A 72,089-nucleotide genomic window follows, 5' to 3' on the forward strand; every position below is an offset into this window, starting at 1 on the left:
TGAAAACTACAGAGGCATTACACTACTGTCAATACCAGGGAAAGTCTTCAACAGGGTGTTGCTGAACCGGATGAAGGATGCAGTAGATGCCCAACTTCGAGATCAACAAGCTGGATTCCGAAAGGATCGGTCGTGCACAGACCAAATTGCAACACTACGGATCATCGTCGAACAATCAGTTGAGTGGAACTCGTCACTATACATCAACTTCATTGATTATGAAAAGGCATTCGACAGTGTAGATAGGAGGACATTATGGAAACTTCTTCGACACTACGGAGTTCCTGAGAAGATTGTCAATATTATCCGGAACTCATACGACGGACTACAGTGCAAAGTAGTGCATGGAGGACAGCTGACAGATGCATTCCAAGTAAGGACCGGAGTCAGACAAGGCTGTTTACTCTCTCCCTTCCTCTTTCTTCTGGTGGTCGACTGGATTATGAAGACCTCGACATCTGAAGGAAAACACGGAATACAATGGACAGCTCAGAATCAATTAGACGATCTGGACTTCGCAGATGACCTAGCCCTCCTATCACGTACACGTGAACAGATTCAGATAAAGACAGCCAATGTAGCAGCAGTCTCTGCATCAGTAGGCCTCAGCATACACAAAGGGAAAACCAAGGTCCTCAAATTCAAAGCGGAGAACAGCAATCCAATCACCCTTGATGGCGAAACTCTGGAAGATGTAGAATCCTTCACATATCTGGGAAGCATCGTCGATAGACATGGAGGTTCAGATGCAGACGTAAAGGCGAGGATTGGCAAAGCAAGGGCCGCATTCCTACAATTGAAGAACATATGGAACTCAAAACAACTTTCAACCAATATCAAAGTGAGAATCTTCAATACGAACGTCAAGGCAATTCTACTGTATCGAGCTGAAACTTGGAGAACTACAACAACCACAATCAAGAAAGTACAAGTATTTATAAATAGCTGTCTACGCAAGATACTCAACATCCATTGGCCGGATACCATCAGCAATAGCCTTCTGTGGGAGAGAACAAACCAACTTCCAGCTGAAGAGGAAATTAGGAAAAGACGATGGAAATGGATAGGACATACATTACGCAAATCGTCAAACTGCATCACGAGGCAAGCTCTAACTTGGAATCCTGAAGGGAAGCGGAAAAGAGGAAGGCCAAAGAACACATTACGTCGGATAATAGAAGCAGATATGAAAAGGATGAATTACAACTGGAAGGAGCTGGAAAGGATTGCCCAGGACAGGGTTGGATGGAGAATGCTGGTGAGCGACCTATGTTCCTTCACGAGGAGTAACAGGTGTAAGTAAGTAAGTAATGCCATTGGACTCAAATCTTTGTTGTCTCTCGTTGGGTAATTCTTTCTGTTTATGTAACGGGATGCAATGGGATTCATGTAAACTATTTTAGGTTTCCTTTAACACATCGTCCAGACATTTCAACTAGTACTTAACCTTTGAACTACTGAATAACCATTTATCGATTGACACTTTCAACTTTATCTACATCCTGAGAAAAATTCAAGAAAGAACAAGGAGATAGCAATTAAGAACAGCAGATAAAGTCAAGGCACAGGACAGATGCACAGAAGCAAACAAGAGAGTGAAAAGGAGCATTAAGGCCGACAAGCAGAAACACATGAAGGTCTTAGCAATGACAGCGGAGAAAGCTGCAAAAGGGAATACGAGACAACTTAGAAACTAAGCAATTTTATTTTCACCGAAGTTTTATCCTTTCCCTCTAACTGATATTTAGGGTTTATTTATCAGGAGAATAGCTGCCGTTGATTATTAGCTCTTGGATACTTTGAGTGTTGTAAAATATTCTTTCTCATATAATATAAATTTGCAATATTTTATTCAGTCTCTTAAATTTATTTACATCCTTACTATACTATACTAAACTGACGTGCTTTGAAAGCAACTTCAACTAAACTCATTCATGTATGCAATTTCAACCCATTTTATATTTACGATTCTAAATATTTCGGGTTGTAATCTGCTAATGAAAACCCAGACAAATAAAACGAATTCATGCCATTGGACTCAAATCTTTGTTGTCTCTCGTTGGGTAATTCTTTCTGTTTATGTAACGGGATGCAATGGGATTCATGTAAACTATTTTAGGTTTCCTTTAACACATCGTCCAGACATTTCAACTAGTACTTAACCTTTGAACTACTGAATAACCATTTATCGATTGACACTTTCAACTTTAGACAACTCGTAATATTGTAGTGGACGAGAACACAAATATGGACAATCGAATGTGTTTGAACACAAAATTACAGAACATCCTAGTAAAATCCGGAAACCATACAGTAAATACTTCATTTGCAAAATGCCAATCAATCGTCTTGAACTTCATTGTTCTTTCGTTTCCACACCAATTATTCTTTGTTCTCGTTCTCTTTTCTTTGATCTTCTTAACTTCTGCCCCCAGGTATTTCACCCTCCATTGATGAAACATACTATTTATATCTTTCGATGTTAATAGCACATACCACAAAATTACCCAAACAACATCCAATACCACAGTTATATAATATACCCCTGTAAGCCAGGGTAATTTTACATTGGTTTTCAGGAGAGCCAGACACCGTCCGGACTTTCATGTGACAACCCGAACAGTACAGCTCAACCCCGTTTAACAGGAGAACCAGACACCGTATAGGCTTTAACGCTACAATCTGAATAGTACAGCTTAATCCTGTGGCGCAACCACACAGGTACCAAGCACCCCGGTGAACCATACATCCAATACCATCGGTGGGTAATTGCCCTACTTCTGAAGATTAATATTGAATTCAACTTTTAATCCATACATTAAGTGAATGCAAACCACAAGTGAAAAATCTCTTATGAACTACTTTTTCATCATGGTTCTGCACTTATGTTATTACATATAGTAAACCAGAACGACTAGTCAAGAAAAAAGAAGGCAAGCCAATCACTATCATTTGAGAACAGACAAACAGGTGATTAGAACACTATGAAGAACTCTTGAATGCATTAACCCAACTGAACTCACCAGACATCGATGCAGCGCACAAAGACCTACCCATGGACGTCACCTCGCCAACGATCGAAGAAATCAGCATAGCCATCAGACAAATCAAGAGTGGAAAAGCAGCGGAACCAGACAACGTACCAACTGAAGCACTAAAGTCAGACATATAGGTAACTGCAAACACGCTCCACATCCTAGTCAGCAAGATTCGGGATAATCAACAAGTTCCGACAGACTGGAAAGAAGGATACCTTATCAAGATACCAAAGAAAGGAGGTCTCACCAAGTGTGAGAACTACAGAGGTATCACACTACTATCAGTACCAGGAAACGTTTTCAACAGCAGTGTTCAACCGAATGAGGGATTCAGTAGACGCCCATCGTAGAGACAAATATGCTGGATTCCATAAGGATCGACTTAATTAACTGTTTTTAGTAAACTATATTTTATTCTCGTTTATCACCAGTAGCTTCTTATTATGGCCGTCCCTTAGATGCAGTTATAATTGGTGTAAATTATGGAACAAAAGGGAAGGTTTATGTTCATGGCTGTTTTGTCCGTTCACCCTAATAGGAATTAGAGGCCGGGCCACTGAGGACTTGAGAACTTAAACAAGTAGGAAAAACCTACCTAATAATTCAAGAACGCAAGAACAGTATAAAACGAAACACTAATTGTTGTACGCTCGTTGACTGAGGGTGTTTGCATTCGCTTGGCTCCCAAACCTTGTTTCATTTATACTATATAACCTTGTGTCAATTTAGTTCGATTATTTGTTTACTCTAAAGAAGCGGTTTACATTAAGTTACGAAACGTCAGAAATATATTTTCCTACTCATTGGGATATAATAAGATATACATTTATTATTAATTCGGAGCTGCTGAATAATCTGTTCTTTAATACTTCAGCTGCCGTATCTCCTTTGAATTCGATGATCAATGATCAGTTGCCATATTTTGCCCAAAAAGTGCATTGGTACGACCGAGAGTGGGGACAGTCAGCTCTCAATTTCGAAATGCTCTCACGTGGACACGTGCATACAACCTCTGCCAGATAATTCCTATTCACTTTCTTCTCGAGTTGGGGTGTTTTTTATGAAATTGAGAGGACGAGTACCAAATGTCCTGAGCTCTAACCAGGTAGATGGATATGGAGGATCCACCTACGGGAGTTGGAAAACCCTGATTCCAAACCACTGGTACACATGGGCTCCAAGAACCTGAGGAAACAAAAGGCGTATGAATCTATCGTCGGTTACCGGCTACCGTCCGTTGCACCATTGCATTGTGGACTAGACCTCTAGGTTAAGAGTTAAAAAAGTGGCCTTCTAAAAACTCTCTGATTCCGTTTGAGCACCCGGGTAGTATCTGAGCTCTCACACAAACCAAACGATTATTATGGACCATATATATTTGGTGCCTCCTTGTACCAACATATTTAAATAAAAATGACATCAGTGAAAAAACTTTTTTGGAACTGTGGGATTTTTTCCAACTTGACAGTTCGGTTTTAGATTACTGTTGATGAACTTGGGAAGGAACTTTTGTGACGGGCGGTCTCCATAAGGATCGATCGTGTACCGACCTAGACTTGATTAACTGCGTTTGAAAAACTATATTTCATTCTTATTTATCACCAGTATTTTTTTCCCTACGCAGCCATTTTACCTTTAACCCTTTGGGTATTTACTGCAATCAATTTTAGAATGTCTCCACCTGAATACAACAAATATGTACATCTGAAATATTTTATTTGGTTTCATACCTTGATATGCATATCAGTAAACTATACTAATCCATGTTTACAATAACATCCAAATAAATTCGTTTGCGCGTATTAACAAAACACTATAATTCAAAGTTTGAAACGTTCCAGGTCATAAACAGCTGACGAGAATTTGACGAAATCCAGTACATTCATATCGATCTGACTAAACGTTTGATCCTACTCAATTTAAATAGGGTCCATTGGGTTGATGATTACTCGATATCAGTGAAAAATATGGCTGCAGATATAGTAATTATTTTAACGGAAAATACCTTTTCTTACATCATTTCAATCTACACTTCAACTGTTCAGGTTTACATTGTATTCTTACTTTTATGATACAGCTGGGATTATTTCTATGTTCCCAGTTATTCTAAAGTAGTCCATAATATTGTGCTAGGTCACATGTAATTCCAGAAAAAATTACCCACACAACATTGTGATAAATGTTACTTGAAACTTTACATTTTTTTCCTTATTAGGCAATTTTAAGAAACCAACAACTACTGAAAAACAAAAACACTTCTGTAAGTTAGCTGGACCCTTAAAAGTTTATATGGTTTCGGATGTGGAATCTATCAGCCAACAACATAAACACAACATGTTTCCTTTATTTCATGAAACTAGTAATAACCGCTTTTTCTATATACAGATGAGAATTACAGATCAATAAGTAGTGTGGAAATACATTAATAAAACTATCAGTACATATATATATATATATATATATATATATATATATATATATAATGCAAAAATTAGACGGCACGCATTAGTTAAATTAGGCAGAAATTTTGTTTGATAACCTTTTATTCATCGTAAACAGAGGCTTTAAGAAACGTATTTCCAGCATGATGATTTGACCGAATAAGGTTATGTTCATTAATTGACAGTTAGTTCTAAAAAGAAAGACATCAGTAATATATATATTCAATGTGAAAATCACGATATTAATCAGCATAAATATAAGTGTAATAAGAATACAATACAAATATAACTCAAATAAAACCGCTGTTTAGCAACGTTTATCTCAAGATAATAGGTGATGATATTATTCTTAAAACTGAAAGATCAAGTTACCTTCTCATTTTAGTTTAAATCATATCGACACAACTTTGTCATGTCATTCAGATGAACCATATCCCAGTGCATAAGTCAGTATTTGAGATTTAAATCCATAAAAACTGTTGGTTTACGATTCGAGAGCACCCATAGTATGAACCTATAGCACAACAAGTGCACAATCATAGGGAATCACTTAACACTGGTTTTACAACTCTCAACAGTGTTCTGAACAAATTTTGAAAACTACTGTACTAGTTTTAATAATATTATTATTCAGAAGTATATTGCATCTGACATTATTGAGTGACTTTCAGAAAAAATAAGTAAGATTAATTGAAGGATTAGCCCCAACAAATTGTTACTCTATTATATTTATCTTATTTAATTCGAATTCGATTTAAGATGAATTGGCGTAGTTGGCTTCTAGACACATTACTGGTATAAGGGCAATTGATACCACTAGGTTGTTCAAAGCGAAAGTGGAGCTGAGTTTGAACCTATAGCTGGAAATCGGACGCCTTAACCAGTGATCTACAACTGTACTACTCTATTATGATCAATGGTAATAACATGAGTCGAATGCTAATGATAATACGGGTACGAATTTTATGCTATCACTATGTGCACCTACTAAACAAATATGTAATAACATTTCAACGATCCACAATAATACTGGTAGAATAAAATCTCCGCAAGAGCAATTTACGAAAACGACTAAAATTTACTCAATCACACAACATTCAAATCAGAAATATGTTGCGACAAATAGACATTATTGTTTTTCTTCTGACAACGTGACTCAATATGCTACAACACAATTACACAAGCACAAACTCTATGTGGAATAACCACAGCAAACAACCAGTATACAAAAACAGTTTACTTTTATAAAAGAAACCATATAGAAGTGAAATTATAAAAATAATGGTTTTACAAGATGAATACAGCGGAAAAAGAAGTGGAAACCCCTTGCAGTGGGGGACCTGGTAAAGTGTAGAGAACGGAACCAAATCGTAGCAGGGGGATCAGGGTCAGAGAGCCGACTCCGAAATGTGAAGGACCGTACATTATCACGGAGAAGCGTGGCGCGGTTTACACTATCCGGAAAAGATACAAACACAAGCGCGTAAATGCCAGTCAACTACAGAGATGGTTTCAAGTGCATCATGATGGTGAGTTACAAACAGCGGTACGACGATCAGATGAATTGCGAGAACAGCTTATGAAAATGAGAAGACGAGCGTGGTGCATGCTACTTATATTGACAGGTATACGTAGTACGTAACACCGGTCATAAGAGGAAGGCTTGTCAAAAGAAGGTTGAGAAGATTGAGCAGTTAACAAACATACACTACATGGATTCTCCACATCCATGTTATATAGAGCGTACAATTCGTCAAGTCTATGTTCGCATAGCAGAACACTATCCGACTTGGCTGAACAAAGGACAGGTAAGAGTAATTAGGAGTTCTATTCTCGCTCACTTGACGGATTCAGGACATCAAATTGACTTGAATAAAGCTTTTAAGGTTACCCATCATATTCCATCAAATTTACTACATGGTTTACGAGTTCTTCTGTTATCGGAATCCACATTCAAAAACCTAACCATTGCACATAAAATAAGTTTGTACAACCGCTCTTGATACCTTATCCATAGGTATAGAAGTAGGTTTGTGGCTGGACCTTGATGAAACCCTTTCCTTCAAAAATATTTAAACTTCTTACTATTAATTACTTCCACTTCTGTATTTTTACGTATTCTCAACATCTATCTCTTGATTCTTACAATAACTACTACAATACTGACCTTTCATTAAAATATTTTGTTAGTTCTTCCTTTTATCCATTATGCAATGTAACAACTGTATGATTTTTTGAATAATTAGTTTGGTGATTATCTACAAATTTTGACTTCATCAGTCACTCCTTTATAACCTAGACTGTTTTTATATGAACGTGTATCATTTACTTACTTATTCATGCTTTCAGCTTATTTCATTGCCTGAGTATAAATAATGAGTCACGCGTTATCAAATCTACTTAGTACGCCAGCGTTTTCCCATTCGCTCTGTTTCTCTTGTCTATATGCGGCGAAGTTTATAAAATACATGTATGCAAAAACCGTATTCATATTTGACTTATTCCGTTATTATACGATCAACTTGAGATCAGATGAATGGACCAAGATAGAATACTTCTAAGCTATCGACATGAATCAAACTCTTTTTGCACCATTGTGATAACTCCATAAAAAGTCCATATATATTTATGTACATAGCTCACAGTAATAGTCGCAGATTTTACAGTGTTTTCGTCTTCGGACATGTCCGAATCGAATAATATTACAGTAGGCATAGTACGTCGAGAGAGACGATGGCTTAATATAGGTAAAGCAAGAACCAGCAACTACATTTGATGCAGGTTTATGATCCCATTGTGTATAACGTCGAAGCCGCTGTCAACTAAATAAAGACAACTACACTGTGCAACCGATTATTCCGTCCTGAAACGTGAACTTTAAGAACAGAGAATATCTGTAGATTACTAGTATTTGATCAAAGATATCCTCACAGTATTGCTTAGGCATATTGGGACCTTCCAGTGGCCAGTGCTCAGATTAGACGGGGGTACTAGAGTAAAATAACAAATCGGTTGGTAAGATTGTAATTCGTCAATTAAAGTTAGGATGTATGCTCAAGAACCGCCTATCTTGACTTGAGATGTGTGCTGATGTAAGAATGCGTTGGAAGAATAACCAAGGAATTGTGTCGACCTATGAAGTTATTTACCGTTGAACTGAACTATTTTGGTGTCATATCGAAGAGTATTAGAGTTAGACTTCCATAAATACCTGTAGGTTTTTTACATTCCATTATGTAGAAGCTTTCATTGTTATTTAATGTGTTATAACGCTCGGTTTTCCAAGTCTACACGAATGGGACGTTAATATACCTTAGACAAATATCTACACTAGATTCCCTCCTAGTGTTTATTCGACAGGACGTCAACACAACTCAAATCGAGAACACGTGATTAGCCTGACTAGAACGTAAATATACTTCCACACCAAAAACCGACAGCAAGTCGACACAATCCAATAACAATCAATAATAATAGGGATAGGAGAATATATAACTCAACTAACGCCTGTTCGACTATCTGCAAGTCTGACTAAGCAAACAATTAATAATTATCATTCTCGCCCACATATCAACATGTCTTATTGTTCCATATTTGCAATCCACTAGTTAACCCTCAATCGCCCTAATCCCTTAATGGGTATGTTTCTAGGTGTTTTTTTCAATGCACTTTTATTATTTCTATTTTGCACTTTAAACTCTAATCATTTATTAATATTACCTTTTGCAAGTTTTCTTGACTATTATTCAGTCTATTATTATGACCTTTGTTGTTTTTCTTCATATCTGTCAATTGGACTATTATATGACCCTTAAATTTTGTTGTTCCTTACCCCTTGATCAGTACGTTAACCTCATTTGTTATTTATTGTCGAATCCATTTTTGTGATATAATCCATTCTATCCTTCTATAGACATACATTTTCCATATAACTATATATACGAATGTACAGCTTAAGTAAATGATTTCGTCGAAAAGAAAGAAAATTTTCTTCGCTGAATTCTCTTTTTCTTATTCAATGACACTATGGGTTATTTTAATTATCATATCATACTTTTTATTCCACGAACCCACTCTTTCTCAAATCTGATTGTTTATCCCGAATCTTCCTTACTACTTCGACTACTCTGTTACTTGACTTGGTGATATCATCTATCTTTGCTAACATAGTTCGGTATCTTGAACTTGTGCATATACATGTCAGGTTCTAAGTTGCTGATAACTGACGGCAAACAAAAGCTAAAAATAATTTTGTTAAAATTATCTGATATATAGTTTGTAAATGTTTCCATTAAATAGTTCATGAATTGAGGTCAGTAAATGTAAGTAATTCCCTAAGGAATAGGTGCATGGTTGCATTTGTGAATCTGATAGATACGTATACGTATGTGGACGAACATTTTTTATAAAAGTGTATTACATGAAAATGTTAAGAAATCTTATGCTGCTTACTTGCTTTTGTATGACTTTTGACGTGAAATCAAATGGAAAATTAAGTTAAAAAGTCAGTGCTGTGAATAATGTTAACGAATAAAGTGTAACCGGTGTGTAGTAGTATGACTTGTCAAGCAACCAAATATCTGAGCATTTCATCAGTTTGGTATGGATGATTGCCAATAATGCAAAATATTAAATGAACCTAAAAAGTTTAACGAAATATTTTTAGCAACTTCCAAATTACAAAGTAACTGACAGAATTATAAAATGCGAAAAATAAACGAAATAATTTCAAATCCCTAAAACAAAATACGTCAGATCCTCAGTAGTTTAAATTCAGATTTGTTAAGCACGATCCTACTTCATTAACATTTATTTGGCTAACGACAGTATGATTAGTGCTAACACGATGGATTTACTGTTAGTTCTAAGAACATAAATGTATGTGATAACTGTCCCGTTTAACTTCTTTTTCTTTTTATCTTGCCATACTAGAGATTAGAGATTCACACGTGATCAACAGTTTGGGTCGAAAAGTTTAGGTTTGGATATATGTATAAATCACCTTAATAAAAAATAGGTTTGCGAAATACTAGTCTAGATTACGCCTAGGTTTAACATAGTGTGCTTGGTATTTTCATCATGTAAAAGTAACTATGATATCTGTAAATATAGACTAATACCGACAGAAATGGAGAACCACAGGAGAAATAGTTCACCATCAAACATCCTCACTTTAAGTACCCACTTAGTGGGAGCACCAAGTGATGCAAAATAAAGACTATTTCGCATTTGTGCTGAAATGGTGCCAGCCATCAACTCACAAGGGTTAATCTGACTGTTTGTAAATGAAGTGATTAACATAGTCAAACGAATTCCTTGATATGATAAACCAAGATGACACTCCAAACAAGTTACACCATTTTTCACGAGAGCAGGAAGTGTGCCATAAACATTTACAATTTCCTGTTGAAGGTTCCTGAAATAACAGATGATTTGAAATACTTTTCTCTCTCATTCTCTGCTGTATACTGTTATATACTAGTGAAGATCACATTAGGAGTAACGTCTGGGACCAATTAATGGACTAATATTATTTATATATTCTTATGGTATAAATATTCAGTGACTAGATCATGTATATCTATATTCCCCTTGTTATAAGCTTTATTTTGATCTATACATTATTATTGTATGATTCACTGTTTTTAAGCTATGTTCAGTTTATTGACTACTGCCTGACACGCTCACAGCCACTTTTTGGCTTTAGTGTGTAAAAATGTTATTTCCTACTTTATGGTGCGTTGCGGTCTGTTTGGTTGGTATATAAACCCAGTATGTTTGAAATATATGGTAGATGGTATTAGTGTTCTGGACTCAAATGGACGAGCTAGGCGAACATACGGCGAATAAGGGCGCTAGGTTGCTCATACCGGTTGGACGTCATTGATTTGACGCAGTGCTAAGATTATATAAGTCGTATTTTGATTGGTGGACAAATCACGTGATAACTAGCCGGACATAAAGTCACAACATCTACTATGCTTATACAATATCATAATAAAACTGGTTTGGATGATCGACTTTATAATAACACTAGATTGGATATTCGGACGGTACACAGTACAGAGACTAAGGCACGCTGTATTAAATACATGATTTACGACCAAGAATAGAGAACCGGTGAAACGCTAGATAGAACTTCATCCCACATAATTACAAGCAGTCACTCAGAGTTCGCAGAAATTAGTAAGCGGAAAGAAAATCACATATTTAATAGTCAGTAAGTTGGGTGGTTGTTTGTCAATACTCAATGACCAATCACATTTACTTTCACTACAATACAGCTTTTCTTTTAAAAAAACTCAGTCACAATGATGTCTGTGTACTGTTCATCAATTTCCATGATATAAAGCTAGAACTGTATCAACATTATGCACATGACAAACTGAGCAGAAAAATAATTATCATCCTTAACAAGGAACTAACAAATACACTTATGGTTCGTTTTAGGATGTAAGTGAAATCTACGTCGTTCTGATGTACAAAAAGCACATATCAGAGACTTCCAGTAATGATCTAAAATGCATGGTCAAAGTTTAACCTGTTAAGTCTAGAAATGTGACGCTTTAAATTAGTTAGGTTGCAATTTTTACACGAACTACTGCACTGTTCCAAAATCCATAGATTCCAATTGATTCGCCAATGTATCATGCTTCATGTTATTTTAGATAATCACTTAAAACATAGGAAATAAGCATTGTCTACACCATTCAGAAATGTAAATGTATTTGACTGAAAGGCTTAAAAATAAATGTCTGAAGTTCAGGAGCGAGTAGCTTCCCCTAGTTCCAAAACGTTTTCTGTAGACCATTTATGAAAACCTCAAAAAACCTGTAATGGTTGTTCTGATTGATTTTTAATGGCTAACAAGACCACCTAATTAGTACTGAAGACTAGTATTCAATTGGGATCACAGCATTTAGTGTGTGTAGCAAGGGTAATTATTTTAACTACGCTTTACAAGAAATTACAGATACCCATTTACTGACTCATTATCTATCAAAGGAAAAAGGCATTCAAATCACATAAAAACACCAGTAGCATGATTAATAAAAGTGACATTAAGACATTTGTACAAGCAAAAACGCACAAAAGAATATTTTTCGGAGATTAGTCTTTTACATAACTAATAAGTGTATGCATGAATATATAAATGTATAAGTAATGAATAGAAAACAATCTTTCTTTTTTCCCATCTATTCTTATCCAGAGGAAGTACTTCAATCCTGTCGATATACCTCAATTTCCTCGAATCCAGTCGATGAAGTTTCTAGGTGACAGCGAGATGAGGCGTTCAGCGACTACTCGTTTCCGTAATTGATTACATTATTGTCACCTTTTCCTTACTTACAGCTACTTTGTGGATCATTTAGCCATACTTTGTTTGAACACGCTCCCAACCGATCGTTGTAACTGTTATTCGGAACGACCATGGGAAAGCCAATTTCAAATGAATGTATCGGTAAAGCCACTTGACCAAAACTCTTGGCAAGCGTGTTGCTAGGGATGAACCTTAAATATTAACTAGTAAGGACCTTTGTCAGTAAGTATTGATTAGGTAATACATCGTTAGGACTGATGTAGTTAAATAAAACCATGTAAAACTTTCCCGCTTCTCTTGATTTCGATTATGCTTTCTCATACGTATCGACGGGATTTTTCATTTGGGTATTTGGATGCAAACCTGGCGGGCGTTTGTCAGATTAGGTGATTGAAATGAATGTGACGTGAACCGTGACCGACTGTTCGCTATAACTTCAGTTGATAGATAGCATTGACAAGAATCCTCAGTACATTACTAAACGATCTTGCTAGTTGATATCAGGACAAGATAGGGAAATCCCGGATAATTTGAAAATGTTTCGCTGAAGATTAAAGAGTGGGCACCGCTTGTCAACCAACCGAAACCGCGACTATTTTGGCCACGAAAACGGCACTAACAGGATTCGTATGTTCACTCTGCAAAGCTACCAATTCATGACGAAACGATTTATTAACAGATTATGTGTTTAGCTGTTTTTTCCTAGGTGAAAATTTCAGGAACAGATTTCACATAATGAACAATGAAATCAGTAAACGACTTAAGAGTGAATACGTCACTGTATCATGTGTTCTTCAAATACCATAATAGTTGATCATGACACTTAGTCATAACAACAATAGAATGGTTGTTACATTTCAGTAGCAGATGAAAGTGGCTAGGAAACTTACTAATTTTCCAAACGTTAAATTGCTGCGCAATATTTATCCGTTTTATTTGATGAGTGAACACGCTGTGTAACGGTAATTAATGTTTTTGAAGGAAACGTTTAGTTTTACTTGAAAATTTTCAGTCTTGAATGTATAAACAAATTGAACAGCTTGATAATAAGAAACTCAATTAGAATGGGTATATATACTTCACAAGATCAATTGGCCATACAAAAAAGTAGTCAAAATTTATCAGTCAATTATAACAGTAAACAGTGAGAATTTAAATAGAAAACTTACATGTCATATTATCCCACCATATTAAATGTAATCGGATGCCGGAAATATTTAATTGAATGCTCAGTCTGTTAACATATTCGTCTTAGGTTATAAGCGACACGAGGTTAATCTACCTTAGAAAATACGCAACTAAGAACAATATTTCTACAACAAAATTGACAAAAAAAACTAAGCATTTAAAAAAGAGCGTTAAAAATTGTTTATTTAACGGCTAGTCGGGTTATGTGTTGAAAGCATTTGCGAAAAGAACAATGGGGTGAAGTGTAAACACTTTTTTGTTTGATGGAAGCATCAAACAATAAACAAGAAGTGGTGATCAGACGCAAACAAGAAAATAAAACAAGTGAGGAAGATGAAAAAAATAAAAGCCAAGTAAACAAAGGATTATTGAAAAACCGGAAGATGGCATTTATAAAAAACTACATTCTACAACAAAATATAATATTATCAAGCAAAAGTAGAGATCATTAAAAAGTGAGCTGTGGTTGACTCCATTATTCAAATTTCTGGAAATTCCACTCGATAATTGCTTTAGGTTAATTAAACAAAAACTTTCAAATAACACATACATCAACCTATACATATAGGTTGGATTAAAAGTAATTATAAAACAACAATTTAAAGAAATTCCAGTATGTATGCAATTTTGCAAATACAAAATAAGGGTGAGAAAACCAGATATCTACCGTAGCTTCATACTGTAATGGTATTTTATTTTACCGTCTTTCACAAAGTGTATATTTGTACATAAAATGAAGAGGGCAGATGCAAACGCGTTCTTGTAATAAATAAATAAATAAATAAATTATATATATATATATATATACTGAAAGTAAAGAAAACAGGTATAAAGAAAAACAAAACATGTAAATGCATATCCTACAATTTACATTAATCACAATACACAGAAAACAAATGAAATCGGATGATTAGTTTGCTTTATCATACTAGTTACCATATAGAAAAGCACAGAGAAAGATAATAAGCCATACAAGGCTACTACTTGTTATAAAGAAACTAGACATCATGATAGATGACTAACTTCACATGTTGTAAAGCGAGGTATAGATGGAAGAATTAAATGGAACAAATGATTAAAATTCCTTACGAGTGTAATATTCATAAGGGTAAATTAGTGAGTCATATGATACCAAGTAAATTTACAGGCAAGATAATAATAACAATTGTAAATATTGGTAGGACTTGTGATGGAAGATATATATTCTCTTGGAAAAGAGGTACACTGATCATAAATATTAACCACACATCATAACTACAGTAAGCCTAGACCAGAATTAGTAGGCACAACACTCTGTGCATTTGTATTTATCATACCAGTTTGTAGGCCAGCATTAATCTGAACTGAATTTGGACTAGCAGCTAACCAGTTAGGTTGGGCAGCATAACTCACGGGAGTTGACGAAATATCTGGTGGTGCAGTTACTCCAGATGGTGCACCTCTTGATGCCCATCCACTAGTAGTTGTTGTTGTATCCTGACTGAAAATATACGGTTGTACTGGGTGAGATGATTGTATTGTACGTGTTAATAAGGGAACAGAACCAGGATTTGATGTTACACCAGTTGGTAGAGCATTCGACTGAACACCTCGTCTAGCTACGACAAGACCGGAACGCGTACTTGAAGCAGTTAGATCGATATTTTTGTTATCACAACAACTACGACGACGGAAAACTCGTGCGAAGAAACGTTTCCATGATACAAGTGTTTTTCCACTCCATATCCAAACACCACTTGTTATACCAACAATCAATGTCATAAGATATTTAATCATAAATAACTCGAATTCGGGTTTTTCTAATGCAGATATTTTGGCAAATATATTTTGACTAACAGAAATATCGGAATTGTCTGATCGGGATGAACTACCGGCTTCAACCAGTCGTTTGAAATGTCCAGGACATATAGAATCGGCTAGTTGATTAGGATCCACTTTACGACATACTTCAGTTGTATACCATGTAAGCATCCATTTTTCAGACATTCTAGATTCATGTAAATAACAGGCGATTACTACTAGTGCTGGTACAATGTACAGTAAACTAAATACACCAATTCGCATAATTAATTTCTCTAAGTCATCAGTTTTTGAACCTCCAGTTTTAATGATTGTACGAATTCTAAATAATGATACAAAACCAGCAAACAGGAAACAAGTTCCAATCAGAAGATACAAACATAATGGGGCAATTAAAAATGCTCTCAGTATAACTGGATCTGTTAATCCGGTAAAGCATACACCAGACAGTGGATCGCCGTCAACCTTTCCCAAAGCTAATATTCCAATTGTTTTAGCAGCTGGAATAGCCCATGCAGCAAAGTGTAAATACTGTGCATTACGTGATATAGCTTCATGTGCCCAATGACATTTAGCAGCTAGATACCAAGTGATTGTTAAAACCACCCACCAAATAGAACTAGCCATAGAAAAGAAGTAAAGCAACATGAATAAAATGATGCATCCTTCAAACTTTGTTCCCTGAGTAACGAGTCGCGGCATTTCAATTTGACCACTGAGAGATTGTGGTGCTGGAAAAGGCCCAGAGCAAGCGACCTAGCAGAGTAAAATAATTACAGACATAGTTTAAGCACAAAATCTTTACACAGTGGTAGATTATACTTACGACGAGTTTTTTAAAAGTTGATAACAGAGAGTTCGTTATACAAATAGTTTTAATCCACTTGGATGATTACTGAAGGTCACATCTCAACAATCCTGAATTATTTGCATGTTAAACAGTGAGAACCATCCATCAAAAAATTTGAAATGTATGTCTTTTAACAAAAACATAATCTGACAATATAACATTACCTCAGTAAAATACAGAATTCCTAATATATATATATCAATGGTAACTTTCCGTTGTCATTACGTATATGTAGTACAGTGGCATAAATAGTTAATTGTCAACCATTGAGTTTTTGGTTTGTAATCTCTCCCCTATTATTAACCTATGTAATTCGCTTGGCGAGTACATGTTTATGCATTCGGTTTTTAGCCACATTCATTTGGAAGCTAGTGGTGTTGCGAATCGGTTACCCAAAGTTAGAAGCTGGGATCCAAACTTGTCACCTAGCAGCCAGACTTCGATAGGTCTAACCGATTAACTACGATTTTACTGTATATACGTCTGTCTGGACAGCTCCGAGTTTCACTAGCCCTCAAACAAAAATAACAAATATGATTCATAGCTTCTAGTATATAAAAGTATACAAAGTGGCTGTTACATTACTTTCCTTGTTATACTTCAGGTGTTAGTTGTTATACTGATAATAGACGCTTAACGACAATATTGAATTGTAGTAAAATTGTGGCACGACCGTAGCTGTTACCTTGACGTGATCAGGCTTGCCTATTGTGATGACCCAAACGAGCTATATTGGCTGGAACATATGTTCCTGTAGGTCTTACCATGCCAGGAAGGCCGATTGGAGAACGGTAAGACTAAAAGCAGCAACTCAAGGTCTGAGAGCGAAGTCGTGCTCCTGCCTGTGGAGGGGCGGGACAGTAGTAAGGTGTTTACCTCGGGTAACCAGTATCTGCAGCAATGCTGCCTTCTCACAAGGAAGGGCGGGGTTAGAAAATGTCGACCCTAAAAATGTCACACCTCACCTTACCTCACGGATTTCCGTCTCCAGCGATAAGGCCTTTTGAAGAACGGAGCTAACACGTTAAAAACCTCCCACAAAAAGGCCGTGCGTGACCGGCCTCAAGCAGTTGTCCCTTGCGCTCTGCGGTCACGCTTCCAAGTCGTTAAGACCAGCACTAATCCAACTTCCTTTTCAGGTTCCTCAAGAAATACCCTTTCACGGTGTGGGCAGCCGGAAAGTGATATCACCCCTCATACTGTAACATCGCACGAGAACAAATTGGTCACATTTAAATCCTTCCTACACCTTTTAATAACTCATATCTCCACGACCAACCCTTATCACGTCCCTCTATCACCTCGCACCGCTAGTGCGAACGATTCGAGTACACGGAACGTTAGTCCTGGTCTCCTGAAACTACGCTCTAAACTACACGTAGAAGCTTTTACCGTCCGAACACTGCCAAATAGGACAGCAAACTTCCTTAGCTAGGACTTTAGAATATCGCGTCATCGATGTGTACTGCGTCTCTGAAACGCGCATACAGGATCCGAGTGGTGTCATTCATTTGACCTCACCATATCGATTCACGCTTCGTGTATCTGGAAGCCCGAATGCTGCTTCCCGTGACCTCGCCGGTGTAGGTACAGAATCGAGTCTTAGGGCGGAACTAGCTCTCTTAGAGTGGATCCAAGTAGAGAGTCAATTGTGCACTGTCCGACTAGACGGAACAGTAAGAATCCGGAAAGATAGGGACACTCGTCGTTGCCTCTGCCTATTCTCCCACTGACTGCAGCGCAGAGGATGTAAAAGATGAGTTTTACAGAAAGCTCTCCGACCTTCTCCGAAAGGCTAGGCGCTCGGATGTAGTAATAATGGCCGGTGACTTTAATGCTCAAGTAGGTAAACTAAGCGATAGGGAGACACCTGGGTGGATCTTATAGCATCGTGGCTCAAAGAACAGATAATGGCGACCGTCTAGTGCACCTATGCTCAGATAACCGCCTCTTTCTTGTAAACACTAACTTTAAGCATAAGGAAAAACATCTTTTAACATGGCGACCCCCTAATTCGTCCCAATGTTGGACCCAAATAGATTACATCGCTATCAACCACCGATGGAGGGGCTCGATAGAAGACAGTCACTCATTCTGGAGCACATGCTTAGATTTAGATCATGCTCTAGTGTGAGCGCGTATTTGTCTGAGTCCTACTGGACGTAGGGAAGACGCTGCAAGGAGGCATCTTGGGGTCCTACTTAATGATAGTCAAGCTAAGAGTATATTTCAGGAACAACTAGGAAAACAGTTAGGCAGCTATGTAAGTGATGCCCATCCCGAGACAGCGTGGAATGACATCCGAAAAGCTGTGGAAACAGCAGTGATATCTGCTAGTACAATAAACCATAAGGTTAGGGGGAAACACTGAGTCTCAGCAGCATTTACCGCACTGATAGATGCTCGAAAACTAATTCCATCTGGCTCTGAACATAACGAAGAGAGGAGTCAGCTTAAGCGCCTACGCAATGGTCGCAAACAGTGGTGGGTAGCGAAAGCAGGAGATGGAAAAGGCAGCGGCAATAGGCAACAGCAGACAACTGTTCCGATTTGTCAAGGAAGCCAGTATTGGGAACCCAACTGTTAGTGAAACTATCTTAGAAAAAGATGGACATATTATTCATTCTCAATCCAGGAGATTGGATCGATGGGCAGAACACTTTAGAGATCAGTTCAACTGGCCTTCAGTCACACTTCGGTTTCCCACGATCTACAGTCAACCTGAATGGCAGGCTGATGTGATTTCTCCAAGTCTTTACGAAGTTGAAAAAACTATAGGAAATCTGAAGCGAGGGAGAGCAGCAGGCCTTGACAGGTTTACCCCTGAGATTTTTAGATGGCAGTCCAGCATTAGCAGCGAAATAGAATCTAGGAACTGGACGTCATCCCATCTGACTGGTCTCCATCTTTGATCGTGCCATTCTATAGAGGACATAAGTCCTCTTGTGACAATCACAGAGGAATCAGTTTGACTAATATAGCGCCTAAAATACTAGCTTCGACAATACTTCGACGAGTAACTTAAAACCGTGAAGAACAGACTAGGGAAAATCAAGCTGGTTTACGAACTGGACGTGGCTGTATAGATCAGATTATTTATTTTACTTTATTTAAACATATAAACATTGATGCAAAGAGGCACCAAATAGATATGCGCCACATAAATCATTCGATTTGTGTGAGGGCTATGATACTTCCCGGGTGCCCAGACCGAAGCACGATCAGATACTCACACTACGTCAGGTCCTAGAACATAGACACACATTTAGACGTCCCACAATAGTAGTATCTCTCGACCTTAAGGCGGCATTTTACTCTGTTGATCGTGAGGTTCTATAGCAGTGTTCGTCACTGAAAGGAGTACCAAAGAAGTACATTAACCTTAAACAGGATCTCTACTCGAACACAACTGGCCGAGTGAGAGCTTATGGCGAACTGTCATCATAATTGATTACCTCAAGTGGTGTTCGTCAGGGCTGTCCACTCGCTCCATTGTTGTTTAACTTAATCGTTGACGTGTTTTTAGAAATAACACCTCATCTCAATTTCCAGGCGTTGAACTTTTACCGGCAGATTTACTTGTTGACTTAGAATGTGCCAATGACATAGTTCTATTTGGTGAAGACGTCGATAAAATCCAGAATCTTCTGGCCACCGTAAGCAATAATGAAAGAATATTCGGGATGCGATTCTCCCTCACGAAACGCAAGATGTTGCTTCAGGATTGGGTTGCATCGGCATCTGAACTAATGATAAGGAGTGAAGTAGTGAAACATGACCGGTAAAAGTGGAGGATATTTGTAGGTTGCTAGCACTCGATCATAGGTATCTTCGAAGCATTGTTCGCATATCCTGGGACTACCCGGTAAGTAATGAAGTTGTTAGGAGACGGGAATCAGGTAAGGATGACAAATCAATTGAAGTTGTGAAGCTTCATCAGTTGAGATGGCCAGGACATGTGTTATGTATACCCAACCACCGATGTTTTATGATGTGGGAGTAGGTTGGAAAAAAGCTATAGGCGGCCAGACCAAAACATGGCACAAATCCATGAAGTCACTGACAAGTGGACTGAGCCATGTGGGTAGGTGTAGACTACCTGGTTGGGATCCGCGAGACGATGGCAACCGATGGTTAGAGACCTTAATTGACATGGCTCAAAATCGTATGCAATGGCGCAGGTACATCCACTTTCTTTCCTCCCAAATCCTAATCTTTGGAATTCATGTCCCTTTTTTCTCTTTCCAAATCTACTTCACTGGATTATATTCCTTGAATAACATCTTCAAAACCTAATCTTTTCGATCATTGCTTATACTTTTACTACCTCTACCACCATGGGATTTGGACCGACAATTGTATCTCTGTGCCAAAGTGATATGGTAACTTGAACTGATGTACGTACATACGAAGTTCTACGTTGTTGCCGACTGACTGTAGATAGCTTGTTGCTGAAACTCATAACCTGAACTCAGTTTCGCACTTCAAAAGGATTGAATAATAGTTTTCCAGTGAAATGAACTTTTAAGGTTAGTATGTTGAGATTAAAAGTTGGATTCGTAGGATGTAAAGTTAAGAGTTGGGATCTAGCTGGATTATATTATTGTGAGTTTCATCGATATCTAGCGCTACTAAATTCACCAATGGTGTTAAAATCCCTAATTCACTGTAATTTTATCGCTTTCCCACATTTTAGAGCTCCTATACGAAAGCTAGATTCTGATTAGTTGTTCTTCATTGGGTAGTCTCAAGAGCGTGCCGAAAATCGCACTCACTTTATTTCGAAACCACCCCAAAAATATTTTTCAACTATATTTAGTCAGGCGACGTGATTCAGACGCTTTTCGACGTAATATAGTAGGACTGGGATTGGTCCATACGCCATTTGTTCCTTCAGGATCCCGCAGTCCATATGCATCAGTGGTTTGAGATCAGGGTTTTTCAAATCCCCAGTTGGATCCTCCATATCCAAGGACATTAGGAATAGAGGACATTCATAGGTAACTAGTATTCGACCAGGTTCTAGGTTGTGACGGACTAACTAATGGAGTAATGCCACAACTTAATGATTCAAATAGATCATTAGTATGGGAATGATGTTATAATGATTTGAATAAATATATTCCTCTAGCCACTGAAGCATCTATCACAAAAATTATACTGTCTTAGTGCACAAACTAAACAATAGGATTTTTGACTTACACCATCATTTAAAATAAAACCTGCAACGTATGTCAGAGCCACCATCAGGTAACAAGCTGACAAGAATATTATCGGTCTCTCGGGGTACTGAAATCGAGGCATATCAATGAGGAAGGTGAGAACTGTAAATGACGTGGACGCTGCACACAAGAAACTCCAGAGACCGATCCACAAGCGAGAAAATTTCCTGGAAGACGAATCGCCAAAAAGGAAATCACCGCAAGGAATTCCACAGTCTTGAATGATTTGATTCCTGCTCATTCTTATCCGGAATTCGAAACTCGGAGGAACCTAGAACGTTAGTGCATATTAAGGAATCCTGTACAACCTACTCTCATATGAACAGGGCACACGAACGAAGGTTCCTTAGAAACCCGTTTTTCTGTCTTATTTTCAGCTATACACAACGAATCTTCTGGGAAACGATCGCAATTCATTATTTCTGGCCACTAGGGAAAAATAACATACGAATGAGAACCACCTCAAAGTGAAAACCCCGCATAAGTGGTTCACAGTCCTTACGGTTTTGTTCACACAAAGATCGACAAGGAGGTAACGGTTTTTTCATTCCAGTGCAGACAGGGAAAAATAATGAGCACAAAAACAATTTTAAGGAAGAACTGCAAGTAGTTCGAACTAATGGTGTATATTGACCGATTTCCTGGGCGGCATCATCTTGAGTAGCGTGCCCCATATCATTTGGGAATATAGTGATGTTGTATGGTAGATCCTGGCAAGCCTTTATACGTATAGGTTCACATTTAGGTGTTTCAGCGTATGGATCTTCCAAACCTCGCTGTATATAGCAGTTAGAGTGAGAGAAAATATGAACGACGATGAAGAAAGCCTTCAAACACAAGCACATTTGGACCCACAATGGCGCCTAAATATTTATTTGATTAACGCTCCATTGGTATGGTTATTGACTCTAGAAAACACAAAGCAAAGGAGTATGAAGTAAGGAGTTATCCACATACTACTCGTCAAATAGTGCCAGTCGTTCCTCAGACTTCACGAAATACTCCCGAAATCAAGCCACTATCGGTTACACGGCTTACACGAGACATTGCTACCAAACTCAAAAATCATCCAAGGCTCCTTCGTGTAGCGTCCACTGTTACTAATGACATGAAGGATGTTCTGTTGGCCAGTAACTTGCTGAAATCAGGAGGGAATGTGAACACAGTTTGATCTATCATATCCTGAGCTCAATTTCATCAGGAACACTCGCGAAACGTTCTTTCGCGGAACAATTGTCATTGTTCAAGATGTTCTAAATAATACGAACCATGATGATTCCGTCTACGGTATTCAAGCTTTATAACTCATGCGGCTATCCTTGAAGACTAAGGGTATGTTGATCCGACAAACGGTACGATTAACTGTCAATAAAAGGAATCCTAAACCTTCTCCTCCTCCCAAATACCCACTGGTACCCCCAAAGCGTCTCTTTCCAAGTGAAATCAATATGTAACAGGACAACTCAAATGATGAAAGGATTAAGCATCAAAGGAAACTTGAACTGACTTTTTTACCTGTGAACTTTCAAGAACAGGACAAAATGTAAAATAGATATGAATAACCTGCTCGGAAAACCCTTTTCAGGCAGGCATTCTGTTCATTTACGTAAGGCTCATTCAGACAAACAGAAAAAGGGAGCTCACGAGTTTCAAATTGAAAGCGTTGACCGCCTTAATGCAAACTCTGTGAGTTTTTACAACTTCGCCCAACCAGATGGATGGGTTGTGTGAACTAAGTACCACCAATAATACTTATATGATAGAAATCTATGAAACATGGGCATCTCAAATTACGGAGCAGGAGCTGGCAGTACCTAGAATGTCTTTGTTTCGCAAAGACAAAAAGAGGAATGGGACGGAGCAGCCCGGTACCTTCGATCTTGCTTGGTAGCTCATCAAGTGTACACTCAAGAGTCTATCAATCTAAATGAATCTGTATGGCGCTTAGTGAAACTATCTGACATCCCGTAATGTCTGGTTGGAATCATTTACAGAAAGCCCATTTCTGACACCGATGATCTTGGTGACACACTCAGGAAATTGCTCTATAGCTGTTCAAAGAAGCGCAAAATGCAGCTGTAGGAAGGGAGTGTTACGGAATCAGAATCATGAAAGCGTTCTTCAAAACATAGAAGGAGTGAATCACGATGGATGTTATCCAATGTTATGCACCTACCAATCACAGCAACGACGATAACAAAGATCAGTATTATGGTCGACTACAATCAATCATAGCGAAGTGCTCAAGAAATGACCTCACCACCCCGATGGGAGATCTAAACGCCAAAGTCGGAAAGATGAACACCGGGTATGAAGATATCATGGGACGACATGGATTGGATGAAACGAAGAAAAGGGTTGATTTGTAAACCCATACGAAACAACAAATCGGTTATGAATGGCACAATATTGCCACAAAAACGCATACACATAGCTGCATGAATCTCACCGGACCACACCACAAAGAACCAGATAGACCACCTTTGTATGAACAGAAAAATTCAGAGGACAATGGTAGTGAAAACTGGAAGACAAGCTGAAATAGCTCCAGATCACACCCTAATTGTGGCCAAGATGAAACTGTAGTGGCACTCGATCGTAACCACGATCCTCAAAGCTGAACACGAGACAACTGAAAAACTAGACATTCAATTTTTAACACGGAGGAAAACCCAACGATGGAGAAGGCAGGAAGAATGAATTCGAAATTTAGTTTATCGGATGGTATGGCTTAGCCTTGCAGGCGTGGTCATTCTTGTGTGTTGTCTTATCTTTTTATTCATATTAAATCTATTGTTTTATCTTCAGCCTAACTGTGTTCTCCATCATGTATTGGTGATCGTACGATACGATGAGCCAGTGTAGACAATGATGCGACTTCCACGTAAGATCTTATAGATTAGGGAGTTACATCATGACAAATCTACAATTTTAGGATTAGGTCTATTCTTAGAGCAGTGCCAATAACGAGGTAGACCATTATTCTACAGAACTAAAGCCGAAGAAGCCTGGAGTAACAGCACTACAAAAGTTTAATGCAACCCTTCTTTGAGATACTGACAGGCTCAACGGCTTCAAGATAACTCTCAACAACAGGTTCAAAGCCTTATAGGGTCTACTGAAAGAAGAAACTACCATGGAGGACAACTGAAAAAGTATCAAAGAAGCACTAGCATCAACGTGTCAGCAGGTTCTGGGCCTCAACAAAAACCACCACAAAGAATTTAGGGATCAGTTCTATTATCAATGCAGAACTAATAACGAACTAGACCATAATTCTACATAAGTTAATTCGAATACATTCATCGCCGGTCGACCCTGTTGACTGAACTGAGGCTTGTTGGAATATCTTCATATTTCACTGTTCTTTATCCTTGTAATTCAGCTGGCACCACAGACCAATTTTCTCTTTTGTTGATTCCGTTGGTGAACTTTCTCTAAACTATGAGCGAATGTACCAGAACCATGAAGAGGTGTGGCTTAATATAAAACCGTGATACTGCCTGGGTACTGCAGTATCACGGCGACAATGAACCCAGCTACTAAACAAATCACATTCAAATTCTGAGTCTCTGGTTTTAACGAGCGACGATCATTCGTTTTTGTGCGGCTTCATCCTAGTATTAATTCGTAACACGGGCAGTTTGGGACACCTCTTTCTCCTATGAAATTTTTACCTACTAGTCTTATTATTAGTAGGATGTCAGGCAGGGGTGTGATGCTGATTACTTAACTGAAAGTGCAGTTGTGGCGTTTCAGTTGAGCAATCTATGTTGTACATGTTACTCTGAGACCCCGTACTTGGTGCCTTTTTAAGATTTTTTATAGTCCTGTTGCTAGAACCGGGGATTTTTCCACTTACTAGTAACCTTTGGATTTAAACTCTTACCTCTACCAGTCGTATTTGAAGTTGCGGTGTGAGTGCTGGTGACATTTCTATTTATGTGCACTCTACTCGATAAACCATAAAGTATAATCTGATAATCTGAGGAGGAATCTTGCAAGAGGAAAGTTGCGAGAGAGGAATATAACAAAGATGAGTAAATATAATCTCCACGAGAAAATAACCTGAAAGGCACATGAAACTACAACGCTACCTTTGACTGTCCTGGAAAGCGACTTCGAGTGGATCCATTAACCAGTCCGCAAAATCTATGTTTGCCAGAGAGAGACCAGTCGATAGAGACAGGCCTACCGCAGAGTTTCAATATTTGTATGGCTATACTTGTCAGATTTGCTGTTGTGGCTGTCTGCCAGCAAATCAAAGATGCAGTTCATATGGTTGAAAGCGTTTAAATATAACATTTTGGCGGTGGGAAAGTGAACATTTCCGGTTGATAGTGAGGGGTCAACAGGGTCACGTTGGACTCCAAGAACGCATAAACTGTAGCCCTTGACCTGAATGAGGATCGATAAACTCTTCGATCTCCAGTGACCTGAATAATTGATGATTTGGCTTAGACCCAGTGACTAGCCCTACGTCAATAAAGTCGCTGAATAGGCTAGATTAAGACTTCAGATCTCCGTCAAAAGTAATCGTGATTAATACATCAAAGTTAGAGACCCATTTATCCGGAAATATGGGAGCAATATTGACGGCTGAAATGTAGATTGTATGACATAGAACCTGACACCTGACAAAAACTGTCAATTGGGGGAAATATATAAATTGCACCATAAGACAACTTGACTATGATCCAGTACGCCCTTTGGGACCGAAGTAATTTTACGTCGATTTTCGGGAGAAATGTCGCAACCTAGACAAAAGAGCTCAATACTGTGGCGTGTATTTAACTCGAAATATTGCATGATCAACATCGGTTTTTTCAGTCGCGACATTTCCTTTTACTGGAATCAAAGCATCTACATCTAGCCATGAGACAATATTAGCGACACGATCTACTTTCCCTTTGAAATATTCAACATTTTTTTGAAACTTTGAGGCTTAGTCTTACATGCAAGTTTCTTTGAGAGAGCAATTATCACTACCAGCAAAAAAGTGATAGTCAAAAGTTTGTGATATATTACAATTAATAAGTCTCTTTCATGGAGTCAGTGATGCAAACATTTCATTGCATTGTCGCCTCTGAACGGCTTCTAGTTTCTTTGAGAAAGAGATCAACAGATCTATTTCATTACTCACATGTTGTTGTAATATCACGACTGTTGCCACTAATGATGAGTTGGTGCACAAGACTTGTGCTGCTCCAGAAAATGGACTCAAGTGCGTCAGTTTTGTTGTTTAAGCCACAAATGATTTGACTGACAACTAGGCATCCTTTGTCTCAGCAACAGCGTCGTAAATGTCTGATAATTCTTTTTTATTGCGTCATTTGAAAGCTATAGAACCAGCGAATGAGAGACGTAGCGTCGATAATAATGATTAATTCCTTGAAGATGACTAAGCCTGCTTGCTGAATCAGGTTCAGGAAATATTTGAATAGCCTCAATTTTAGCCTCGAGGGTTTCTAAATCGTGTGTTCTCATACTGCAGAGCCGAAGCTCAAGGTTTCCAACATAAGATATGCATTTCGTTGGTTTGATAATCACTCCATACTTTTGAATTTATGGCGTCCAGAATTACTATACAATAACATGATTCAGACATGAAGGGTTTGGAAGATATATTTTTGGAAATCCATCGATGTATCGAGAAGCTTCAGATCTTGGCTGGCTAATATCTTCAGGTGATGAGTAGCACGGTGTGCTTATTCGTGCTCTACAGTTGTGGCGTGATTGAGCGCCTTCGAATAGGGTGTGTTCAGTAAAACTAATGAGGTCAGCATCAGAGTCAAAGTCTTACAGAATCGTTTATTTTGAGGATTTGTCTATCACATCAGCTCACTCCCTCTTAGTGGTTAGCGGTGACTCGAAGACGTGACTAGCCAGGAGTTTAATCACAGCGACCTCACGGTTGGTAAACATTATTCTAATTGTGTAATAAGAAGCCGAAGATTATCAGAACTATGCGGTATATTATATATATATATAAGAAAAAGAGAATTCAGCGAAGAAAATGTTTCTTTTCGTTTATAGAGTTATATGGAAAATGTTTGTCTATAAAAGGATAGAAAGGATTGTTTCACAAAAAATGGATTCGACAATGCGACAATATACGAATGTACAGCTTAAGTAAATAATTTCGTCGAAAACAGAATTTTCTTCGCTGAATTCTATTTTTCATATTAAATGACACAATGGATTATTTTATCTATATATATATATATATTGAGTTTCTATAATATTCTTTTATTAAAACTGGCATTATTTAATGATGTGAATTTATTACTCTGTATTGGTTGATTAAGTAATACCAAACACGTCTTCTGAACAGATTTGATAAAGTGAACGAATAATAATAATAATGAATATATATATTTATATAACGAGTGACCAATAACCGTTTCTGCTTATAGCCGGTTTATTGGGATTACCAGTCTCTTCAAGATTAACCAAAGGCTTTTCAAGTAAGGAATAGACAGTATACGTTCATGTCATCCTCCCGATTCTCGACAATTAACCAACATAATTATACAGAAAAATATAAAACATTTGCATTCATTATAAAGTTTAAAATCTCATTTCGCTCCGGAAAACAAAAGTAATATTCATAAAATATCATGACATTTAATCGAGTCGTTTGTTTGTGACCTTAGTCATTATCTTACATACCTAGATAACCTTATTATTAGAGACGTTCATGGCGTCTTTTATTGTCTTGAATTTCTATAATATACTTTTTTAAACTGACATTATTTAATGATATGAATTGTCTAGGAATCTTTGTTTGCGTATTTGAATTTATTTGATATTTCTTTACTTTACTTTTTGAAAAGAAAAAGTAGATAGCAATATAGTACAACATGACATTTGATGTAGATCAACTCATACTTATGATCATGAATTAAATGAAGAGAAGTGAGGAAAAAGAACTCATACAACATTCAAAGAAACAATCTAATTAGTTAAGCGCGTAAAATAACTTACAAGTCGTGAAGGTTTGTCTTTTTCTGTACAAGTACTTAATTTCTGTATGCCCTATTTGTGGGTTGTATTCGTCACAGATCAATATCTACCGAGATATCATCGAGAACCAAGGAGAACTGATCAGTTACTTTGTTCAACTACAGATCTCCTCAGAAATGCACACCCAGGACCTTACCAAGACCGAACACAGGACCTTCAGATCTTGTGGTAAATAAGTAACTATTAGAACCACCGGGTCGATGTTCAACTGCAAAATTCAAACTTCAGTCAACTGATACTCTAGTGCATCGACAACAACTGTTTCACTCACAACCTATATGAAATCTACCAATCATGAAACTTTACTGAAACTCGTTGAAATTATTTCATCGAACTGTTAGGAAATGCGCAAAGAAAACTTCAAACAAACTAATCGAAATTCTTATAATAGGATTAGTTTGGTATGAAAAGAAACCTTATAGTTTAGCATGAACGCTCTTATTGAAAATTTAGTTTTTCCAAAAGTACACTTTTAAATTCATACCAGAGACCAGAACTTGGCAGTATGGTTGAAATCGTTTCAAACAAAATCTCTATGCTATCGTTTATAAATAATCATAACTTGTTCAACAGCTATTATAATTGTTACTTTTTAGAATAGATGGATTGTTATCAGCGATGGAACTCATTGTGAATGTTTTGTCCTGTTTAAGACTTGTCAGGTGGATATGCCTCCATTCCAGTGTTGATGTTCACATAGCGACTCAAATCCAGTACCTTTTTCTTTATACATCAACGAATTATCCACTGAACTACTGCGTTCTGATAGCCACTCACATGTTCAATGGACATGTTGGTAATGTCATAATTATTTGTGGTAATTCCAGTATTACTAATTCTAATCTTCCGGGCTAAATTTGATATCAATGAAGAACTTTTAATTTAAAACTGAATATCATCAACAGACACATAAAAGCCATAACAAATAATAATAAACTGTAATGAATGGTGGATAAACTGGTGTCTACTAAGATTAGATGTACTAAGGAAATACACATTCATTTTTGAGTAAACGTGTACTGGGTTTTGAATCGCTATGGTAAAGTCAACAATGGATATGATTCTTTCATCTAACAACTTTTAAATAAAATATGATATTCTAGTCCTAACTTTCACTGTGAGCTAGTAATAAAAGTATTATAGTGCATGTAGTATCCTTTTTTTCTGGTTAACGAGATCCTCAAATACAACACGGATAAGCAAAACCAATCATATTTGATGGAGAAACTCTGGAAGATGTGAAATATTTCACATCTCTGGGAAGCATTTTGTGCCCGTGGATCTGACTCCTATTTTAGATTGTATGGATGTTTGTTATCGCATTCTCTCGTATATCATCGTCGACTTAAATCGCGTTATCCAATAACGGAATTAAATATTTCGAATAACGAGAATTGACTTGAGAATACATATATTTCGTACATGAAGCGAATGAAGCACAGCAAAGCAATTTTGACACGTATGGAAGATGGCTGGGAAGCCAACTCCCTCTTTGCCAAGCGTTACTCAATATTTATAGTCAGACAAAATAAAGCTACAGACATGTGATTAATGGAATAAGAAGGGCACACACATATACGCTCATATAAAAACAGTCTAGATTGATAAGCGAATAATTGACAAGGTCAAAGTATGGCTCGAGTAGAATGAATAAAATGGGATGTCCGGAAGCTAGAATAAGGTATATGGGCTTGGCATAATAACTGACACTACAAGCACCATCGATGAACAACAAGGATCGGATGCAAGCGTAAAGGCGAGAATTGGCAAAGCAAGGGCCGCAATCTCACAATTGTAGATCATGTGGAATTCAAAACGACTTTCAACCAATATCAAAGTCAGAATCTTCAATACGAATGCCAAGACAGTTCTACTGTACGGAGCTGAATCGTGAAGAACTACTACAACCACCAACAAGAAGGCACAAGTATTTAAAAATAGTTGTCTACGCAAGATACTCAACATCCATTGGCCGGATACCATCAACAACAGCTTTCTGTGGGAGAGCACAAACCAGCTTCCAGCTGAAGGGGAAATTAGAGAAAGACTCTGGAATTGGATAAGACATACATTACGGAAATCACCAAACTGCATCACAAGGCAAACCCTATCCTGGAACCCTGAAGGGAAGCGGAAAAGAGGAAGGTCAAAGAACATATTATGTCAGGCAATAGAAGCAGATATGAAAAGGATGAATAACAACTGGATTGGATTTCCCCTGACTTAGTTGGATGGAGAGTGCTGGTGGGCGGCCTATGCTGCTCCACGAGGAGTAACAGGTGGAATTATGTAAGTAAGTAAGTAAGTAAATAAGTAATTAAGTAAGTAAGTAAGCGAGTAAAGTATGTGAGTGAGTAGGTGTGAAATTAAGTGGGTAGGTAAGTAAGTATGTAGGTAACTAAGAAAGTAGTTAATAAAGTAATCAATGAAGTATGTATGTTAATAAGTAAGTAGTTAAGTAAGTAGGTAAATAAGTAGGAAATTAAGTAAGTCAGTAGGTATGTAAGTACGTAAGTAAGTTGGTTAGCAAGTAGGTAAGTTAATATGTAAGCAAGGAAGTAAGTATGCAAATAAGTACGTAATTTCGCGATTAATAATTTGGTACGTAATTATGTGAGTCATTGAATAGGTATTTAAATAAAATCTAAGCAGATGCATTAATAAATAGTAGAAGGGTTAGAAATTACGTAGGTAAACAAGTAATAACGTAAGTAAGTAAGCAAGCAGTCATGGAAGTAATCAAGTAAGTAATTAAGTAAGTAGGTATTCAAGTAGGGAAGTGAGTATGTAAGTAGGTAATAAGTAAGTAGGTAAATGCGTACGTAAGCAAGTAGGTAATTATGTAGTTATGTTAGAAAGTAAGTAAATAAATAGGTAAGTAGGTTGTAGCGTGGCGTCGAGTTGGAATTAACTATGAACACAGCTACAAAGAAACACGTGCCAAATTAATCAGAAGGCGAAGGTCAAACGTAACAAAATAGATCCATAAAATCCCCGAGAAGCCAAATATCAGAAGACAGTTAATGGACCAAATCGAGATATATTCGCTGGCGATCTCGTGGTATCGAAATGATACCGAGATTGTGCCAGGATACAAACTTAGTTACAGAACGCAACCGAATTCGCGCGAAGTCACAATCAAAGTGTAAGAATCAGAATGGAAGCACAATATAGCTGTCATTAGCACAGTCAAACAAAAGCACATTAAAACAAACACTGGTACAGTTGGTCATAATAATAATTGTTTTTATTAAACCAGTCGTGTTCTCGTGATAAATGTGAGTCACTATACGGTAACTAAGTAGGTAAGTTTGTGGGTAATTTAGTAGGTAAGTAAGTAGGTGTATAAGAAGAATAAATCAGGAGTTGGGTAAGTAGTTATTTATATAAGAAGGTAAGTATGTGGTTAAGTAAGTAGATAAGTAAGTAGATGTGGAAGGTATGTAATTAGATAACTAAGTAGTCAAGTAAGTAGAAAGGTAAGTAGGTAAGTAAGCAGGTAGGCACGAAGGCAGGTAGTTCAGTAGGTCTGTCAGTAACAAGGTAGGTCAATAAGTATTTAGGTAAGTAAGTAGGTAAGTAAGTAAGTAATCAAGTAGGTAAGCAATTAAGTGAGAAATTAGCTAGGTAATTGTGTAAGACGTAGGTGAGTGTGTTTGTATGTATGCAGTTAAGTAAGCAGGCCAGTAAGTAGGTAAGTAAGTAAGCAAATAAGTAAGTGTGTAAGTAAGTAAGTGAGTAAGTAAGAAAGTAAGTAGATAAATATTTACGTTAGTATGTCTGTAATTAGGAAAGTAAGTAGGTGTGTGAGTAAGTAAGTAAGGAAGTAGGTGAGTATTTAGATAAGTAGGTAGATTATTGATTAGGTAAGTAATAGTTAATTAAGTAGGTAAGTAAGTAAGTAAGTCGGTAAATCAATAACTAAATAACTAAGTAGTAAAGTAAATAATAAAGGACGTCAGTAAGTCGATAAGTAAGTAAGTATTTAGATCGGTATGTGTGTAGGTAGTTGAGTAAGTAATTAAGTTGTACGTAAGTAGTTGTGTAAATTAACAGGTAAGTAGGTAGATAAGGAAGTACGTAAGTAAATAAGTACGTAGGAACGTGAATAATTAAGTAGGTAAGAAAATAGGTAAGTAATTATGTAATTATGTTTTTGAGTAAGTAGGTAGGTATGTAGGTACGTAAATCAGTAGGCAGGTTTGTGGGAAGGTATGTAAATAAGTAGCTAGGTCAGTAAGCAGGTAAGAAAGTAAGTAACTAAGTAGGTAAGTAATTAAGTAAGTGAATAGCTAGGTAATTATGTAAGCAGTAGGTATGTGTGTTTGTATGTAAGTAGGTAAGTAAGTAGTTAACTAAGTAGCTATGCAAGTAGGTAAGTCAGTAGGTAAGTTAGTCGTTAGGTAAGTAGGTAAATATGTATGTAAGTAATTAGGTGAGTAAGTTGGTACGTAGGTTGATAATGATGATGTCACAGGTATTCAGTGTTTGACAACGCTTCTACCAGTAACACCTTCTAATATATTGCGTTCCCACCAAGAGAAATCAAAAGACAGAGTCGAGGAGATCGGAAGAGTATATTTGGCGATGACCAATATATCGGAATTCTGTGATCTAATCTGGCTAGCGATTGCGGTTGATGTTGAGCACGGCGTTACCACACGTGATCTGGTGCGGATGCCTGACCGAGCGCCTTCAGCTAGGTGAGTCCACTAAAACATATGGTCAGCATCCAATGTCGAAAACTTAGTGCTATTTATTTTGGGGATTTATTTACCGCTACAGATCACTCCCCCCCTAGTGGGGCAGTGACGACCCTAAGACGTGGCCAGCCAGAAGTTTAAACCCAACGAGTGTGTCGTTGGTAAACACTCTTCTGATAGCTTACTAAATTTAGCAGCGTCTGGTCGTCTTTCCTTACTATATGGGACGGAGGTACAACATAGTAAAAAAAGAAAATGTACAATGAAAATTTCGGATCCTCATAAACGTCATCGTTCTTTTCCAGCCGTCCTGGAAAAGAAAAAAGAAAATGTAAGTGCATGTCGAAATACACTCGTATGTGCGTAAAAACACAATGTCGGCGGAAAAAATGGAAAATAAACTCATGAACACGTAATAGCATTAAAAAAATTGTTTTTTTGTTGTGTTTTTTTAAATAGAAATAAAAATATATAAGCATATTAAAATTGTTTTTTTTAAAAATAATATAAAATGTCGAGAAGTGCCTTACGTGCAATAGTCGTTTAAATGTTCTGGAAATCTCACCCTTCTTCCAGAACGCGTCGTTTTAAGTTTATTTTCGGATACTGTCGAAGTATCATCGTGTGTGTTGGTTGTCGGATGAGGTATTGTAAGTGTCGGAGTCGTGTCGTTCGATTGTACCGAAGGAAAATCGACGTGGATAGGATTTCCTTCTAAATACGCTGCTTTTAAGCGATCGATGCTGATGCTATCGTTTGTTCCGTTCTTATCGACTATATAGTACTTAGATTCACGTTGAAGAACTTTGAAGGGTCCTTCGTATGCTGATTCGAATGGTCGTCGATGCGAGTCTCGACGAACGAAAACGTGTGTACTATATCGTAAGTCAGGTTGAACGAAAACATCAGTTGATTGAGGTCGAGTGAAAGCAGGTTTAACTGAACGCATTGCGTTTGTAAGCCTGTTCGTGTAGGAGGTTAGATCCATGTTCATTGAAGAGGATGAAGGATCCACGAATTCTCCTGGAAGTCGATGTGTCGTTCCATAAACGAGTTGAGACGCAGTGTATCCAATGTCAGCTTTCACTGCATTGCGGATACCTAGTAAGACGAGTGGAAGAGCGTCGGTCCACTGTGAAACGTTTGCTGCTGATAGCGAAGCTTTCAGTTATCGGTGAAAACGTTCTACCAACCCGTTTGCTTGTGGATGGTAGGCGGTCGTTCGGAAGCGAGTGATTCCTAAAAGTGTGGTCAGACGACGGAAAAGATCGGATTCAAACTGACGTCCGCGGTCTGTAGTGATGGTTGAAGGGCAACCGAAGTTTGCTACCCATCGTTCGACGAAGGTGCGGGCCACTGTTTCAGTAGTGATGTCCTTAATAGGTACTGCTTCTGGCCATCGAGTGAAACGGTCTACGCAGGTTAAGAGATAAGAGTATCCATTTGAATCTGGTAAAGGTCCTACCAAATCCAGATGGACATGGTCGAAACGGGCATCGGGAGTTTTAAACGAGCCTAAGGGACATTTATTGTGTCTGATAACCTTAGATTTTTGGCAGCTTACACAGGAGCGTGCCCACTCCCTCACGTCTTTATTCATTCCAGGCCAGCAAAACCGTTCTGCTATGAGCTTGATGGTTGCACGAACACCTGGATGCGAAAGTTTGTGCAATGTGTTGAAGACATTGCGTCGATAATGTTTCGGCACGATTGGGCGATCCCTACCTGTAGATGTGTCACAAAGTAGAGTTTCCTTACCTGTTCCCATCTGTTTGATGCGTAGTTTAAGTGTTGTGGACGATAACTCGTGCTGAAGATCACTGTCTTCTTTTTGAAGCTCGGCGAGTTTAAGAAGGTCGATTCCTTGGAAACTGTTCAAGGAAGTTATGCGAGATAAGGCGTCTGCAACTACATTGTTTGCTCCAGAAATATGTTGAATATCTGAAGTAAACTGCGAAATGTAGTCCAGTTGTCGAGACTCACGGGGAGAGTACTTGTCAGAAGAAGAGCTTAACGAGAAAGTGAGCGGTTTATGGTCAGTGAAAAGAGTGAATTCACGACCTTCGATGTAGTGTTGGAAATGCCGTACAGCACAATACATAGCTAGGAGTTCCCTACCGAATGTGCTGTACCTCGATTCGGTGTCTAGCAACCTTCTAGAGAAAAATGCCAAGGGTTGCCGGAGTTGTTAACCCATTGTTGTAAGACTCCTCCGATTGCTGAGTCGGATGCGTCTACTGCGATGCTAATGGGTGCTCGGGTGTCCTGATGTGCGAGCATTGTTGCTTTAGCAATCAGTTCCTTAACTGTGGAGAATGCTTTTCGTGAGGTGTCGTCCAAATTAATGGATTTCGCATTTCCACGAAGTTGGTCGGTCAGAGGTTTCATAAGTAATGCGCATTTGGGTATGAAACGTCTATAGAAACTTACCAGGCCGTTGAACGTGCGTAATTGCTTGACGGTGGTCGGTTCTGGGTAATCCAGAATGGCCGCCACTTTGGTCCTAAGAGGTCGAATGCCTTGAGCATCGATAGTGTGTCCCAGAAAGTCTAACGAGTTGGTTCCGAATTGGCATTTCTGAACGTTTACAGTAATGCCATGTTTTTGAAGTCGTTCGAAAACAAGATCCAGATGCTTGAGATGTGTTTCTCTGTCCGGACTTGCGATTAGACAGTCATCAACATACGCGTGTACGAAGTTGAGACCTCGAAAAACGTCGTCTATGAATCTTTGGAATGTTTGAGCAGCATTCCTTAGACCGAAAGGCATTCGCAAAAATTCATAGAGTCCGAAAGGAGTTATGATAGCTGTTTTCGGTATGTCGTCAGTAGCCATAGGGATTTGGTTATACGCTTTAACCAAGTCGATTTTCGAAAAGACAGTTGTACCTTTCAAGGTAGCTGTCAAATCGTGAATGTGAGGCAACGGGTAACGATCGGGAATGGTTTTCGCGTTCAATCGCCGATAGTCACCAGTTGGACGCCAATCGTTGCTGTCCTTTTTAGGGACCATGTGCAACGGAGATTCATATTGGCTACTTGACGGTCGTATGATTCCTAAGTCCATCATGTGATCGAATTCGTTTTTCGCTAACCTTAGCTTTTCAGGAGCTAGTCGTCGTGCTTTAGAGAATACAGGTGGTCCTGTAGTCGTGATGTAATGTGTAACGTTGCTGGTTACACACGGTAGTTTCGGTTGAGTTTGTTGTATCCCAGGGTACTTATCGAGTAGTGGTTGATAGAGTGGGTCTATCATATGTTTAACTGTGACTGGGGATACTCTACAACCAGTAAAAGAAGTTACGCAAACGGACAAATTAGTGTTTCCGTCTACTAGCCTCCGTTTGCGCGTATCGATGATCAGATTGTGGTGTTGTAGAAGGTCCATACCAATGATTGGTATAGAAACATCTGCAACAACGAAAATCCAGTGTATGGGTTTGCGTAAACCCACGTTAAGGTAAACGTACCGTTTGCCATACGTAGCGATCGGTTTTCCGTTTGCCGCCTGTAAGTTTAGGGTCGATTCGTGAAGTCGGTCGTTAGGATTTGCTGGGAGGACGCTAACTTCTGCGCCAGTGTCGACGAGGTAGCGAACTCTCGTTGTCACATCTGTGACGAATAACAGACGGCTTTGTTCGCCGGCTACGGTTGCCGTTAACGCGTGCCGGCTTGGAAGTTTCCCGAATTGTTTTTCGAATCAGTCGGTTTCGTGTTGGGAAAATTGCAGGGTTTTCTGCAATTTCTGGAAAACTTTCCATACTGGTTATGATACCAACACCAGTCGGGGTTATCTGTCTCTCGTGGTCTAGAGACAGATCGCTTACGAGAAATGCTTCTACGTGGTGTGCGCGATCTCTTACGGTCGGTACGAAGACTAAGATAACGCGTGAGTGTGTGATATAAGTCGGTTATATCATTCTGAGTCGTGTGAGGCTTTTCTTTGACTGAAAATACCTCGGTAGTAGAAGGTTTCGTAATTTCTAGAATGCGGTCGGCAGATGCAGCTAGCTCGTCTAAGGCGTTGTTCTGGAACGAGACCAGAACTGCTTGCACCTGTTGGGGAAGTTTTGATAAGAAGAGTTGTTTGAATAGACCTTCGTCGAAAGTTCTTGGGCCTATTACCTCTCTCATCCGTTGCAACATGTCTGTCGCAGAACCGTGTTGCAGGTCGATGTTATTGAAGAGTTGATCTAACCTTTGTCGATCGGTTAGGTCTCCTCGTTTAAGAATCGAGCGTTTTAAGATTTCGTAAGGATCGGAAACATCACTAGTAAACATACTAGGTGTTACGTACCTGTTGAATTCGCGCGGTAGTGCCTTGACTACTGCGAGGAATTGTGCACGTGTGTCGATCACGCCGTGCTCAGAGAAGTCGGCTTCTGCGTAGCAAAACCAGGCTTCAATGTTGTCGGGCCAGAAAGGCATCAGTTGAAACGAAGGTGGGGACAAAGTCTTAAGCTTGAGTACTTTAGGTGTCTGTTCAGTCATGATGAAGTATGAAGTACGATAATGAACGAGGGGAAAATATATATATATATATATCCAAGAAAAAACACGAAAAAAAATCACAATGTTTAAAAAAATAAAAAATAAGGCAATGATATATAAAAATCCCAAAAAGGAACAGACTCACAGTTGCAATTAGGTGTACCAGATCACGTCGGGCTCACCAATGATGATGTCACAGGTATTCAGTGTTTGACAACGCTTCTACCAGTAACACCTTCTAATATATTGCGTTCCCACCAAGAGAAATCAAAAGACAGAGTCGAGGAGATCGGAAGAGTATATTTGGCGATGACCAATATACCGGAATTCTGTGATCTAATCTGGCTAGCGATTGCGGTTGATGTTGAGCACGGCGTTACCACACGTGATCTGGTGCGGATGCCTGACCGAGCGCCTTCAGCTAGGTGAGTCCACTAAAACATATGGTCAGCATCCAATGTCGAAAACTTAGTGCTATTTATTTTGGGGATTTATTTACCGCTACAATAAACAGTTAGTTAAGTAGGTAGGTAAGTAAGTAGGTGAATAGGTAGTTATGTAAGTAAGTAATTGGTAAGTAAATAACTAGGTAAGTATGTAAGTAATTAAGTAAATATGTAATTAAGCGGGTAAGTGAAAAGGTAAGTAAGTGCTTAAATAAGTTCGGAGTTGGGTAAGTAAGTAGGTAATTATGATGTTGAATAAGTATGTGTGTAAGTAGTTACTTAGTATGTTTTTAAATAGGTCAGTAAGTAATTAAGTAAGTCAATAAGTAGGTAATTAATTAAGTAAATAAGTAAGTAAATAGGTAATGAATTACGCAGATAAGCTGTGACTGATTGCGCGGGCGCCAATTTGGTAATCCTTAACCATCAACACGAACCAACATCTCCATGTTTCACAACCACACAGTAACACAAAACTACACAGTACACTACCCGCCTTAATACTGTAAGAACAAACTTATGGCCATATGGATGAATTCGTGTGAAGCTGAAGAAACTACAGTATTAGATGTCTTGCTATTAAAAAGCATAGCTATGATCAGTCAGAAAAATGGATTCTGATAACATAGCTTATTCGTTATTGTTGTAACGGGATAACTGAAGGTTTTGATAAGCAGCGTATTTATCGACCGCTTCTGTGACACGTAAAACACGTAGTGGACGACCTAATGCCCTTGACTGGTCAAAATAGATAGGCTGAATCTCGTCCAATTAGAGGGTTCAAAATTTTCTCTACCCCGTCGCCAATTGTTGTAACGGGATGTGACACGGTTAGATGGAGCAGCGTTTTACCGATCGGTTGCAGTGACACACAAAACACGTAGTGGACGACCTAGTGCCCTGATTGGCCTTGCTTCGCTGTCTGTCCTAGCCAGTTGAGTCAAGAACACAAGTCACAGCCTCTGAGTTATGAATCATTGTATTTCAGACATACTCTATTTATATACCAAACAAACAACCCACATCGTACCATAAAATGGAAAACAACATTTACACAACATTTAACAAGTGAAATGGACATCGACCAATAGGAAATGTACATTTGAGGTCCAAGGCCACCATAGACTTAACACGATAATTATCGGTATATTTTTCCGACTATCCTAACAGTTATCGCTCATTAAACTACAGAAAATAATTTATACAGTTAACGCTTCCCTTTCTGAAAAAACACTTAAGAAGTGGAAGGGACAGAATTATGCCGGCATGACTTTGCACAGACTGCACTGCGGAAATTTTGGTCATTGCTTAATACAAGGAAAAATTAAGTGTATCGTGTCTTCGAAAGGTTCAAGTAGTCTTATGACATATCAGTATCGTACTTGCTTACAAAGTGCGTGCATGACGGCATGTCTTTGCCCAAGACTACCAGTAACCACTAGTTGGAACAGTGGAAATCCCAAAGATAAAGCCGTTATTATTCACTAGGTAGTCAAATTTGTCGGTGTGGTAGGTCAAGTATAATGTTTCGAATTATTTGAATTATAGTATGAACTAGGAATCCCAGAAATAACGTAATCGGATCAAGAAGTCTTAGATAGGCACGAACGAATGTACTGTATTTAGAATTCGAAATCAAGCACTCAACAAGTACAAACAAATTATCAGCTCATTTAAACACCACAGTCAAGTCAATACAAAATACATTTGGAAACATGTGGTTGATAGCTATTTGCTCCCAGTAACTGAAGCAAATCATGGATATATTCCCATTCTCTCTCAGTACTTCCGCTTCTGTTTTTGACTAGATGATCCGTAAAATATCGTTGATATGTTTAATGTATTGATTAGATTAATGTAAGTCGGACAGCTTGGATACAATTGTGAGTGAATTTGGCAACATCGTCCTTGGGGGACGTTCAAGATACGAGATATCGAACGCCACGCACTGACGTATTACTGAACAAAAACGGTCTCCAATAAAACTACTTACTTGACGTCAATTGTCATCTCGAAAGATCTGCAGAAATATATCTTTCTGTGCAAGGGTGGTTGTGTTAAGTTTTAATGGAGGTGACCTTTAGCTCATCATCTACTGCACGGACCTAAAATGAAGCATGCGTAGATGGCTGATGTCACCTTCCTTGTCTAAGTTGTGGTGATGAGTTTGGAGGTGGATGCTCTTAGGAAGAATATTGATCACCATTATCAGTTATATCCCGATGGCATGCATCTGATCCCTGTATACAGCGTTTAAGTCCAAATGAACAAAAATAGCCGACGAAAAGATAGTTTAGGACTGGGTACACTTTCATTCCTTCTACATACCGCTATGACAGACCTAGTGTATATATGTCATACAAGGAATTATCAAGAACAGGAGTTCTATCACCTGGTCTCAAAATTGTCTCAACTGCTAAATCATCGCCGAGCGTTCAAATCTCTTGACGAGGAAACGTTTCGAATTTTACATCCCACCTATGTAAGACTGTATCCAAGCAGCTAGCTCGTGTCTGGTAAAGGATACTAACTCCTATGAGCGTGTCCAGCGTGTGGGAACGAAATTAGTGAAGGCTCTTTCTAGACTCCCTTACGATGAGCGTTTAAAACGCCTAAATCTTTTCCCCTTGTCGTATTGTAGGACACGAGGTGACCTTATACTGGCATTTCGTATCTTTAATTATGATTTGGGTGTTAATATGTCTTATCTTTTTTCTCTCTCCAGCACTAATAATCTCCGTGGTCATAGCAAGAAGGTTCATAAACCAAGATCTAATACACTTAAAGTGGGGTCCCGTTTTCTCATCGAGTAGTCAATCATTGGAACGCCTTACCCGAACAAGTGGTATCAGCCCCATAAGTGAATAGTTTCAAGGAGAAGCTGCACCTTCACTGTAAGCAATGTGTCAGGATTAACACAGGTTCATCAATCTACTATCCTTATTACTGAAGACTGAAGCAGAACATCATCAAAGATTCGTCCTATATCATGCACCATTACGATGGAATCACTTTGGTTACTAGAAGGATGGAGGCTATCAGTTATGGTGTGGCTGGACTCAAATCAAATTTGAAAATGTCTTGATTTGACCGCTTCTGAGAAATCTTTCAAATCGTCGACGTGACGCACCAATCGTTTCACGACAGGTCGACCTTCAAGTGCTCAGTAACCTCCATCAGGGAGCGAAGCTACTGGATGGTTGCCGTTTGACAATGTCTCAGGCTGGTTTGTTGTGTAGATAGTTTTCTCAATTTGCCATATAATTTTGTCACTGATACTCACTGATTCAATCTACTTGGTCAGAATAAGTTCCTTGGTTCGTATGCTCTATCTGTGGTATATGAGGTACCCTACGATTTGAAGGCTTATGCTGTGACAAAAATGCCTTTCGATCAAACCTTGCACTGGTAACATTCAAGCTCACTTTCGGCCAGTTTGATGAGAAAACTTTCCACATGATCTTCAACAGTTTTATTCTTCCCCGTTTAGAGTACGGAAACAGTATTTCCTCCCTCACTTCATGAGGATAAGGACACAGGAGCGTATCTAAAGGCGAGCCGCAAAATCAGTTCGGGGACTCAAATTCAAGCCTTGTGAAAACGCCTCCGATCACTAAACATTTACCTATTAGAGTGCAGGCGTCTAAGAGGTGACCTAATGGCTTACAGTGTTCTTAACAATTCTGAACATCCCCTTAAACACCTGCTTAAGTTTAGCTCCAACACAAACCTGAGGAGTAACATCCAGAAACTGGAGACACAACATAGTAGAATGGACTGTAGACACGACTTGTACTCCTTAAGAGTTGTCAAATGCTGGAATTCGCTGCCGGCTGAGCTGATCTAAGCGACTTCGCAGGAGTCCTTTAAGAGGAAACTTGATCTGTTCTTAAGAACTAAGAATAATACCATACTATGATTTATCAATTTCTTTTCTCCTCTATTGTCATTAATATACCTAGGTTCCTGCCTGGAGGTATTGGTGATCCACTTCTAATAGACACGGAAGACCGTTAAGCGAAAGCTTCTATTTCGTCCATAACCGTTTGAGGCGTTTCCAATTGTAATAAGCGACTCGATCAGTTGGCTGTAATTGTTGTTGGAGTTAATCCCTGATGAGATGCCTGTGTATTCTCAACTCAATCGGCTTCTGATTAACTGTAACTGCCCAATTAGATGTACTGAACCAAACGATCGACCAGTTCGTGATTTCAAATCGAAGTCCGTTTTTATCTTACTGTGTTGCTAATCCAAATCTCCCGATTGTGAGGAAATTTTGGCCTAAAGGTCTAACCCACAAGGTAGTGGAGCATCGTGAGGAGATGCAGTCCCATGGTAGCCGGTGACCAAGAAATTGGTTCATACGCCGTCTGTTCCCACAGAATACTAGAGCCCATGTGCAACATTGATTTGGGATCCGGTTAAAGCGCCGGACATCCGCTTTTCGTCCTCATTTTCATAAACAACACCCACGCCACGAGAAGGCAGTGAGTAGGACTTCCCTTGCAGAGGCTATATACGCGTGACCGTGTGAGAGTATTTCGAGAGGGAGGGCGAGTCCACCACTCTCGGTCATACCAGGGCATTTGGGGGCAAGCAGTTCAGCATACCGTATGATTATGGACTATTTACTAACCTGCTAGTGGGTTGTGTTAATTTTGATTACTGTCAGGAATCCTAATAATGTGTGTTTAGGTGTATTTTGTGATGGCAATATATAATCTTTAGGTTTCTATCTTGTAGTGTTTCTTAAGATTCCTGAACCTATTCAGGACTAATCTAATATGTTGCGATTGACGCTCCATTGTTTTGTAGATGCTGTTTTCCGTCACTTGCTTTTCCTGAATCTGAAGTAAGCCCTCTTCAAAACCTAGCGTCACTTATCAGATCCTAAACAACATGATTTTAGTTGGAGATGCTCACTTTCTTACTAGGCTTCATAACTTTGAGATTTTATCTTCCGAACCAGGTTAGTTTACCTCATTTTTTACTTCCCAGTAAACATCACCCCATCCACATCTGATTACTTACAAAACGAATTCAAAAACTTGTCCCTTAAGTTTGATCATTTGTATGCTTCTACACATAAAAGTAAAGTAGAATTCCGTATCCTGACCTATAAGACCTTAAAGTTCTTCAGGAACTCGACTCAGAACTGCATTCATTAGACAGAACCTTTACTGTGGACAAACGCTTGGAATCTTTCGCGCCACTCACAGATATTAAAAAAGGGACAAATATCCGCACTGTAAGTTCATAATCGTCACCGTCAAGTTTTCATTTTGTTGTGAGATAAGGTGCTAAGGTGATTTTACACCTCATTCTAAACAGTAAGACATAATCCTAAGTGGTTTCTAAAATTCTTAAAAAGCAGGTAGTAATATTCCCGAACGTAACATATACATTGGGAAGTGTTATTAAAATCATACAGGGTACCAATCATGGATGCCTAGTTCGGTAGTGACTTTGTTAAATTGAATTTATCCCAAATATTTTCTATCACTATTACAACACAAAAATGGAGCCGTAGATATTTTTAGTAAAGTTTATCTCAATGATGGCGCACAACTTTGTTCAACATTATTGGTTAAAGTCTACGCATTGGTGCAATAAGAGACAAAAAGCTACGATTAGGACAGTTACTTCCTCAAAACTTTGAGCCCCATCAGTAAATGTCAAATATCCAGAGATCAGATATCAGGATATAGTATTATGAACTTATCTGTTGGATTTAAATAAATTTGTACTATCTACTCGATAAGTGCTTCGATAACGCCATGAAATAAGGTTGGTGACTTTTTAAAATCATCAGTGAGTAGTTTGCATAGTCCCATCAAGTACTCGTGCTTCAGTAATTTTAAGTGATTTCATCGTAAATTGAATGGTACATCTTACTCCATCTATGTTAATGGAATTCTAATCCCTATTTGGTTTTGTTTTCATTAAGACATTGCTAATTGTTTTGATTAGTGCGATGTCATCTTTATAACCTTACATTTTGTATGCAAATGTATCATATCTATACAAGTGGTTCTGTAAAAATTGGTGTTTCAAAAGTTATTATTTGCAAAACCATCCATCCGAATCATAAACTGCACTTATGATCAAGTTATGAATGGGTTCTCTGACGTGTTCTAGTTGAGATTCCGTGATCTGTATAGTGAGCCTATCATGAAATAAGACATAAACTCATTAATGACGTTGAACGAGGATCGTGCTATATCGTGAACGAAATGTTACTAGAAACGTGGACCATTAAGTCTCGACTTATTAGTTAAATGGTATCGTACTTGGTGCGAAAACCAATGACTGGACTCAGTTCTTCACGTGGTCGTTGATGTGTACTGCTACAATGTTCTATGGCAAAACAGCACCGTTTTATAATGTTGCATGATTTCCTGGCTTACACCATTTCGTGAAATAAACTCCCAAAAGTACTGTGTTTACTAGTATTTGAAGTGTGAGGCGAAAGGATTAAATCTTTACTTCTCGTTTAGTAAACACTAACATTCCCCAAAACATTTGATCCTTAGGTTTCAGGACTTTTATCTGATTCTAAGTTATGGTGATGAAATTATTATGATGAAATCAACCCTATTGTCTAATTCATTTTTGAGTGCTTCTTGGCAAGTTTTTTGGTTTCTGATAAGTATTGTGGACAATCAACCTCTATATTATTAATTTGTAGATAAAGTATCAAACAGACTTAATGATGACTTTAAAAGAAAAACCTAAATCTTCTTAGTTTGGCTACTGGACAAGATAAATTCATACATGATGAACTGGTTAGAGATATAAAGACATTACGTACACGCATAAAATCAATAAAAAACAAACCTAAAAGAAAGCAAACTATGTAAGTGCAATGTGTTGTTAATGTGAAAAGTAGCTTATATTTTACAAACTTATTGTCCCAGCAGTTCACTCATTCATGTAGTTAACATTTTAAATCTTATTTCAAGAGCTTTGGAAATCGTTAAGGAAAGAAGATAACACAGTCGTATTACATACTGGTAGGCAGTCACGTGTACTTCTGTCATACAACTAGGTTGCTATGGTAAACTCATTTGTTCCTGTTTTCGTCTTCATCACATGACGATTACCAATGATATTCTGTGGGAGAAGTTTGAAAAACCTCACACGTGATTCATATACCGAAATTTAGCTACTTTATGAAAACCAAGTTATCAGGAGAATTAAATGGTGGTTTTCTATAAAGCAAACTTGCTGACTGTTTGATACGTCGCGTATTTCATATTGCTCATAATTACTGAGACTGGAAATCCCAGCCATTCGCTTGATGGTATTCTATATAGGGCCATTTATCGACTCATCCGATACTTATTTGGTAACGAGTTTGACATTTTAAGAGCAACAGAACCCTGACGCCCATTTTATTTCTTATGCAACCATCATGGTTTGTAAAACCAACAACTTTCTCGTAATTCCTTATCAAGTAAAGTCAGTAGCGCATATATATATATATATATATATATATATATATATATATATATATATATATATACGTCACTCAATCTACTCACCTGTCGATAGACAGTCGGTAACTCGATACAGTAAAGTGTTGACCGGTAAATATTATGTGAACTTTCTATATCCGTGCTAAAGATAGTTGTTAATGGAAAAGTTATTGTTCAAAAAGTACGTCAAAAGTCAGTACACTTCTGAAGTATCTAAAAGGAAAGGTCATAAGTATTCCTGGCTACTTGTTCCTAAGGAAGGTCTGCTTGTGACTCATTATACGTTGCCGTTTGGGAAGTTACAGTTACTGGGGCTGTTCTTATGTTCGATAGAGAATTTTACTGTGAATAGCAAAATCAATATGCAAAGCCACCTTACCTTCACAAGTTCCGCATAAAGCCCACTACTTGCCAGAATGGAAGAGGATACATGGGATTTATAGTCATTCAAAGGAAATGTTCTGCTTCCGTTAAATCCCTGTCAAATTGGTTTTCCTCTTTGGACCACGTTATTTCAGGTTGAGATTGTTATATGACTGACTCAGCGTTCAGGTAATAGATAATTTAGGGGCTAAATTGATTGAATGATAAAAATACAAACACTATTTAAATAACCCAGTATATATGAATCAGTATAACTGATTAATTAAAGTAGATCGTGATCCACTACCTTGAAATAGTTATATTGTGTACTTACAATATGTATCAGTCCTGCAATCTGACCAGGGATATTAAGCGTGCAGCTGTTTAAATAATATAAATATGACCTGACTAATGAAAGTGCGCTATTTACGGTACGTCAGAGGCTCTAGTCTCTACGGTGGGAGCTCAAAGAGCAAGTATTCTCGCCGTTTGAAGTCGACTGGGTCATTTCAACCGTCATGTCAGTGTAGTGTCTGTCAGTTTGAAGTGCTAAAATTTTCGTTTATTACTATTTGGCGCTTGTCACTACTTTAACCTTATGGCACTTGAAATGTCTACCACTAATTTCAACAGGTATTGTCAAGAATGGTATGCCCAAAAACTTGGAAGAATAGTTCAAAATTCGTCCTGTGTTATATTGAGGTTTAATACTAACGAGAGTCAACTGGCAAAGAGTCTAGTTGAAAAACCTTTACTCCGCGGTTTTTGAAACATGGAGATTTCGGAACTATAGCACTGACTAATACCAGAGTAAGTTGAAATTTTTATCTAGTTTTCTGTGTTGAGTGAGGTACTGGTTTTGATAGATATGGCAGCTTTTTAGTAACTGTCCACTGAATTATATGTTTTATGCAAGACGGATTCGTGTGATTGCCTTTGTGCTACATATATATTGTATAAAAATTGTTTTAAAGTTTGGTAGTTTTTGACTAGCTGAGCCTACGGAATCAGTCATATCAAAAGTAAATCCACAAAATTTGCTCTTTCGTTTAATAAGCTGTTTTTGGCATCATTTTGGAGTTGTTTTAAAACATTTCATATTAGAAGGTCCCATACAGTACATTATAGATGTAAAATGACTGGGTTGTAGAGTCAAGTGAGTTACCTTTTATTAAAGGGATATTATATATACGTCATAATTTTAAATATCAACTATGCGTAACACATTAAATTGTGCATCCTTTCAGTGATACGATAGTTATGTGGACTAATCATCCGAATAATTCACAATAAGCATGTAGTCAGTTGAACTCTGAGATAGATATTCCATTTCCTAAAAATCTTACCAATATGTACAACATTACATACAGTGAGTAATAAGGTTATGAGTAATTATCTCTTTAGTAACTTCGGATAGTTCAGAAACATAGATCCTCCTATATTTAAAAGATACAGTAGTATTTCTTGACTGACCATACGTCTGTTCAGTCACTCAGTGTTATGCAACGCAGACCCTGGCATATATGTGAATAGGTTTCAGTCGACACACCACATTAATACGGAGAGGAAATTACCAACTCGAATTGTGATAAAAGTAGTAGTCATGGAAAGAAGTATAAGGTTTCTGTAGTAAACTAATATTTTTCACATTTGTTTGCTGTAACTGAAATCTTAGGAAGTCCTAAGTCACGAGGCAGTATGGTTTTGAGCATTTTAGTCTCTTTTCAATAAGGCGAAATTTTCCGTGAATTTCCTGGATTGAGAGGACTCTTTGTCCTAACCTTTTCCGAATTAGTTTAATTAAATCTCGAATTTTCAATATCTGGTTCTTAGAAAATCGTGAACAGTTGCCTTATGTCGCGATCACTCCCTTTACCATATCTTTTGCTTTCGCTGTCTATACCCACTACGTGGACATTTTTGATTTTGTGTCTAAGTCGTCTTCGCTCGTCACTGTGTACCCAGTTTGGTGGGATGAGCTTCAGAGTAACTATCGATTCACTGGGGGCCATCAAAATTCTGATTTTTAACCTTTTGGTTGACTCACTGGTATATATCACCTCAGTTTTCACAGAAATTTGGATATCGTGTCAACCCTCATCTCAGTGAACATCAATCTGACAATTGACTAATTGATTCTGTCGTTCAGGAAATATACTGTTGAATAAAGCAAGAACAAATATTGGTGCAGAATAGTATGAATTCATATTATTTCATACTATTCTGCACCAATATTTGTTCTTGCTATTTAAATTCATAAAGGAACCAATTGCATGAAATATACTGTTGACTTTTTTATCATTAAGCTGGGCTCCGAGGGCTTTCATGCTGTGTTTAGTAAGACGTAGACAAACACGTGCTCGCACAAGATCGTAGTTTAAGTTTAGACATGTGCTCCCGAATGCGTGATCGTTTATTGAGCCTCTCTAACCAATAGCTGATGGTAATATGGTCTATTTGAGTCCATCGAGTTGATTTCGGTGGTCATCATTTCAGACGATATCTTTATGTTTTAGGATTACACTTGCTAAGCATAAGCAATTGTCTAAGCATGGTTGTCGGTGTCTGTTTGCTTATTTGAGGCACTTGAATCACTAGTGTCTCCTACTTTGGTTTAGATTTCCAGTGAGCCATCAAGACCTGTTATGATTACGACATCTGAGCATTTGGATCTTCGAAAGTAGGGAAAGCTTTTTGTAAAATCTATCTTCATAATTCCGATTTCTTACTCCTCTATTTAGTTGGACAGTGCATAAGCGACTGTCCATTAATTTCAGCTTCATTCGAACTTAGTACTACATCTACACCAGCGACGCTACACAAAGTAGCAGTTTCAACGGCAGATACATAAAGAGTAAATATCCCCGGTTCTCTAAGCTGATTTGGTAAGGTTAGGCGAATGGCCGCACTTGAATAATGTGTGCGTGTTTCGAAAAACGTATGTTAATGTCAAGGGATTTTTCGATTGTTTGACAGTATAAGCTGCTTTTTGAGTACGGACGCAAATACTTAATCAATTAATATGATTCGAAAATTGTAGATAATTTCCAATTTTATTGTCTATGATTACCACTCTGGTCAGTTTAATTCATTTACTTTGATGATGGAAATCACTTTGTAATTCTTGTCACTAAGCTTTCACTTATTTATTCGCAAAAGCATAAGAATAATGAGAATTTTTCACCCTTTATGTAATTTGATCAAATCTCCTAAACTATCTGGTTCCTCGGATGATAGAAGAGGAATAACCCTGAAAGTGAAGTAACCTACAAATCTGATTACTCCCATCCCATGTGCATCTAAATATTCTTGTCATGTTAATATCTTGCTTATAAATATGTTAACTTAATAATTAAAAACCTTTTATTGTGGCTATTGGCCTTATCTTTGATATCGATTAACTCAAAGACCTGAGTCGGTGATCCGGTCTCGTGAACAGTTATTACCAATGCGTTGATATATCGATCGATGTTGTCCCTATTCCTTTTTAACAATCCAACATTCGTTCAAGTTGTGGGAACCTCCGTAAGTTTCACATCGAATTTTTAATATGTCGATTGCAGTATGGACTACTTAGTAAAATTTCTCAAACATTCCTTAAAGCTTCATAATGACTGACTAACCCCGATTAAACATATCAAGTTTTGAATGACCAAAAATTATTTACTATCCTTGTTCCATATCGAATTTTCAAAACAGGACCTAACAACTTTTTTTGTTTTAATTACTGTTTTCTCATATTTAGGTTATTGGCTGCCACGATAGCATAATCAGTTTGTGTGAATGTCTCACACCAAACCTCACTCAAGTACAATCGTAGCATGCATCCAGCAACATCTGCGTGTAGACTTTATCTTGAGAGAGGACATAAAACGACTCAGTTCAATGTATCCACTTGACTGGGATCCAGCTGCACGCAATCTTCATTTGCTAGCAGGTCAAGGGGTTATGGCGACAGCGACTATACATATAGCTCCGAACGGTTCAATCAGTCTTGTGAAAATTAGGAAATCATCCAATCCAGATCATCCCAATCCACATTTGGCAGAACCACGTAATTTTGTTCCACCGATTTCGTGGTCTTTAGATGAGTGGTTGATGGAAATCAATGACTTTTGTAACTCAGTCATCCCAACAAGCTAACTATTTTCAATCTACTTATGCAATTCCATCTCAATTTTCTCACCCGACAATACCTATTTTTTAACTGTGAGATTGTTATTTCTAATGCTTTTAATAAATGTACATACCTGGTGCCACAAATTCATAATTGACTTTGCATGTAAATATGCTTTACTGCACATGTTTACAGCCAAACTATAGTCTCTTGTGTATGGATACGGAACATCCAGCGAGGAATTGATGTTTACCGTATACTTTAGTATGTGTGTCGACTGAGGCGGTTAACTGCTGATTCGAATGACGCTTCATCCAATTTAGATATCTGGTGTAATAGTTGTACGCATTAACAGATTTTACTCGAATTCCTTTTCTTACCGAAATTCATTTTATTTTGGACTACTTTGCGTGATTTCTGATAGTGGTTGGATTCTGCGGAAATTCACTGATGTTATGAACTTGCTTTAATTCATAGGAAAAGGATCACCATTTGATAAGCAGTAAAAAATTGCTCCAGTATAAAATCTGGAGACCGGTAACTCTGGGTCATGAGAACTCGATGATAAATAGTTTAAGATCACATTGTTACTACTCGTTTTTAAAATAATATTTTCTGATGGTCAAGCTATCCAGCTCAGAGAACAACACTCCAGCGAAACCACTCACCTGGGCCACAAATCTTCATTTCAACGTCCACGTAGCTTGGAACACTACAAATTTATATATGGTAACAAGTTGTCAGTAGTCGCGTCCTGTTAGAATTTCGGTAAATGTACCTTTTAGATATATTTTGTGATGACGGCTCGACGATTGGATACGCATAGAAACTATGAAGTTTCAATTAGTTCAAATTAAAAATATCACTAATGAAATTCTGTTCGCCATCTAGTATATATTAAAAATTAAAAAATTACCACGATATTTTGCAACATGGTGAGACTTCTCTTCAAGCAAAATTAAAAATGAAACAACTCTTGAAATCTGATTCGTCTTATTAAATGAGTAGTTAACGATGGAAGAGTTATAAATTCTTTAGGTAAGTTATCCTGAGCCATCACACATCAACAAAACTGCGTTACGTTCAGACCACTTAGTATGTATTCAGTAGTCTATAACTTAAATTTAAAATCGATAAGCTTATTATTTTGTTGGTGATAGAATACCTGATGGAGGGTCTGTGTGCGCTGTTTCGATCTCCGGAGAATTCGGTGGCATTGGTCTATTCAAGAGCTCTCCAAAGAGTCCTGCTTCGATGTTTTGGTAATCTTGACAAACATTGATCGGTTCTTCTTCCTTGTTATCGACTAGTCGCTTTGGTCTACTATATTTCCCTGCAAGCGTTTTGGTTGTGTCACAGTTCTCCCGTACGTTTTTTATCTTGAAGCTTATTTTGCTGTAGTTGTCAGGTCCTTTGTACATTTCCGCTTGTCAGCTCGAGTACTCTTCTTCACTCGTTTGTTTGCCACTGTATATTTGGCCTGTCTTGGCCTTCTCTGCTGTTGTTGGCTGCTGTCTTCTTGTTTCTCCTTTCTTGAATCCTGGTCAGGCTGTTTACTAAGACCCTTTCCTTATCCTGGTGCTTCTTGAGACCCAGCATCTCTCGGTATGTCGAAGTTATTGCTTCTTTAATCCATTTCCAATTGTTCCCCATAATGGTTTTCTTTTCTAATAGATCGTGTAAGGCTTAGAACGTTTTTCTGAGATTTATCTTGAACTCAATGAGCTTGTTAGTATCTTCAAGGAAGGCTGTATCGGACTTTTGTGGTGTCGCTTGTCCAATGCTTTTTTAGCTTCAGCTTGCTTGGTCACCACTAGGCGGTGATCTGAAGCCATGTCAGCTCCTCTCTTTGTTCTTACGTTTCCAGTTAATCTCCCGAATGTCTTATGCATGTATATGTGCCTAATCTAGTTTCCCGCAGTGTGCTCTGGTGGGACCCGTGTAGGTTTATGGATCCGTTTGTGGGGAAAATTACTACCGCCTCTGATCACGTTGTTGGAAGCATACAGATCTACCAGTCCCTCGCCATTCTCGTTCCATTCTTCTACTCCATGTGGCCATTAGGTTTGTTCTCAATCGTGTTGCAGGTCCCGACCGTAGCTTTCAGGTCCCCCATAAGGATGGTTAGGTGTGTTCCTGGGCATCAATTTGGGGTGAACTACAGCCTCGCAACAAACTGGTCTTTATCACCTTCTCTGCCATCATTTGTGAGCGAATAGCACCGAATAAAATTCACTGCAACCCTTTGCTTCTCTGTTTCAAGGATGCCTCGATGATCCTGGAACCGTAGGTTTTCCATCCCGTAAGCGCTTCTCGTCCTTCTTTTGACAGCACCAGTACAACTTGAGCATTTAGAGCATTTTCTTCTTCATGACCAGAATACAACAACATCTTCCTTGGCGCCGTTCTTTTTGTTCAGATTGTGTCTGATGGGTTTCAGTTATTTCAAACACGGTCAAGTTGTATCTTTCCATTTCCGCCACTATTTAAATGGTTGTCCCAGTCCACCACATCGTCCGGATATTCCACGTGTCTATATTATTTGTTGCTCTGGTTTTCATAAGGACTATCGACCTCGTGATTTTCGAAGAATCTCGGCCTCCACCATGAATCACCATCCTCTATATGAAGACCCTTTAACTATAAATGCAGAGTTTAAATGGTTTAAACGATCTTTTCCGGTGAGGTCTTTTCTAGACGTGAAAATGGTAACCCTTCTCTCTCATCTGCGCTTAGGTGGAGCAGTGACCATAGAGGGGCTACTGGTGGGGTCGGAGCCACGGTTATTATGAGAATGATATACCACGACTTCTATCCACTAGTGTTTCAGTTAAAACTCGCTTCTGCCAGCTCTTTTCAGCTCTTAAAACACTCCAGCCGAGTACAGATTCTTTTTGTTGGTTAGCGCGTGTTACGCTTGCTTAGCCATTAGCTATTCTGACGTTTGACACGAAAGTAGGCTGGAAGAAGCTTGGAGTATCCGATTCAAGAAGTAAAATCAGTTAATGATGTCATCGGCTGTTGGTGGAATCCAAATCAACAGGTATCGACCTCCTGATTGGAGTTCATACAACACTGATAATCAGGGGTTGAAGACAGATGACTTGGCACAAATCAGTCGTGATAGATCATTGTTTGTGAGTTGCTCTCTAAATTTTAGGATAGATACCATTAATAGCCTTCATTGGAACAGCATATTTCATGTTTAGGTCTCCATTGATTCTATCTTACACTTCTTCCTTTTGTCCTCTTTCCTCTTGTTGACGGGAAATGTCCCGACCGTAGCTGCTACCTTGTCATCGTGGCCTAGCTTGCCGATTGTGATCACTCAGCCAAGCTATATCGGCTGGAATACGTATTCCTTTAAATTCCATCATACCAGCCAGGTCGGTTGTAGAGTGGTTGGATTAGGAGCAGTAACTGAAAACTCGAGGGCAAAGTCGTACTGCTGACTGTGGAAGGATGTGACAGCAGAGAGATGTTTCCTTTGAACACATTACATCTTCAGAGATGTTTCCTCCTCACAAGGAAGATCAAACGCTTCCCATAAAAACGCCGTTCGAGACCGGCCGCAAGCAGTTGTCCCTTGAGCTTTGTGGTCACGATTCCTGGTCGCTAAAGCCACCAATAATCTGGGCTGGTTCCAGATCTGAAGGTGGATGTATAGATCAATGATTCACCTTTTTGCACGTTTTGGAAAATAGACGTACTTCTCGACGTCCGACTATCGTTGTATTCCTTTACCTTGTGGAGGAGGAATTAGTTACTCCAAGTGGTGTCCTTCAAGTTTGTTTGCTTTTCCCATTTTTATTTAACTTTTTCATAGACATGCTCTTAGAGATAACACTTTCGCAGTCTTACTTTACAAGGGTTGATCTTCTACCAGAAGATTCACTTGTTGACTTGGAATACGCAGACGATATAATTCTGTTCGGTGAAAACGATGACAGAATACAGTCTTCCGACCAGCTTAAGCAACAATGCAAACATGTTTGGGATGCGGTTACCTTCCCCAAATGCGAATTGTTGCTTAAGAATTGGTTTGAGTCAGAACCTGAATTATTGATAGGGATTGAAGTAGTTGGACGCATCGACTGCTTCACTTATCTTGAGAGTCTCAACAGTCTCAATGATCTACTGTCTGATGAAATCTCGGCACGAACTTGGAAGTCTTGATTAGTTTTTGTCTACTTGCATCACTTGTGGCGTGGGCGAGATATCCGTTTGCAAACCAAAGGACGTGTTTACGTAGTAGCAATTCGCTCCGTGTGAAAGAAGCACATTAAGAATAGAGGATATTCATAGGTAGCTAGTATTCGACCCTAGATTTCTTCGAACAATTGCTCGTGAAATTTCGGACCACTGAGCAATCATCGTCTGGGTTAGAAACTATTCACTTCTTATGTGGTTTATTGGCCTTAACAACGTTGATGTTGGCATATCAAACATTACCTATAGAAGCTTCTCATATGCTGCACTTGATTGCTTACTCCCGTTACTCTTTGTGGGGCAGCTTTGGCCGTCCACCAGAATTCTCCACCGAACTCTGTCCTGAACAATCCTTTGCAGTTGCTATTCATCCTTTTCATGTCTGTTTCCAATTCTCGACACAGTGTTCTTTTGCCTTAATCCTTTACGTTTCGATTCAGGATTCAAAGTTACCACTTGTTACAGTTTGATTATTCCCGCAATTTATTTCCTATCCGCTTCAAGAGTCTTTTCCTAATTTCCTCTTCAACTGGAAGCTGGTTTTTTTCTTCCACAGTTGGCTGTTACTGATTGTTTCCGATCAACGGACATTGAGCATCTTTCACAGAAAATTGTTTAGAAGCACGTGTACCTTTTTGTACTGCACTTACAACGTACAATTTAAATTTAAAGATAATAATAAGTATATAGATAGATCTATGATGTTTAAATAGTATAAAGGAGACTAGGTCGGAGAGCTTAGCCAATGCAAACATCCTGAGTCTACGAATCGGAATAGTTTAGCTTATCTTGTCATTGTGTCTTTGATCCTTCGTTCCGTTCACCGCTTTTAGGTGATCTCTTAACCACTTCAAATATAACAGGAGTTTGGCCTGACAATTTCATCGCTGTGCTAATGAGTTATTGCAACTTGAACCGATGGACATATGTACGAGGTTCCACGTTGCGACTGACTGATGTGAAATGTGACGACTTGAACTGATGGACACGTACGAAGTCCTAAGTAAATGATGACTGACTTACCTGGTCGGACGACTTAATCCAAACTTTCAGCCGATATTTGTATGCTTGGAACCTATGTTACATCAATTTAAGGAAATTCATACCTTTTACTTACATTGAGTATGACTCGGAGTCGTGTTTATGAATTGGTAGTTTGTCACTGAGTCGCATCTATGGTGATATTTTGATTATACGCCGGTGAGAATGCTGCGACTTAATCTAGATCAGTGTTCCGTTTTATTTGTTCATTTCAAGGTACACAGGACACTTAGTACTTGTATCAAATAAGAACAAAATCTATATTGTATTTGTATTTGGTATTTGTAAGGACGTGTTTGCGTCAATGAAGGTGTTAATTGGTTTTGATTCAATAAAAATGGTTCGCATTATCATTGTAAGGTATCCAAGACTAATAAACAGAGCTCTTTCTGTACTTGCAGATTAGATTTTGAATATGTCTGAAAAGAAACGGAAGCAGCGGTTAGCTGGTGATAAACTCAATGAAAACCCACTGAAGCCTACACTAGAAGAAATCGATGTTGCGAATTACTTACATAAAAAGCTACCATCTAAAGAAGGGCGTCTCTCAGGAATGATTGTTCGCACATTCGTAGCAATGGAAGCCATCGAGTTACTGATGAATTCCCATTGGGCTAGACCAAATGACGATGCCAAACCAACTCTTTTTACAAGTCAAACTACTGCAGTTAATTTCATGACAACTTTGTTTCAGAAGCAAATGTTTCAGCGGTATCTAAACACGTGAAGTGCTCATAATCTTTATTTTAGTGCAGTTCGTGTCAAGAAAAAGTCCACTAAACACCGAGAAGATGCGAAATCATTGAAGCCTAAACTGAAAAAGCTTACAGATGGAAAGCTTGTCACCAGTAAAAATGTTGTCGACGCGACTTCAGATGAAAATGTAGGTACTTAAATTTACTTAAAATTTCTATATATAGTTCATAGCCGGTTACAGTGGTGGGAATACATCCATTCATCATGTGTTTTTTCCGTTTTAAGGTTCATGTTATTCTAAAACCCTCATTTCCAATCATTGTTTTATGCACTAACTAGTGTTTCCATCACCTTTCCTCTTGTCGATTTCTCTCGGTACTTATATGAAGTTCAGTGATGCGAACCGGCACATATCTCAGATGAGCCCCACGCTTTATATCCAACTGTCTGTTATTGAAATAAGTCAGCACAGCACCATCACGTACACAAACTTTACACTTCCTTTCATCAAATACATCCGATATCAGCTATGCTGGCGTGTTTTAAGCTTTCGTGGCCATATCTTATAAGTTATTTGTGATTGCGTGTAGGAATGCATTAACCAGGCATACAATTTCTCAATTGTTCAAATACCTGTTGCTACTTATATCGTTGGAAAATTGTTATGGCCCAAAGCCGCCAATCAGAAGCAGCGGATTATCGATCGGACCAAGGACGCGTAAAACACGTGCGAACAACCTAGAGCCCTGAATGGTTCTACTTTCCGCTTAGCCCAGCCAGTTAAGTCCAGAACACCAGTCTCAGCCTCTGCAATATGAATCCTTATATATCAAACATACTGAGTTTATATTACCAATCAAACAGACCACAACGTAGCATAAAATAGAAAATAAAATTTGTACAAAATTTGGCTAAATGTGGGAGGCAGTGACAAGGCATAATTGAAAAATGGTAAAACGTATAATAATGGTTCATAGGTCAAAATAAAGTTTATAATAAGAGGAATATAAACAGTTAAGTTATTTAACAATTGTACGATAAAAAATATACGTTTAGTATTGGTCCATAAAAGGATTCCAAAGTTACCATTCATTATGTTTATCGGGACCTAACAAAAGTGAACAATACTGACTTCGTTCTAGATGTCACAGTATGGCATTCGAGATTGTACTATAATTGTTCAAATTGCCACATTTTCCACAAATTGTATCTGAAGGTAGAATCAATGAAAATAGTGATAACATCATCAATGAAGATGAAGAGAGATAGTTTGTACGGAAAATAAAAGTATGTTAAGTGAAATTATGCCCATTTACAGCTAATCAAGAAATGCATATACGCCATTCCGGCAAATTTCAAAATAATTCGTATTAAGTGTCAACTCAACTGTGTTTACTTTATGAATCTGAGGTAAGTGAGTGAGACAAAGATAATAAAAGTACCGAAATGATATAAACTTATTGATCTTAAGTTTTTTCATGTGTATGATAGGCGCTTCCTAAAGGGAAATAATTTATGTAAATTGCAACCACTTTATTTAGATTTATAAACTGTAAAATTCTATAGAAGGTTACAACAACCCAGTCACCAAACTTTCCGTAAATGAATGTTGTGCTTTGATCTTGTCATCCTGGTATTTCCATTTTACACTTAACCCCAATTGGCACAGCGAGTTGAGCTAAACAGTTACCAAGTGTAAATTGACATGTACAATACACTACTAAATGCAGGCACACAATCTCAGTTCATTTATCTAGTATATAATGTATTGAAAATTTGTGTTTTCAGGATGTTGGATAATATCAAGTGATAAAATTACTATTGGAAATTTTATATGCAATTGTCAAATAAAGTATTTCTTTTGTTTCCCTTTCAATAATAGTTGAGTTCTCAAGATCATGATTCTAAATCGCCCAAATTTGGCATTTTCTCATCCATCTCTTCCAGTATTAACGAATTCACAATGAAATCTCCCAATAAGAAACCCATGCGACTAGAAATTGTGGACGAGCAAAAATTTGTACTTGATGATCCACACACATTTTATGTTTGGATCTATGAACCACCACCGGGACTATTTACATGGTTGGCTGGTGCATCTTTAATTATTGGGATTATACTATGTTGTTTATTTCCTATTTGGCCATCAGAACTACGCCAAGGTGCATATTATTTGACTATAACTGCTTCAGGACTTTTAGGTCTTTTACTTTTCGTAGGATTATTGCGTTTCTGTTTTTATTTGCTTGTCTGGTTATCTACTTTAGGTCAATACAGTTTTTGGATATTTCCTAATTATTTTGAAGACTGTGGTTTCTTCGAGTCATTTCGTCCATTGTATTCACTTAAGCATGCATCTGATGTTCTAGCACCATCAAATAAGAGAAGCAAATCGAAAGTAAAGTCAATTAGTGATGTATCCACTATTAATTTCGCCACGAGCAGTAGCAATACTAGTATTGTTCCTGGTAGTGATGCTAATATTGTCCAATTATTATGTACAAAATCACCTGAGGAGGTTAAAGTGAGAAAGGTGTTAAAGAAAGATATAATAATCAATGAATAAATTTATTCCTAGTTACTTCATTTTTTTTCCTTATTTTCCCTTTCAATGTTATCATGGTAACTGTATTGCACTCTTATCATAGGTATGCTTATTGCAACGTTATTCATCTATATTTTTACTCCATATTTCAGCTGAATATAATTTTTTCGTAATAAAGTTTTCAAAATTACACTTGTGATACGTGTGCCGAAAATGAGAATTTTGTCTCTTTTATGCGAATTGTTTAATATTGTAGTTTAACATCGAATAAATGAAGGTTAAATGGTTAGAATTTTCACTTTTTTGAGTCAGTTTATCTATTAGTTTTGTATAATTTATTTTTTCCCATTGTCGAATTGGACTAAAGCATGAACAACGAACGTGAAAAAAAATAACAGGAATTCATTTATCAATGATCTTTTTGTCTGTTTAAACCATGGAAATAATAGTTACAACTATTTAAAACCAATGCACCTACTTCACACCATACTAACGAAGATCCATAGAATAATGGCACTATGTATGGAAGAATTATATAATGTTAAAGTTCATGGACATTGATATCTAAAAATTCAGGGAGAAAATATTTTAAAACACAGTAACAGGTTTTTACGAAGTAAAATTTGATATCAGAATCACGTAATATCAACCGTAAACTTGGATACATTAAGAATGAGTTAACACCAAAGATGACATAAGAATAGAGAAAATAAATTTATACATAAGAGCATAAAATATCACGTTGTTGAACAGTGGAAAATACAATTTGCCAGGAAAATACAACTGAATCCTGTCAAATATTTGGGTTAGTTCCTAAGAATTTTCCACTTTTTCGAAAGCCCTCAAACACGCTGGTACGGCCAAGAGTGGGGAGAGTCTGCTCTCCTTTTCGAAATGCTCTCACATGGCCACGCGTATACAGCCATTTGCAAGGAAGTCCTCATTTATTCATTTAAACGCATACACATTAGTGCAAGGAAGCACCAAATAGATATGCACGACATTAGTCGTTCGACTTGTGTGAGGGCCGGGATATTGCCCGGGTGCCAAAACCGATGCAGGTGGTTTTCTTAGGGAGCCACACCCGTAGCCTTCGACATAAAGGTCTGATCCACAAGGCAGTGGGGCGACGTCAGGAGATGCAGTCTCATAGTAGCGGGTGATCAACGGTTGGTCCATACGCCATTTGTTCCTCCAGGATCCTGAAGCCCATGTGCACCATTGGTTTGGGATCAGGGTTTTCCAACTCCTCTAAGTGGAGTCTCCGTGTCTACCAAGCCGGTTAGAGCACCAAACATTCGCTCATATAATAGACGTTGGAATAGAATGTAATACGTAGTTCATATTTACTTAATAATGATTAGTTGCTACGAGATAGTGATAAATCTTCTGTTTGGACGTCTAAATCCTTTTCTCAAGCTCTCCTAATAACTCAGGCTAACTGTACACGATAACTTGAACACGAGAGAAAAGGTGCGAAATGTGGGAAGGATGCTTTACTCCAAAGTTTGTTTATGTACAGCGAGTTTTGGGTAGTTACAGCATTTCAGATGACCTTGGGCTTCGGGAATGTTTTAGAGCCCTACTAAACATAGCAAGATAGGTAATCATCCAGTCAAGACTGTGACACGACTACACTTTCTGAGAAACTTCTGTTCAGTGCTGGTTGGATAAAACATCACTCAGAGTTTTTAGGTCCTTTGGGCTTTTTTGGTGGAGTTTTCTAGGTCTCCTCGATAGACAGCCAATTGTATCCCATCTCTCCTATTAATATTCTTTGGATTTGCTCATATGTGTAGGGCTTCAGCAATTAGTCTTTCTTTGTAAGAAGTAAAACCTTTTTGGAAGATTAATTTGCCACTGAAATCAATTGTATGGCCAGACTATTGAGTGTAATGCTATAGTTGACTTGTTTTTTAATTATTTCTCCAGGTCTTCTGTGGATATAGGAATGCACTTCAAATAAAGTTTGAATTCACCCTGACATTGACCTGCCATAGTGTCTCACCTGTATATATATATATATATATATATATATATATAGTATTGCAATCAGTAAACAACTTTGTTGTTCATCCTTTCTTATTGAATCTTTGATTCTTACTAGTCTGAATCGAAAGAATTCTCTTATACTGTGGTGATTTAAGATTCTCCTGATCTCTTCTAAAGTTTCTTTACGATATGGGATCTTTCCCTTTATCTTTCTGGTCGTAACTATCCTTTTTATAAAGTCTCCAGGATAATTATTCACCATCAGAGTAGTGGTGACTAAATTCGTTCCGGTTTCTTCTTTAATAACTATCCCAATCGAATAGTTTAGTTTGTTGTGGTGTTATTGTTTTATAATGTTTGTGAGTGTAAATATGAACCACTGAGATCGCCTATACTAGAAGGAAAACTGTCTAATGTCTCAGTTTTCTATGGTTCATTTGGTCCTAGTCTTAGCAGTGCTGATCCTCTTCAAACGTCATCGGTTTTTAATAGGTAACATTATATCATTTTGGCACAACTTTAGCCAAAAATTTAGCAAGATGATTTGCTTGCATATCTGGTGCTATAATAAATCGATAACATGTGCGTGAATTACGTGTATCTACTAGTATCTTTAAAATCCATCAATACGCATGATACAGAAATTCATTAAGAAACCTTGTGTCAAAGCGATAATGTACAAACCAGACACAAGATGACTCATATAGGTGTTTATTAAGACAGCACTCGAATATACAAATTGGTTTATAGTATATATTTATGTATATGTGTGGTTACCTACTTGTTTGTGTATATTTCAATGATGATATTCGAGGTAGCAACTAATTCTTGGCAGCTATTCAATCTTCATCATTGTACGTTTGCTCCGGAAATGGAAACAAAATTGTAGTGTTGAAGCAAATGAAAGTTATTCAAATAACCTAACATTCTTATGGAATTAAATGTTACCTTACTTGTAAACTGTAATATAATAATAGTAATTAATGTATACAATGTAGAGTTTAAAATTAAGGTTCTGTTTTATAATTCCATTTGTGCCTTGAGTGTAATTGCCAACAAATCAAGTAGCGTTTCCTGATAAGTTTCTTAATTATGTAAAAATGTCTAAGAATCAATCATGGGGATTTACTAGTGTTATAACAGTTTTATCGTCACTTTAGAAGAAATTAATACATGTAATTCTATGGTCATACTGTCATATGAAACTCACGAAATAAAATATCAAATAATTTTAATACTGTAATCTAATACCCACAGTGTAGAATTGGCCAGTATAAATCAGTTATCACTAAAACTGTAAAATCCTCAACACCAATTACATCCTGTTTAAAAATTTAGTTTAGATATAATCCGATAGGAATCGAATCAACATAAAACTAGCAAACAAGTCATTTCTTCTATTGCGGCCCCGAACAATTTGATATGATGCCATTCGCTCCTATAAAATAATGCTCAGATAAATTCAGAATTCATGACATTTTATTAGAAAGTAAGGTGATTATTGCAAAAAAACAATATAATAATAAAAGCAGAGTGGACATATTCATAAGAAGTTAAGATCTAATATCTCCTTATGGACTTGAAAAACCGATTTATTTGCTTTCACTTCTCGTTGTTTCAGTAAGGTTCCGGATCTTTGGTCATGTCCACTGGAACCGTAATTTCTTTAATTCTCGTATGGCTCATCACTGAGTAGTTCACAGAATTTACAGTCAGTGGAAATAAATGTTCGATCACTCATCAGTTTTCTCTCCACTATTGATGTATGAACAAAGCTAATACGTTGACGTGGTGGTTGGACTTGCCTGTCATGATGGCTCAATCAACCAACTAGACTTAAACCCAACACTCCCTGAACTTCACTTAAAATAATCGAGGCAGGATTTAGCTCCTTCGCTGTAAGACTGACGTGTGCTACACTGTAGTCACCTCACATAACTTCGAAAGAATTAGGTTACATGAAGGTGTTGAAACTGAATTTTTCATCAGAATCATCGATATACCTCGAGTGTGCTAATGATCAGACGCTGCATCGTTAAAACACCAAGTACTGTAAGAAATAAACAACTATCCAGTCGATTGGTTTAACTCGACCGGTTTTGTGTAAGTGTTTGACTAGTTGTTATTTAGATAGGTGATAATGGAATTAAAGCCTGATCGCGTCTCATCGGCAACTCATCACCCATGATTTAAGTCATTATAGAGTTGCATATTATTTTTACGTTAGACGCCTGTTCTTTAAACTTCCTATAACAAGTTAGAAGTTAGGACTTCTATGCTCTTGGGGCATAGGCTCCCGATCAGGAGTGTCCTGACAACTCCGATTTCCTCTTCAAAACAATGAAAATTCGGAAAGACAGGGATACATACCTTTGCCTCATCGTTGTCTCTCCCTGTGATAGTAAAAATGAAGGTTTGTTTAAGATGATAGTTGCTAAACTAGACACTGGATCGAAGATTCGTGATAACCTTACATACCTTTGCCTCATAGTTGTCTCTCCATACGCTCTCACTGAATGCAACTCGAACGACGTAAAATATTAATTTTGCATAAATTTTTCTACCCAAACTTGAAAAGTTAAACGCTCAAATCTGGTAATCAAGCAACTTTAATGGCCAACTAGGTAATATAAATCGAACTGAAATACACAATTTTGTGGGTTTCACAGTTTCTCAGCTCAGTCGACAGATGTTGACAACCAGCTGCTGCATTTCTGCTCAGATAACCTTTTATTTCTAGCAAAGATAAACTTTAAGTATACGGAAAGACACTGTCTGACAATGAGACCTCTAAAATTGACTCAACAAATGTCTCAAGTTTATCACATTGCCATCGTGCCGTTGATGGGGAGGTTCTCTCATTTTAGAGCACGTGTTTAGACTCAGTTCATGCTGTTGATGTCACAGGTATTCAGTGTTTGACAACGCTTCTACCAGTAACACCTTCTAATATATTTCGTTCCCACCAAGAGAAATCAAAAGACAGAGTCGAGGAGACCGGAAGAGTATATTTGGCGATGACCAATATATCGGAATTCTCTGATCTAATCTGGCTAGCGATTGCGGTTGATGTTGAGCACGGCGTTACCACACGTGATCTGGTGCGGATGCCTGACCGAGCGCCTTCAGCTAGATGAGTCCACTAAAACATATGGTCAGCATCCAATGTCGAAAACTTAATGCTATTTATTTTGGGGATTTATTTACCGCTACAGATCACTCCCCCTAGTGGGGCAGTGACGACCCTAAGACGTGGCCAGCCAGAAGTTTAAACCCAACGAGTTTGTCGTTGGTAAACACTCTTCTGATAGCTTACTAAATTTAGCAGCGTCTGGTCGTCTTTCCTTACTATATGGGACGGAGGTACAACATAGTAAAAAAGAAAATGTACAATGAAAATTTCGGATCCTCATAAACGTCATCGTTCTTTTCCAGCCGTCCTGGAAAAGAAAAAGAAAATGTAAGTGCATGTCGAAATACACTCGTATGTGCGTAAAAACACAATGTCGGCGGAAAAAATGGAAAATAAACTCATGAACACGTAATAGCATTAAAAAAATTGTTTTTTTGTTTTGTTTTTTTTAAATAGAAATAAAAATATATAAGCATATTAAAATTGTTTTTTTAAAAATAATATAAAATGTCGAGAAGTGCCTTACGTGCAATAGTCGTTTAAATGTTCTGGAAATCTCACCCTTCTTCCAGAACGCGTCGTTTTAAGTTTATTTTCGGATACTGTCGAAGTATCATCGTGTGTGTTGGTTGTCGGATGAGGTATTGTAAGTGTCGGAGTCGTGTCGTTCGATTGTACCGAAGGAAAATCGACGTGGATAGGATTTCCTTCTAAATACGCTGCTTTTAAGCGATCGATGCTGATGCTATCGTTTGTTCCGTTCTTATCGACTATATAGTACTTAGATTCACGTTGAAGAACTTTGAAGGGTCCTTCGTATGCTGATTCGAATGGTCGTCGATGCGAGTCTCGACGAATGAAAACGTGTGTACTATATCGTAAGCCAGGTTGAACGAAAACATCAGTTGATTGAGGTCGAGTGAAAGCAGGTTTAACTGAACGCATTGCGTTTGTAAGCCTGTTCGTGTAGGAGGTTAGATCCATGTTCATTGAAGAGGATGAAGGATCCACGAATTCTCCTGGAAGTCGAAGTGTCGTTCCATAAACGAGTTGAGACGCAGTGTATCCAATGTCAGCTTTCACTGCATTGCGGATACCTAGTAAGACGAGTGGAAGAGCGTCGGTCCACTGTGAAACGTTTGCTGCTGATAGCGAAGCTTTCAGTTGTCGGTGAAAACGTTCTACCAACCCGTTTGCTTGTGGATGGTAGGCGGTCGTTCGGAAGCGAGTGATTCCTAAAAGTGTGGTCAGACGACGGAAAAGATCGGATTCAAACTGACGTCCGCGGTCTGTAGTGATGGTTGAAGGGCAACCGAAGTTTGCTACCCATCGTTCGACGAATGTGCGGGCCACTGTTTCAGCAGTGCTGTCCTTGATAGGTACTGCTTCTGGCCATCGAGTGAAACGGTCAACGCAGGTTAAGAGATAAGAGTATCCATTTGAATCTGGTAAAGGTCCTACCAAATCCAGATGAACATGGTCGAAACGGGCATCGGGAGTTTTAAACGAGCCTAAGGGACATTTATTGTGTCTGATAACCTTAGATTTTTGGCAGCTTACACAGGAGCGTGCCCACTCCCTCACGTCTTTATTCATTCCAGGCCAGCAAAACCTTTCTGCTATAAGCTTGATGGTTGCACGAACACCTGGATGCGAAAGTTTGTGCAATGTGTTGAAGACATTGCGTCGATAATGTTTCGGCACGATTGGGCGATCCCTACCTGTAGATGTGTCACAAAGTAAGGTTTCTTTACCTGTTCCCATCTGTTTGATGCGTAGTTTAAGGGTTGTGGACGATAACTCGTGCTGAAGATCACTGTCTTCTTTTTGAAGCTCGGCGAGTTTAAGAAGGTCGATTCCTTGGAAACTGTTCAAGGAAGTTATACGAGATAAAGCGTCTGCAACTACATTGTTTGCTCCAGAGATGTGTTGAATATCTGAAGTAAACTGCGAAATGTAGTCCAGTTGTCGAGACTCACGGGGAGAGTACTTGTCAGAAGGAGAGCTTAACGAGAAAGTGAGCGGTTTATGGTCAGTGAAAAGAGTGAATTCACGACCTTCGATGTAGTGTTGGAAATGCCGTACAGCACAATACATAGCTAGGAGTTCCCTACCGAATGTGCTGTACCTCGATTCGGTGTCTAGCAACCTTCTAGAGAAAAATGCCAAGGGTTGCCAGGAGTTGTTAACCCATTGTTGTAAGACTCCTCCGATTGCTGAGTCGGATGCGTCTACTGCGATGCTAATGGGTGCTCGGGTGTCCTGATGTGCGAGCATTGTTGCTTTAGCGATCAGTTCCTTGACTGTGGAGAATGCTTTTCGTGCGGTGTCGTCCAAATTAATGGATTTCGCATTTCCACGAAGTTGGTCGGTCAGAGGTTTCATAAGTAATGCGCATTTGGGTATGAAACGTCTATAGAAACTTACCAGGCCGTTGAACGTGCGTAATTGCTTGACGGTGGTCGGTTCTGGGTAATCCAGAATGGCCGCCACTTTGGTCCTAAGAGGTCGAATGCCTTGAGCATCGATAGTGTGTCCCAGAAAGTCTAACGAGTCGGTTCCGAATTGGCATTTCTGAACGTTTACAGTAATGCCATGTTTTTGAAGTCGTTCGAAAACAAGATCCAGATGCTTGAGATGTGTTTCTCTGTCCGGACTTGCGATTAGACAGTCATCAACATACGCGTGTACGAAGTTGAGACCTCGAAAAACGTCGTCTATGAATCTTTGGAATGTTTGAGCAGCATTCCTTAGACCGAAAGGCATTCGCAAAAATTCATAGAGTCCGAAAGGAGTTATGATAGCTGTTTTCGGTATGTCGTCAGTAGCCATAGGGATTTGGTTATACGCTTTAACCAAGTCGATTTTCGAAAAGACAGTTGTACCTTTCAAGGTAGCTGTCAAATCGTGAATGTGAGGCAACGGGTAACGATCGGGAATGGTTTTCGCGTTCAATCGCCGATAGTCACCAGTTGGACGCCAATCGTTGCTGTCCTTTTTAGGGACCATGTGCAACGGAGATGCATATGGGCTACTTGACGGTCGTATGATTCCTAAGTCCATCATGTGATCGAATTCGTTTTTCGCCAACCTTAGCTTTTCAGGAGCTAGTCGTCGTGCTTTAGAGAATACAGGTGGTCCTGTAGTCGTGATGTGATGTGTAACATTGCTGGTTACACACGGTAATCTCGGTTGCGTTTGTTGTATCCCAGGGTACTTATCGAGTAGTGGTTGATAGAGTGGGTCTATCATATGTTTAACTGTGACTGGGGATACTCTACAACCAGTAAAAGAAGTTACGCAAACGGACAAATTAGTGTTCCCGTCTACTAGCCTCCGTTTGCGCGTATCGATGATCAGATTGTGGTGTTGTAGAAGGTCCATACCAATGATTGGCATAGAAACATCTGCAACAACGAAAATCCAGTGAATGGGTTTGCGTAAACCCACGTTAAGGTAAACGTACCGTTTGCCATACGTAGCGATCGGTTTTCCGTTTGCCGCCTGTAAGTTTAGGGTCGATTCGTGAAGTCGGTCGTTAGGATTTGCTGGGAGGACGCTAACTTCTGCGCCAGTGTCGACGAGGTAGCGAACTCTCGTTGTCACATCTGTGACGAATAACAGACGGCTTTGTTCGCCGGCTACGGTTGCCGTTAACGCGTGCCGGCCTGGAAGTTTCCCGAATTGTTTTTCGAATCAGTCGGTTTCGTGTTGGGAAAATTGCAGGGTTTTCTGCAATTTCTGGAAAGCTTTCCATACTGGTTATGATACCAGCACCAGTCGGGGTTATCTGTCTCTCGTGGTCTAGGGACAGATCGCTTACGAGAAATGCTTCTACGTGGTGTGCGCGATCTCTTACGGTCGGTACGAAGACTAAGATAACGCGTGAGTGTGTGACATAAGTCGGTTATATCATTCTGAGTCGTGTGAGGCTTTTCTTTGACTGAAAATACCTCGGTAGTAGGTTTCGTAATTTCTAGAATGCGGTCGGCAGATGCAGCTAGCTCGTCTAAGCCGTTGTTCTGGAACGAGACCAGAACTGCTTGCACCTGTTGGGGAAGTTTTGACAAGAAGAGTTGTTTGAATAGACCTTCGTCGAAAGTTCTTAGGCCTATAACCTCTCTCATCCGTTGCAACATGTCCGTCGCAGAACCGTGTTGCAGGTCGATGTTATTGAAGAGTTGATCTAACCTTTGTCGATCGGTTAGATCTCCTCGTTTAAGAATCGAGCGTTTTAAGATTTCGTAAGGATCGGAAACACCACTAGTAAACATACTAGGTGTTACGTACCTGTTGAATTCGCGCGGTAGTGCCTTGACTACTGCGAGGAATTGTGCACGTGTGTCGATCACGCCGTGCTCGGAGAAGTCGGCTTCTGCGTAGCAAAACCAGGCTTCGATGTTGTCGGGCCAGAAAGGCATCAGTTGAAACGAAGGTGGGGACAAAGTCTTAAGCTTGAGTACTTTAGGTGTCTGTTCAGTCATGATGAAGTATGAAGTACGATAATGAACGAGGGAAAAAATATATATCCAAGAAAAAACACGAAAAAAAAATCACAATGTTCAAAAAAAAATAAAAAATAAGGCAATGATATATAAAAAATCCCAAAAAGGAACAGACTCACAGTTACAATTAGGTGTACCAGATCACGTCGGTCTCACCAATGTTGATGTCACAGGTATTCAGTGTTTGACAACGCTTCTACCAGTAACACCTTCTAATATATTTCGTTCCCACCAAGAGAAATCAAAAGACAGAGTCGAGGAGACCGGAAGAGTATATTTGGCGATGACCAATATATCGGAATTCTCTGATCTAATCTGGCTAGCGATTGCGGTTGATGTTGAGCACGGCGTTACCACACGTGATCTGGTGCGGATGCCTGACCGAGCGCCTTCAGCTAGATGAGTCCACTAAAACATATGGTCAGCATCCAATGTCGAAAACTTAATGCTATTTATTTTGGGGATTTATTTACCGCTACAATGCCCTAGTTCAGGCATGAGCATCATACTGGACGTAGTACAGCCACAGCAAGAAGCCCCTTAAAGTTCAAATTTACCATGAAAAAGTTATTAATATATTTCAAGATCAACTAGATAAACATTTATTCAACCATTAATGCCATATCCATTCCAAATTAGCTTAGCATGATATGCAAAAGGCCATGAAAACAGCAGCAATATCCACTAATAACCTAAGCCAAAGTATGCAAGACGGGTGGTGGCTAACGGTGGAATCCAAGACGAGCGTTTCGTCCCATTTGGAATTTGTCAGCTGGCACTCAGTGTTCAAGTAGACAATGTGATGGCGTTTGAAGCGAACGGTATCGGGTTCGAGTCCCGAGGTGGACATCAAATGTGGGACGAAGGTACATCCAGCTGACGAGCTCCATAAAGGGCGAAACTTGCGTCCTGGGTTGAACTGCTAACCATCTTTGCTCATTATGCTTGTGACTTAAGGCAACATCAAGGCAATCCTCACAGGACGTACATATCGCAATAATAGACTGATCGATTGTAGACCTAAACATAAATACGAACATCCAAACAAACATTGAAGAAAGTAATATCGCTTACGATCACGTTGTTGAAAGCACATTGATCTACCGGACCCTCGCAATTTTCATTTCATTTAACAACTCCAGTCCCAGTCCACCACATCGTCCGGATATTCCACGTGTCTATATTATTTGTTGCTCTGGTTTTCATAAGGACTATCGACCTCGTGATTTTCGAAGAATCTCGGCCTCCACCATGAATCACCATCCTCTATATGAAGACCCTTTAACTATAAATGCAGAGTTTAAATGGTTTAAACGATCTTTTCCGGTGAGGTCTTTTCTAGACGTGAAAATGGTAACCCTTCTCTCTCATCTGCGCTTAGGTGGAGCAGTGACCATAGAGGGGCTACTGGTGGGGTCGGGGCCACGGTTATTATGAGAATGATATACCACGACTTCTATCCACTAGTGTTTCAGTTAAAACTCGCTTCTGCCAGCTCTTTTCAGCTCTTAAAACACTCCAGCCGAGTACAGATTCTTTTTGTTGGTTAGCGCGTGTTACGCTTGCTTAGCCATTAGCTATTCTGACGTTTGACACGAAAGTAGGCTGGAAGAAGCTTGGAGTATCCGATTCAAGAAGTAAAATCAGTTAATGATGTCATCGGCTGTTGGTGGAATCCAAATCAACAGGTATCGACCTCCTGATTGGAGTTCATACAACACTGATAATCAGGGGTTGAAGACAGATGACTTGGCACAAATCAGTCGTGATAGATCATTGTTTGTGAGTTGCTCTCTAAATTTTAGGATAGATACCATTAATAGCCTTCATTGGAACAGCATATTTCATGTTTAGGTCTCCATTGATTCTATCTTACACTTCTTCCTTTTGTCCTCTTTCCTCTTGTTGACGGGAAATGTCCCGACCGTAGCTGCTACCTTGTCATCGTGGCCTAGCTTGCCGATTGTGATCACTCAGCCAAGCTATATCGGCTGGAATACGTATTCCTTTAAATTCCATCATACCAGCCAGGTCGGTTGTAGAGTGGTTGGATTAGGAGCAGTAACTGAAAACTCGAGGGCAAAGTCGTACTGCTGACTGTGGAAGGATGTGACAGCAGAGAGATGTTTCCTTTGAACACATTACATCTTCAGAGATGTTTCCTCCTCACAAGGAAGATCAAACGCTTCCCATAAAAACGCCGTTCGAGACCGGCCGCAAGCAGTTGTCCCTTGAGCTTTGTGGTCACGATTCCTGGTCGCTAAAGCCACCAATAATCTGGGCTGGTTCCAGATCTGAAGGTGGATGTATAGATCAATGATTCACCTTTTTGCACGTTTTGGAAAATAGACGTACTTCTCGACGTCCGACTATCGTTGTATTCCTTTACCTTGTGGAGGAGGAATTAGTTACTCCAAGTGGTGTCCTTCAAGTTTGTTTGCTTTTCCCATTTTTATTTAACTTTTTCATAGACATGCTCTTAGAGATAACACTTTCGCAGTCTTACTTTACAAGGGTTGATCTTCTACCAGAAGATTCACTTGTTGACTTGGAATACGCAGACGATATAATTCTGTTCGGTGAAAACGATGACAGAATACAGTCTTCCGACCAGCTTAAGCAACAATGCAAACATGTTTGGGATGCGGTTACCTTCCCCCAAATGCGAATTGTTGCTTAAGAATTGGTTTGAGTCAGAACCTGAATTATTGATAGGGATTGAAGTAGTTGGACGCATCGACTGCTTCACTTATCTTGAGAGTCTCAACAGTCTCAATGATCTACTGTCTGATGAAATCTCGGCACGAACTTGGAAGTCTTGATTAGTTTTTGTCTACTTGCATCACTTGTGGCGTGGGCGAGATATCCGTTTGCAAACCAAAGGACGTGTTTACGTAGTAGCAATTCGCTCCGTGTGAAAGAAGCACATTAAGAATAGAGGATATTCATAGGTAGCTAGTATTCGACCCTAGATTTCTTCGAACAATTGCTCGTGAAATTTCGGACCACTGAGCAATCATCGTCTGGGTTAGAAACTATTCACTTCTTATGTGGTTTATTGGCCTTAACAACGTTGATGTTGGCATATCAAACATTACCTATAGAAGCTTCTCATATGCTGCACTTGATTGCTTACTCCCGTTACTCTTTGTGGGGCAGCTTTGGCCGTCCACCAGAATTCTCCACCGAACTCTGTCCTGAACAATCCTTTGCAGTTGCTATTCATCCTTTTCATGTCTGTTTCCAATTCTCGACACAGTGTTCTTTTGCCTTAATCCTTTACGTTTCGATTCAGGATTCAAAGTTACCACTTGTTACAGTTTGATTATTCCCGCAATTTATTTCCTATCCGCTTCAAGAGTCTTTTCCTAATTTCCTCTTCAACTGGAAGCTGGTTTTTTTCTTCCACAGTTGGCTGTTACTGATTGTTTCCGATCAACGGACATTGAGCATCTTTCACAGAAAATTGTTTAGAAGCACGTGTA

The 72,089-nt window shown here is 38.6% G+C and overlaps 4 protein-coding genes across 5 annotated transcripts; 2 read left to right on the top strand and 2 right to left on the bottom strand.

Annotated features, from left to right (window-relative positions):
* Nucleotides 1-5,534: 5,534 nt before the first annotated feature.
* Nucleotides 5,535-22,748, bottom strand: FZD1 (Frizzled-1). The gene is made up of 6 exons (XM_051217945.1): nucleotides 22,322-22,748; nucleotides 22,173-22,289; nucleotides 21,841-22,131; nucleotides 13,970-16,544; nucleotides 9,932-10,118; nucleotides 5,535-5,670 (listed from the first exon to the last, which is right to left on the bottom strand). Exons 1-4 carry the CDS (start codon nucleotides 22,703-22,705, stop codon nucleotides 15,243-15,245), a joined length of 2,094 nt encoding a protein of 697 aa, XP_051064379.1. The 5' UTR covers nucleotides 22,706-22,748; the 3' UTR covers nucleotides 5,535-5,670; nucleotides 9,932-10,118; nucleotides 13,970-15,242.
* Nucleotides 22,749-41,353: 18,605 nt separating this feature from the next.
* Nucleotides 41,354-45,112, top strand: MS3_00000772 (uncharacterized protein). Its single transcript, XM_051208414.1, has 3 exons — nucleotides 41,354-43,494; nucleotides 43,524-43,616; nucleotides 43,649-45,112. The coding sequence occupies exons 1-3, from the start codon at nucleotides 43,425-43,427 to the stop codon at nucleotides 43,783-43,785; spliced, it is 300 nt and encodes a 99-aa protein (XP_051064380.1). The 5' UTR covers nucleotides 41,354-43,424; the 3' UTR covers nucleotides 43,786-45,112.
* Nucleotides 45,113-50,174: 5,062 nt separating this feature from the next.
* Nucleotides 50,175-59,264, top strand: SEC62_1 (Translocation protein S62; the record flags this gene model as incomplete). 2 transcript variants are annotated; one of them, XM_012946583.3, is made up of 3 exons in its annotated part: nucleotides 56,149-56,444; nucleotides 56,484-56,616; nucleotides 58,312-59,264. In XM_012946583.3, 3 exons carry the CDS (start codon nucleotides 56,149-56,151, stop codon nucleotides 58,993-58,995), a joined length of 1,113 nt encoding a protein of 370 aa, XP_012802037.1. In that variant the 3' UTR covers nucleotides 58,996-59,264. The 2 variants fall into 2 exon arrangements, with proteins under 2 accessions (XP_051064381.1, XP_012802037.1); XM_051217946.1 differs by having other exon boundaries at nucleotides 50,175-56,616.
* A 4,694-nt stretch (nucleotides 59,265-63,958) lies between these two features.
* On the bottom strand, nucleotides 63,959-68,399 carry TY3BI_13 (Transposon Ty3-I Gag-Pol polyprotein). The gene has a single exon (XM_051217947.1). It carries the CDS (start codon nucleotides 67,496-67,498, stop codon nucleotides 64,622-64,624), a length of 2,877 nt encoding a protein of 958 aa, XP_051064382.1. The 5' UTR covers nucleotides 67,499-68,399; the 3' UTR covers nucleotides 63,959-64,621.
* Between the last annotated feature and the right edge of the window lie 3,690 nt (nucleotides 68,400-72,089).

The sequence above is a fragment of the Schistosoma haematobium genome, chromosome 7, assembly GCF_000699445.3.
Source record: "Schistosoma haematobium chromosome 7, whole genome shotgun sequence".
NCBI classification, from domain to species: domain Eukaryota; kingdom Metazoa; phylum Platyhelminthes; class Trematoda; order Strigeidida; family Schistosomatidae; genus Schistosoma; species Schistosoma haematobium.

Bases quoted from the DNA above. Each gene is read 5' to 3' on its own strand.
- FZD1 (XM_051217945.1), bottom strand. From the start codon at position 22,705: ATGTGCTTGTGTTTGAAGGCTTTCTTCATCGTCGTTCATATTTTCTCT. The intron at 22,290-22,321 runs GTGGTTCTCATT...ATTTTTCCCTAG, and splicing joins TGCGGGGTTTTCACTTTGAG to TGGCCAGAAATAATGAATTG. The intron at 16,545-21,840 runs GTAAGTCAAAAA...TTACTCTGCTAG, and splicing joins GTTTTATTTTAAATGATGGT to GTCGCTTGCTCTGGGCCTTT.
- MS3_00000772 (XM_051208414.1), top strand. From the start codon at position 43,425: ATGATTTTAGTTGGAGATGCTCACTTTCTTACTAGGCTTCATAACTTT. The intron at 43,495-43,523 runs GTTAGTTTACCT...TTTACTTCCCAG, and splicing joins GATTTTATCTTCCGAACCAG to TAAACATCACCCCATCCACA. The intron at 43,617-43,648 runs GTAAAGTAGAAT...CTGACCTATAAG, and splicing joins GTATGCTTCTACACATAAAA to ACCTTAAAGTTCTTCAGGAA.
- TY3BI_13 (XM_051217947.1), bottom strand. From the start codon at position 67,498: ATGCCAATCATTGGTATGGACCTTCTACAACACCACAATCTGATCATC.